Raw genomic sequence first — 60,948 nt, 5'->3', positions numbered from 1 at the left:
TATCAAGTGCATACTTGGAAAAACACAAAGCCCACTGGGACTCGACTTTGGCAAACACTTGTGCTTTTAGGGTCTTCATCTCTGGTCTTTGTCTTAAAAAGGAGAAATGCCTTGCTATACTTATTCTGCTTTCTAACAATCCCTATGTGTATGCCTGGGCTTTCCAGGTGGCGCTAATGGTAAATAACCTACCTGTCACTGTAGGTAGATTTAAGAGACATGGGTTCAATTCCTGGGTTGGGAAGATCCTCTGGAGAAGGACACGGCAACCCACTCTAGTATTCTTGCCTGGAGAGTCCCATTGACAGAAGAGCCTGATGGGCTACAGTTCATAGGGTTGCAAAAATTTGGACATGACTGAAGTGACTTAGCATCTATGCATGCACATGTCTATGTCTAGAAATCTTGCCATGAGTTATGTAGGCTCCAGGGATGAAACCAGATCTTCTTTTGTGTTACCATCACTGGGGTTTTTCTTTCTATCAATAAAATAAGAATTATGTTAATCAAGTGAATGTGTGGACTTTTTAATTTCTATTTTTAAAAATAACATCCTTGTCTTATTATTCCTTATAGGCTTTTCTTGTTGATTATTATAATTTTTTAACATTAAGGTTTTACTGCTGAAGTTGCTACTATTTCTTTGTGGGATTCAGTGACTTCTGGTAGAGACACCTGACTCCTTAGCTCATTTGCTGCAACAGCAAAATTTTACCAGGAGTTTTGAGTTTGTCTTTGTCAGCTGGTCAGTTCCTTAGTTGAATAAATGCCAGATTACGTCAACAACAGTTTCTAAATTAATCATTTTCTCTAACTGATGTTATTGCCTCTTGCTGCCATCTTGCCAAAACCTGTTGAAGAAGAGATGATAGGATTGTGTCAATTGCAGAGAAGGTAGGGGAATTTACACATATCTGCTAACCCTTTCCCTTTCCCTGGCTTTTTACGGATTTTCTTGTTTGGAACATATTTCTTTATAAATTTGCTTACACTTCTCATTGCCCCCACTTTCCTTTCTTTTTCTCTCTTTCTCTTGCTTATTTACATCTACCTTCTTTTTCTCTCCTCTGCACTGAGCTCAGGTGTGATTCTGTCCAGCAAAATCAAAGTGTGAAGAATGGTGTGCACTCTGTAAAGTTCTCAGGGAGTATTTGCAGTTTGTTAATGGAAAAGGATTTCTGACCTGAGGCTGTATGGGGGATAGGGTGGAGACAGGAAAGGGGAAGAGATATTTCTGCTGGGATATTCTTCTGGTAGGGTATTTCTGCTGCTGTTTGCTTATACCAGAGATGGGTAAACTTCTAAAAAAATTTTTTGCGAAGGGCCAGATAGGAATATTTTAGGCTTTAGGGCACATATAGTCTTCGTTGCAACTACTCACCTCTGCTGATATAACAAGAAAACAGCTGTAGACAAAATGTAAGCAAAGGAGCATGACTGTGTCCAATAAAACTTTATGGACACTGAAGTTTGAACTTTATGTGATTTTCATACAATGGTATTCTTTTAATCTTTTCTTTTCTCTTTTTAAAAATTTCTTTTGGCTGTGCCGTGTGCCATGTGGGATCTTGGTTCCCCGCCCAGGGATTGAACCCACACCTCTAGTACTGGAAGTGTGGAGTCTTAACCACTGGATCCCCAGGGAAATCCCCAAATGGTATTCTCTTAAAAAATGTTTTCAGCCATTTAAAAATGTAAAACCCTCTGTTATTTAGTTCCCCAAATCAGAGGGAGGGATAAATTTGTCCTACAGATTCTAATTTGTCAGCCCCTGACTTATGTTAAGATTCCAAGATCCCCCTCTTATCAGTCAACCAAATCAACCAACAACTATTCAATCACCAAATAAGCAAACATCAACCAAACCACGCGGCTGGATTAAAGGAGGTAAGGGAAGATGTCTCGTGATGGAGCAAGCCATCTGAGGAAGTGAGGGCGAGGGTGTTGCAGGCAGAGCTGACCTGATGCCCTGTGTCTGCTAAAGCCAGAGGACAGGGTCAGCCAGGGCCACCGATGTGGTGACATCAGCACTCTCCAGCATCTTCACACTAAAGCAGCTACCATATACACACAGCACTCATAGGGCGCTGACCCCTCTGCTTGAAACTTCTGATGGACTCTTCGCTCCCAGGCAGGAGGTGTGGTTGTCCCTCTGTAAGAGACACAGAGCTGTTGAACACCTTGCCAGAGCCACACAGGCAGTGACAGAGTCAGGATTCGAACCCTGGCCCGGTGGTCCTGCAGCCTCTTTCCTCCCCTGACTCCACGCAGCCTCACCTAGGAGAGATTGCAGAAAATCAAGGCAGTTATTGTCTCCACTACTTCATCCTGCTGGAGTTTGCTCAAAGCAAAATAAGAGACAGCTTCTAAACACTCACCGGTGCTGGCTAGGATCAGCAAACACTCTGAGCTGCTGATTTCCTCCATCTGCCACTTTAGGGGAGGAGGCAAAGAGATGTGACGGGAAAGAACACCTGAGCTGGACTCCTGGCACCACTTTAGCTTCCTGAGCCCCGGTTTGCCTTATCTGAAAGGTGGGGAGTAAGAGAAACTGCGCAGCAGGCTTGTAGGACTTTATGAGACGATGCATGCAACCCATGGGCATAGCACTTGTCAGAGTAGGCACTACGTCAAGGCTGCGACCCGTCAAGCAGTCATTGTTTGCTCGTTCACCCCATAAGCATCTATGACGTGGCTGCTATGTACCATGCATGAGGTAAGCACTGGGATGGACAGATGAGTCAGATAGTTCCTGCCTCCAAGGAGCTGACAGTTGGTAGAACAACAGGCATATGAGCAAATAAGCTTGACCACGTGCCTCAGGAAGATGTGGGGCCCGAGTGAGAGCACAGAGGTAGGAGTATTTCCAAGTGAACAGGTGGAGGGGCACAGAATAGCCTTCAGAGAGGAGCTGGCAGAGTTTACATCCAGGCAACGCAAGCTGGCTAGTCCCATGCAATTCCTATGGCTGATCTCTACCAACAAAAATCTCGTCTCATGGAAACGATCAAAAAACAACCCACTTTTTCCTAAGAGCATTTAAGAAAATCTATGCAAATTTGGAAAGCAAAACAGGAAGTCAAATTAGAGGCAAAGAAAACACTCCTTCCTTCTCAAGTCTCTTGTGCTTGGAAGTTTCCTGCCAGGATGTTGACCAGAGAGAAACAGCCTGACCAAGAGTCATTTGTTCCTTTAAAAGAAGTTTCTTTAAACAGAAGCTGATTTCATTTTTTTTTCCCCCCACATTCTCTGTGGCCTTGGGAAACACCTTCCTCAAAAATAGAAATATCCAAAAGAGATTAGGGAGAAATGAATCCTTCTGGGTCTAAACTTTCCGTATGTGACGTTGGCATACTGCCTTGGAGTCTGCAGAGCTTTTATATAGGCACATCATGGTGGGAAGGGGCCAGGAGTTTGAGTTTGAATTCTGGCTGCACCATTTAATAGTGATCTTGGGGCTGTTGGGGGAATAATAAGCTGATACACATAAGGTGATGACCAGGATACCTGACTCAAGAAATGCTAGCACTTCACTATCATTTTGTCTCCCTTAGGATCCATCTATTACAGCCCGTGAGGCTAAGCACCATCTCTTCCATCTTCCCCATGTAGTTCTGCACTCCCGGTTTCTCTGCCCTCTTCTTGGTCCAACAGATAACATTCCCTCCCTGAACCTTCTCACCGCTATTTCTTTCCTGTGACCAGGTCTCACCTTCCAGCTCCATCCGTCTGACTGCTATTCATCCTTTGCATTTCAGCTCAAACTTCTCGCCCAAGGAATACCCCGCCCCCCACCCCCGACCTCGCAGCCTAGGTTAGGCACCCTGGTGACTGTGCCCCTAAGTCCTGGAGGTTTTCCACTGTGACAATATCACATTTACAGTTACTTATTCGCATCCAATTTCAAAGTAGAGCATAAGCTATAAGAGGCTGCTTACTCCGGGCATCTAGCTTGGTACCTGGAGTGTAATTGTATGCTACAGATACCTGTTGACTGGGTAGGAGGCAGGCAGGTATTATTACCCCTCACAGAGGAAGAAACCAAGAAGCCAGAAAATATAAAAGCAGACTCACAATCACACAGGTAGGTGTCTCAGGAGCCAAGACTTGAATCCTAGCCTTCTGATTTGAAACCCAGCAATGCTTCCAGGAGAGAGCCCCAAAGTCTTGTTCTAGAGTACCTTGACTCTCATTCATGTACTCTACAAATGTGCAGAAATGTCAAAGTCTTGCTACAATGCCACAAAAGTACCGGGGAGCTGGGCTGCTCTTTTGGTGAAAACTCCTCTCTTTTCAGTCCCAAGCAGGGTCCTCTCTCAGCCCTCCCATGCTTATTGATAACGCGAGTCCAGGGATGCCTCTTGCTTCCCTCTTCTTCCTAGGGTTCTGATCACTCTTCACTGAGAGCCCCTGTTTTGACTTAGACTGACCTTAAGAATAGTGTCGAGGGATGAATCCCGCCCCTCAGTTTCACCCTCTGCTGTTTCAGAGACAAGCATACAACGTCATTTTTATTTTTAAAGCCCACCACCCTGGGGGCTCAGGCAGTAAAGAATCTACCTGCGATGTGGGAGGCTGGGTTCGATCCCTGGATCGGAAAGATTCCCTGGAAAAGGGAATGGCTATCCATTCCAGTAGTCTTGCCTGGAGTATTCCATGGACAGAGGGTACATAGTCCATGGAGTCACAAAGAGTCGGACATGACTGAGCCACTAACACTTCCACTGCACAGTGGAAATAGAGTCACAACCATACATATATACACCTACCCAAAGACAGCCGCTGGGGAGGTAAAAAAAAAAAAAACTTCAAGAAATCTCAAAAGTCTCCAGGAGGATTTTCTCTGACTTTCACCCTTTCCTGTCTGTTCTCGTTTGAGGGAACTGTTCTGGATTCCCCCACCCCCACCCACATGCTTAGTGGCTGATGGGGGAAGGCCAGGATCAGGCATGGTGCCGCCGAAGGCTAAGTGCATAGTGGAAGACTTTGTAATGGAACTCAGAATAGGAAAGAAGAGAGACATTTAAAAAGTATAATAAAGTTCCAAATTAGGTTCCCAGGTAGGACATATAGACCTAGTGGGTGCTAACTGCAGAGATTAACCAGAAGATGATACCTTTAGGAGCGCCACCTGTGAAGAGGGGATCACATGTGGAGATGGCCTAGCTAGAGAAATTGTAACACTGATGCCTTGATGGACTTCCTCCTTCCCAGAGAAGAGCTACAGATACTTCCTCCAGATCAAAGATAAGGAGTAAAGCCCAGCAGGGGTGGGGGAAGGGGAAAAGAAATACAACCTTTCATGGATCTTTATTTTCATAGCTTCTACCCCATCCTCTCAACTTAGATTTCCCTGGGACAACTGGTACACCCTATTCCATCACTCTTTTATTCCTGACGGTCAACCTTCTTTTACATATTAGGTTACCGTGCAAGATACCTGAATAATTCTGTCAGGGTGAAACAATAGGAGTCAATCCATTGGTTCAAGTGCCCTAGATCCAAGTTTCATTTTGTTTCAAAGCAACAAGCAAGTACCTTCTCTCTGAAATCTCTCCTGTAGCATATAAGAAAAGTTAAATTAGGCCTATCTGACACAAAATTATTGAAGTAAAGAAAGAGGAGTGAGAGAGCCCCACTCTTTCCCCTGATAGATGTTCATCTGAATGTCTTTTGTCAGCTTGAACAGTAGGGTCACCTGGTGTAGCCCCCACCCCTGAAAAACCTGGCTCTATCCATGTGGACCAATGATTGAGGGAGTGTTAAGTACATAACAAGAAAGGAGGAAGCTAAACACCTTTCCTGTCAAGAGCAGAAACTATGCTTTAATCTTCTTTATATCCCCACAGCCTAGTGTAGGGCTTGGCATGAGACAATGCATCAATAAAGGTCTGCTGAATTGAAGAAAACTTTGGAAATGAGGAGGCCTGGGAGCACTGCGATTCAGTGCAAGTTGAATGACAGCTGGCAATGGCCTTTAGGAACAGAAGACAAGGAAAAACAGATTAGGGGAACGGATTGGAGGTGTGTGTTCACAAAAGGAGAAAGTGAGTTTTGGGAAATTTATGTGAGCAGGAAACCAGGGAATGACCACTTTCAATACCCAAGACCATAAGCAGAGAAGTCTGACCTGAATATGTTGACATGACTCTTCTTCCTGAGCCGCAGAATAGATGAGGTAAAGGACTGTTGGTTTGGCTGGGTAGAAGAATGTAATTAGGAAGTAAATCTGATATAAGCTATAAATTTTCAACTGCAAAAATCTCTATCAGAGTATTTTAAGTCATGAGACTATGTACTTCTGGAGTTGTTCAACCACCAAATATGTTTTAATCAGACGAGACACCGTCAAAGAAGGGTATCAAGAATGATGGAGAAAGCTATGTTGGGAAACAGTGTGGTTTTTGGAAAAGAAAGTCTTTGACAAATTGTGAAGACAATGAAATGAATGAGGAGAGAAAATGAAGATAATTTATAACAGGGTGAGTGAGAGATACTAGAACAGAATTTAAATTTTTTACTGATGATTAGTTTTCATTTTACTGATGATTAGTTTGACTGCAAGTAACAGAAAACCCCCCAAAGAGGGGTTGACACAAAATAGGAGATTATTTTTGTCTCAGGTGACAGTCCAGTTCAGCCATCCAGGGCTAGTGTGAAAGGCTCTTCAAAGTCCTCAAGGCCTCAGGCACTCCTTAGCCACCCACCCTGTCATCCTCAAGAGTGGTCAACCTCCTCATGGTCCAGGATGGGTCCTGGCAGAGGGACTGGAGAAAAGAACATAAAGAGCAGATACTGGGTGTCTTTGTACGGAAAACTTCCAGGTGCTGCCACAGGGTACCTCTGCCCCCATCTCATCCATCAGAACCTAGCCACAGGGCCACATCTAGCCAGGGAAGCTGGGAAACATAGGTGTGTTGTCTAAGTACCCATATCTCCAGCTGAAAAACCAGGGGTTCTGTTCCTGAAGGAGATTTTTAAAAAATTGGATACAGGAGCTTCTCTGGCTTTCTCTGCCATAGTGTCATAAAAATGATCATGTTTCTGAAAAGCATGGCTAAGAGGTTGTAACTACATAATAGAAGAAAATTATTCTCTAGATCTTAATGAAAAGAATGTTCAAAGTGAAGATTCTATCCTAGACTATTATCTCAATGCTGATTAACCTTGAGACATAATAATCCCTTCACTCTTGGGTTTGACTCCAGGGCCAAGGCTATCTAAAGCAATGAGAGCATTGGTTCGTTCAGGTCTTCATGACCCTGGCGTTAACTCTCTCTCGGAGTTGTTTTCAAATGGGAAGCAAATCCATTATCATTATTACATTGTTAAATTCAGTGAACTGTAAACCAACAATGCGAGCCTCATGGAAACTCTGTCCTCACTCAGAAACACAGCTCTGCAGTAATTGCCACCCTGCATTCCTCCGGCTGTGCACTCCAGCAGTCGACCCCCTTGGTTCACTTTGCATTCTAGTCCCTCCCCGAGCACCCCTCCCTTCTGCTTTCCACCCCAGCCACCAACGCCCGAAGACCCTTCCGAGGACTCTGCTGACAACACGGAACTGTGCTTGCGACAAATACATGGTGCTCGAGTGCGCACTACCTGAAAACAACGCCTGAGCTGGCCTCCCGGTCCATGAAAAGCTTCGCCCTGCTGATCCAGCCCGTTTCCTCTGAGATGTGGCTGTCGCACCTCGTACTTGGGGGCGTGTGTGCTCAGTCACGTCTGACTCTTTGCGACCCCATGGACTGTAGCCCACCGGGCCCCTCTGTCCGTGGAATTCTCCAGGCAAGAATACTGGAACAGATTGCCATTTCCTTCTCCAGGGGATCTTCCTGACCCAGGGATCAAACCTGGGGTGGCAGATTCTTTACCACTGCGTCGCCTGGAGAGACCCCCTGGCACTTGGGGAAAAGGTGTCAAAGGTGTTTTGTGCTTTCCTCCCTCGTTCTACGCCCTTTCCTACACCCTTAAGTAATATAATGGGCTCTGTGGTTTAAACAGAATTGGTTTTCCAATGGGAATGTTAAGAATCCCAGAAAGGTAACATTCCTATGTTTAAATGCTTTAAAAGTAGATTTATGATGGTAAACATATATTAACTATAGCCATGAAGAAATGAATCATTGTACCAACCAGAGAAATAATTGGTAAAAAAAACTTCAGAAAAAAAAACTGAAGTTTAAGCAAATCATTCTTTCTTTTTTCTTACTGAGGTAAGAACACTTAATATAAGATCTACCCTCTTGACCAAAGAGCACGAAACAGTATTGCTAACTACAGGCATAGTGTTGTGCTGTATGTGTCTAGAACTTACTCTTTTAAAAAAAATGTTTTTATTTATTTTTGACTGTGCTGGGTCTGCCTTGCTGTGTGGGCTTTTTTCCCCTCTAGTTGCCGCAAGCAGGGGCTGCTCCCTAGTTGCAGTGCGTGGGTTTCTCACTGCAGCAGCCTCACTTGTCGCAAAGCACGGGCTCTAGGGTACTTGGGCCTCAGTAGTTGCTGCCCGTGGGCTCAGTAGTTGTGGCTCAGTGGCTCTAGACCACAGGCTCAGTAGTTGTAGCCCATGCACTTGGTTGCTCTATGGTATGTGGGATCCTCCCCGACCAGGGATTGAACCCATGTGTCCTGCATTGGCAGGTGGATTCTTTATCACGGAGTCAGCAGGGAAGCCCAGGAACTTATTCTCGCATAACTGAGACTTCATATCAGTTGGAAATGCAACTCTCCTTTCCCTTTCCCCCAGTCCCTGGCAACCACTATTCTCTCTGCTTCCATGAATCTGACTACTTCAGACATCTTTCTTTAAAAGAAACAAATTTAAATGTTGTTGGTCTTGCTTTTTATTAAATGACTACTGCTCTCTCGTTTTCCTCTTCTTTACTCCTGTCATTTAAATGTGAGAAATTGTGAGTAAAGGGAACTACTAATATCTACTCTAATATTCAGTTTATTAAAGGTGAAAATTTTATTTTACCTAAGTCTTCAAACTTAACCTGTAAATCTAACTTATATATTCTATTTGTAAATACAGTGATTTATGTAAAAATGTGAACCATTGCTTTTTGTTGTTTTATTAGTGTTCAATTAACTTATATATTTAAAAAAATTGAATTTCTTCAGTTGGTCACCTTTATACATGTAAATAAATTTCCTAAAATTTTTTTCAACTACCTTACAAATTTAATATATTCGATTATCTGAAATATTTCAAATGCCTGACGGGGCAACACTTATGAGACCTAGCAAGTAAAATCTTTCTACATATCAATTAACTCTTACAAATCTAATAAAACTAACTTATAATACTAACACATATATATGGAATTTAGAAAGATGGTAACGATAACCCTATATGCAAAACAGAAAAAGAGACTCAGATGTATAGAACAGACTTGTGGACTCTGGGAGAAGGCGAGGGTGGGATGTTTCAAGAGAACAGCATCGAAACATGTATATTATCTAGGGTGAAACAGATCACCAGCCCAGGTTGGGTGCATGAGACAAGTGCTCGGGCCTGGTGCACTGGGAAGACCCAGAGGGATGGGGTGGAGAGGGAGGTGGGAGGGAGGACCGGGGTGGGGAATACATGTAAATCCATGGCTAATTCATTTCAATGTATGACAAAAACCACTGCAATGATGTAATTAGCCTCCAACTAATAAAAATAAATGGAAAAAATAAAAAAAAATTAAAAAAAAAAACTAACTTATACTGGTTGTAAATTGGATTCTCTTAAACATTCAAACACTATGAACATATTCAATTATTTCAAATGAAAATCACAAATCGATATGAGTTTATCATTTCAAAACAAAATCATAAGGTTAATTTGTTAAATTCTCTTAAACATTTCAGACTCCTTAAATAACACACACAAACTGATGATCATATTGGTTAGAAAACTTACTCCTAAAATTTAACACAAAAGTAATAATACAAGTTTGATTGCCTTCACTTTTTCTACATCTTTTCCATGGAAGTAAAGTCACTTTAACCAGCCAAGGTGAGCAGAAAGGCATTTCAGGCAGGTTGGAGTTATTGAGAACTGCCATGCCATCTCAGTAAAATATACAAGACTCAGTAAAATATATAAGACTAGGATATTTTTTCCAGGATGATTCTAATCAGAGCAGAGGGTTAACACACTGAGGTGCTTGTCATAGTTGGATTGGTTCTGCCTACTGTGTCACCAGATGGGGAGTGTGCCATGTGTCCTAGAGTGTCTTTCAAATTCACCCTTACCCTATTTTTATCACAGCCTCTTTCATTTTTTAACACATGATTTGGGTACATAGAATTCTACAGTCCCCCTTGGGGTGTAGCCTATCTTTTTGCCAAGTGATTAGATTTAATTGAATTTTCCATCCCTGTTCAGGTTATAGAACTCTCTGTATCTTTTACTTCATTACGTTTCACTGTGGCAGGGACCAGCTGGGTCCTCACCTCACCTGCTTTCCCTTTATCCTGGGCACAGAGCCAGACTTGGTTTCACAGCTCTCCTGTAGTTAGGTGTAGCCATGGGGCTGACTTTGGCCCAATGAAATATGAGTAGCTTGCCCCATAAAACCTTCCCAGGCTCCATCATCCAGGATCTTTCTTTTTCTGCAGGGTTGACGCTGAGCAGCAGGGCAGTCTTGGAAGCAATACATTAAAGTGGGCAGAGCTGTGAGGTGCAAGGGGTATGGGCTGAAAGAGAGTTATATGTTATTCAGGAGCATTCATTCTGGACTTGACCTGAATGAAAAATAAACTTCAATCATGATGCTAAAGCAATTATATATATTTGGAACTGTTCATTTAAATGCCCACTAACCTTTGTTCATTATCATTACAGTAAAAAATTCTTAAAGTTGGTGGTAGTGATGAATCAAATTCATGCAATGTTAGTTAACACTGCATGTTCTGAGTCAATGGGAAACATGAAGTGGAGACGCTGGGTACATGACTAGCCAGAGTCATTCTTGCCCTTTGTATCAAAACCTGACCTAATTAACAATTTTTTTTAAAAAATGGGAACTAGTGTTATGAGACTTGTGTACATTTTAGATAACTTTTTTTTAAGCATCCAATAAAACAAAAATCAGCAGCCCATTGACAATTAAACCAACTACAATTCATGAGATAAAAATAAACCTATTGCTCAGCTATAAATATTCTCAGTTCTATGATCAGACAGAAAAAATTCCCCAAGGGCCCTCATAAACAGGAAACTACGTGATACAATGGACAATATCCTTGACAGACAAAACAATATGTCAGCCACTCAGACATTCTTAAACAGACCAGATGCACGTATTCAAGGCATTCGTTTGAAAATGATTAAAAATAGAGATTTTTTCTCCTAAGAAATGCAAATTTCTTTAAAAAATTAAAGGTATAGTACTGTAAAAAAGTTCAATAATAAGGCTCCATTTTTTTTTTTTCACCTCTGGTCACTTCACACTTTGCTTTTAGCATTTGAGGTTGCTAAAGGTTATGGGTTTCTGAAAGTATTGTCTTCATGTGCAAACCAGGCCCATAGTCAGACAGCTCTATGCTTCCAGACCAGTCACAGTTTCTCTTTCTGCTTCTACATCAACTGGTTCTGTCATGTGTGGGTTGCAACTGCCCCAGGAAACATGCTTATCTAAAATGCAGCAATACACATTAGATTTTGAAAATAGAGCTACCCACAAATATACTTCTTTCAAAATGGATTTTGTACATCTCTCTCCACCACATGCAAAAAAATGAAAACTTAAACCTCTCTTTCCATGAGAAGAAACTGTGGGGACAATGAAAACCAACTTTAGTAGTGAAATCCTCAGGAGAGAGAAAAAGAGAGAGAGGATGGATATTCAGGAAGAAATGCTAGAGTAAATATTAGTAAAGAAGAGTAGATAATAAAGTTCTTTCCATAAATTGTTTGTATCAGTGATCAGTGCATTCAAGCAGAAAAAATCTGACTAGAAGTAATTTCAACAAACAGGGCTTACATTTCTCCAAACACCCAAAGGGTAGAAGGAGGCAGTTAATGATGTTGATTCATCAGCTCAGCTCAGTGATAGATGCTAATACCTCTGCAGTTCTCTCAGTCTTTCCTTGTCATCACACGACGATAAGGCTGCTGTAGCTCCAGGCATTACACAACTTTCAAGGAAAGAAGAAAAGGAGAAGTGGGTCACAGTGACAACACTTTCCTCTTTTACCAAGAAAGCAAATGCTTTCTTCATGTAACTGTGTCACATGGCCTTTCCTAGATGCGTGCATGCCTGCTGCTGCTAAGTCGCTTTAGTCGTGTCCGACTCTGTGTGACCCCATGGATGGTAGCCCGCAAGGCTCCTCTGTCCATGGGATTCTCCAGTCAAGAATTCTGGAGTGGGGTGCTATGCCCTCCTCCAGGGGGCCTTTCTGACCAAGGACCGAACCAGCGTCTGTGGCATCTCTTGCGCTGGCAGATCGGTCCTTTACCACTAGAGCGACCCGGGAAGCCGTGTCCTAGCTTCAGAGGCTGAGAAAGTGACCATGTCATGATTGGAGGTGGGCAAGAGGACATGGTGGGTCAACCAAACAACAGGCACCATGAAAGTGGATGGGCTTGTAGTATTCACACCTTCTTGATCCTCTAACAATGAGTTCCTGAAGAAAAAATAATTCTACAGGACATGCCTTTCTCAGTCCTACATGAGTAGGACTTCATGTTTTAGAGAAAAATAATGCTGGACTTTCCCACTGTGTCCTGCCATCAAGCAGTGACTTGCCTCCAGCTCATCTCCTTCCTCCCTATCTCAAATATTCAAATACTCTGAATAAAATCTTACCTAAATTCCCTAAGAAAACACATCAAATTATCCATGAACTTGGCTGAGGAAAGACTTCCTGGTTTCTGAAACATCTCACCTACTCCAAGAAATAACTTTGAAAATCAGCTAGTAAAGGAATTTCTAGAAAGTAATGAATATAAAAAAGAAAATCACAAAATCCAAAAATCTGAGTGATCAATATAACCTGTTAAAAGAAATTTGAATGTTAAAAAATAAAGCCAAATTACCCTTTCATACTATGAAAAATAACAAATCAACTTAGAATGGATTCCATGGTACTCCTGCTTTCCTACTTATAGAACTGTCTTTGGGGGATATTTTATCATACAAGGAAAGCATAACAAATTCCTGCTGAAAAAAATCAAATGGAAGCCCAGCCTCTCCACCTCACCTCACCCCACCTGCAACCCAACCCAAGTTCCGAAACAAGGCAATGAATGAATTATACTTAATAGCTGAAGCTTAAATAAATCTGCTTCCAAGCTATGTATTTGGCAGAGCACTCTGCTAGGTGAACTGTGCCTGAGAAGAATGGACTCAGTAACCCTGGGCTATGTTCAGCTACATTTAGCAGAATGTCTAGCAGAATTTTCCTCTGTGACATCTTATTATATTTCAGCAAGGGAATTAATTACAGGGCAACATTGCACCCCTGTGTTACATTATTGCTAAAGAGTGGACAAGGCAGTCACAATATCCTAGCTGAATTTGAAAGCAAGCTTCCTGTGATGGGGCAAAGAGTATGTATGTACAAAGAGGGAGAAAATTAAGTCCACGTGGCGGGTTGCATGCAATGAAATTGCCTGCTGGAAAAGGACTCCATGTTCCCCAGATCAGATACGCCTAAGTTCTAACTCCAGGAAGAAAATCTTCAGAGGGAAGGACCCTTACTCTTCTTTCAGTCTAGAATCCACTATAGAAAACCAATAAAATAAGAAGGAACGAAGGACTGACACATGAATAAACCTTGAAAACACCACATTTAAGTGACAGAAGCCAGACACAAAAGGTCATGTATCATATGATTCCATTTACATCAGACGTCCAGAGCAGGCAAATCCATAGAGATAGAAAGTAGATTATTGTTTGCCAGGGACTGAAGGAAATGGAGAATGAGGAGTAATTGCTAATAGGTACAGGGTTTCCTTTTGGGGTGATAGAAATGTTCTGGAATTAGAAAATGGTGGTAGCTGTACAACACAGTGAATACACTAAAAACCACAGAAGCATACACTTTAAAATGATGAATTGTATGTATGAATATACATATCTCAATTTTTTTTTCATATCTCAATTTTTAAACATGCTTTTAAAAGGCCCACTTCTGAGAGGATGATAACTGAAAAAATAAACAATGACTGTATTAACACATACACAAGGTAGACTAGTACATATTTTGTGATGTTGAACATTGTGGTAGAAAAAGTAGTGGGCTGAAAATCAGGAATCTAGTAACTCTAGAAGTCATTTAACCTCTCTGGGCCTCAATACTTTGGTGCCCACACACATGCAGACAGCCTTGGCAGGGATTCTATTACTACCTTTGAGGGGCTACTCAAAGTGGGAGGGGCTTGACCCTGTTTTTCCAGAACCTAGTTCCTTGGGGTCAAGTGCTTCTGGGAGCCAGAACCGCCTCCCTTCTCTCACAGCTTCCATCTCCTTTCCTTAAGTCAGTCCAGTTCTGTGCCTCCAACCAGGGAAGCAAATCTCAGGCCAGAGTTCAGGCACAGTAATCCATGTACAAGTTTTTAAACATTTTGATTTAATTAGCAAAGCATGAAAAATTGAGAGGTTTTTATAAACAAACACAAACACTAATTTCTGACTTTTCCCCCCAAATTGAAAGCCCTACAACATTAGGCCATGACATGCCAATGATTGGCTACAGCCTCTGTCTAGACTGGACATGGACTCCCCAGCTCACTAACCTTACCAGTCCCTGTTGCTTCACAACGCCGGGGCTGACCATTCAGTGGCCTACTCGTCACACTTGACCTATTTCTTATCTTGCAGTGAAGAGGGAAGTGAAATATTTCTTTTACTAGTATGTGCATCATTTTAAAAAATTTATTTATTTTTTAATCAAAGGATAATTGCTTTATAGAATTGTGTTGGTTTCTGCCCAATTTTGTGGGGACATCTTTTTTTTAACATCTGGTCTATCTTAGCAATATAAATGACCTGCCTGCTCCTGGAAGCATTTGCATTTGAGGTTCTTGGTCTAGACTGTAGATATTTAAAATCTATCCCTTGGAGCAATGGAAGTCCAAACCTCTAGGATATACTCAAGGGTAGTGACTCTCAGCCAGGGGTGATTTTGCCTGCCACAGTCCCTTTGGCATTGTCTGTAGGCCTTTTTGATGGTCATGACCAGGGGGTTGTGATTGGCATCTAGGGGTAGCCGGGGATGCTGCTAAACATCCTACAATTACAGGAAGCAGCCCAAACAACAAAGCATTGCCTGACCCCAAAGTCAACAGTGGCAACGTTGAAAAACCCCATTCCAGGGAATGGGTAAGGGGTGAGGAAGGAAGGGAAGCAACTGACACGCTCCTCAGTCATAGCTGGGGAATGACATCCTTATTGTTTTCTCAATCTGTTTATCATGCCCAGGCCAGGGACTTCTTTGTAGGACAACTGTCATTTAAGCACACAAATTCTGAGGTTTTAATTCAGGGAAAAAATGATTAGTTGGTAGTAACACTTCAGTCCTGAAAATACCCAGACTGATCCCTTTCTTCATGGAGCCATCAGACTTGACTCCCAGTGACTTCTGATCATTTCAAGAAATAAAATTTGCTTTCAAAAACAGTAGTTTGCAATGATTTGCTATCACTGAGGATTTGCAAAGTAATGTGATGCATATTATAATGAAGTCTTTGACTTTAATGGGATTTTAAGTATGAGCAGCTAATGTGAAATTATAATAATCTGAACTCACTGAGACTGAGTAGATCAAGAAACCATTTGTATTAGAAGACAAAAATTATATAGTTATTTCTAGTTTCTATTTTTTAATCCCTGAGTTTCTTGTTTTCTAAACAAGTATATCAATATAGATGTATTTTGATATACAAATTTTTTCCTTAAAAATGTAAGTTATATGTATTAATTGGCTTTAAAATATTTGTGTTTAATTAAATAAATGATTTATTTAATTAATAAAGGAGAAATGTAAAAGAGTTACTGAAAGAACTATTTCAAGCAATGTAGCATTATAATAAATGCATAATCTCTCAAGATGACCAGCTTGGAAGGGACAATAAGTATTTGTTTTCAATGTGTAAGTTTTAATCTACTTTTCAGTTAATAAGCACTATGAAAATAGATTTAATCACACCTCTAGTCTTCACAGTATTTTGTAGTCCTCACAGCGCTTTCACGTAGATTGCCTGACTTAATTATTTGGCAACCTCTGAGGTAGGCACTATTTTCCTTTGCTAGTAGATGTAAGAATTGGGCTCAGAGAGGCCCAAAGCCAAGCAACTTCAAATGATAGAGCTTGAGGCAGAGCAGGAGTTGGAGGGTGAGGGTGACAGGGGGTGGGGGATGGGGAGTGGCTAATCTTTTTAGTTTATCAACTTAAAAATATGTTTCTAATACTCCCAAACTGATCACTGTAGATATAATCTACAATTCAGATATAGGGAATTGGGAGATTCAATGTAATCCCTATTCATAATCCCAGCTGCCATATTACAGAAACTGATAAGCTGATCCTAAAATCCGTATGGAAATTCAAGGGACACAGAATAGTCAAAACAGGAAAAGAAAAACAAAGTTGGATGATTCATGCCTTCCAACTTCAAAGCTTACTACAAAGCCACAATATTCAAGATAGTGTGGTATTGGCTTAGGATAGACATACAGATCATTGGAGTAGGACTGGGAGTCCAGAAATAAATACTCATATTTATAGTCAATTGAGTTTTAAAAATTGATTGTTGTTTTTAAACTGTGGTAAAATACACACAGCATGAAATTTACCATCCTAATCATTTAACCATTTTTAATGCATGGTTCAGTGGTATTGAGCACATTCACATTGCTATGAAGCCATTACCACCATCCAGCCCCATAACTCTTTCCATCTTTTCTATGCCCATTAAATGATAACTTGACATTTCCCCGTAATTTCAGTTCGTATGTTGTCCATAAGCTTCATCCATGTGGTAGTATATATTGCAGAATTTCCTTCCTTTTTAAGGTTGAATAGTATTCCACTATCTGGAAAAGGGAATGGCTACCCACTTCAGTATTCTTGCCTGGAGCATTCCATGGACAGAGAAGCCTGGTGGGCTACAGTCCATGGGATTGCAAAGAGTCAGACACGACTGAGCGACTAAGCATGCAAGGTACAGTAAAGCTTTAGTCTGTAACTTTAATTAGGTCACAAGCTCATCTCTGGATGTCCCAGTGAGCTATGTTTTTCTCTGGCCATGCCCAGCCCACGTGCCCTGCAGAGACTAAGCCCTTGCAAACCTCTCTCTGATGGTGGTGTCATAGCATCCAGCCTGCTGGTCTTCTAGGTGTTACCCCTCTGGGCTCTTCTCTTACCACTTGCCCTCTTCTCCCACCCCCAGCCCCTGTGTCTTAGCAGAAGAACCCCAGAGAAGTTTCCAAATGACTTTGTCAACACTTGGCCGATAAATGTCAACCAAGATGACAACATCTCTCATCCACTCAAATCACTGTGCTATTTCAACACGGTCACTTGCTGTGCTGTTGTTGTTTTTCTTTCTTCCTGATTAGTGTTCTTCCGTTGCATTTTCTTCCCTCTCCCTCTTGTAGAACCAGGAAGCCAAGCAGGGCAGCCTGTGTGGAAGGCTGACCTCCTGCTTGAGTGTTCCTAGTGAGGAGAGCCCTGTTCCCAAATCCCTGAGTGCTTTGGGGCCCCCAAAGGATAGCCCATCTGAGAATGACTTCCTGGCAACGGAGAAAGCGGAGGCTCCCCAGGTCAGGAAGGCAGGCTGCCCTGGGCCTCATCACTTTGTTGAGAGGCAGCTGTGCATTTGTTGGCCCTTCCTTTCTGGTGCAGAGGGGAAGAAAGCGGCAACTGCTCTCCTCCCTTCCGACGGCATCGAAACCCATGGCTCACGGGGCTTTCTTCCAAGGCCCAGAGTGACTCGGTTCCAGGTGTCAAATGTATTTTCCAATGCGACCTATTAATTTTAAGAAGTTAGACAAACGATGATGGACAGAGAAGTAATTTTCTAATCTATGAAATTGATTACCAAAGTAATAATCTAGACTATAATGTAGGTGTTTATCAAAAAGCTGCTGAAGTGAGCTGGGGTCACCGATGGTGTCCAATACAAGGCTGGAGCAGACACCTGGATCTGATGCTTTCTAGGCAGGCCTCATATCTATGTACACACCTGAGCGATTTTCTGAACCTCAATGTCTTTATCTATAAAATGGAAATAATATTACCTACCTTTTAAGTGTGCTATAGATATTAAATAAAGCCAACTGAGCAAGTAAGCATAGCACAGGAAGATTAAATAAAGTGAAAGTCACTCAGTTGCATCCGACTCTTTGCGGCCCCATGGACCGTAGCCTGCCAGGGTCTTCTGTCCATGGAATTCTCCAGGTTAGAATACTGGAATGGGTAGTTGTTCCCTTCTCCAGGGGAGTTTCCCAACCCAAGGATTGAACCCAGGTCTCCCTCATTGCAGGTGGATTCTTTACCAGCGGATCTACCAGGGAAGTTCACAGTAAGAAGGCGTGCGTGCTCAGCTACTTCAGTCGTGTCCAACTCTGTGCGACCCCATGGACCATAACCTGCCTGGCTCCTCTGTCCATGGGGGTTCTCCAGGCAGGAACACTGGAGTGGATTGCCATGCCCTGCTCTAGGCGATCTTCCCAATCCAAGGACCGAACCTGCATTTCTTATGTCTCCTGCATTGCACCTCACACACACACATATAGATAAAGTGTATATGCATGTGTACATGTGTATATGTGTATATATATATATATGATATATGTGTGATCCTCCATTTTACAGTTGAGGAAACAAAGGCACAAAGAAGCTAAAGAAGCTTGCCCAACGCTGGCAGCCCTAAGTGGCAGTCAGAACTCGAACCTGTGCTGTCTGGCCTGAGACTTGTGCTCTCAACCAGGTACACTAGTGCTTTTCTAACACTTTTTCTAACACTTGCCCACCCCTCCCTCCAATCTTCACAGATGATAGGCACCTGGTCCCATCACCTCATGGGAAATAGATGGGGAGACAGTGGAAACAGTGTCAGACTTTATTTTTTTGGGCTCGAAAATCACTGCAGATGGTGACTGCAGCCATGAAATTAAAAGACGCTTACTCCTTGAAAGGAAAGTTATGACCAACCTAGATAGCATATTAAAAAGCAGAGACATTACTTTGCCAACAAAGGTCCATCTGGTCAAGGCTATGGTTTTTCCAGTGGTCATGTATGGAGGTGAAAGTTGGACTGTGAAGAAAGTTGAATGCTGAAAAATTGATGCTTTTGAACTGTGGTGTTGGAAAAGACTCTTGAGAGTCCCTTGGACTGCAAGGAGATCCAACCAGTCCATCCTAAAGGAGATCAGTCCTGGGTGTTCATTGGAAGGACTGATGCTGAAGCTGAAACTCCAATACTTTGGCCACCTCATGTGAAGAGTTGACTCATTGGAAAAGACCCTGATGCTGGGAGGGATTGTGGGCAGGAGGAGAAGGGGACGACAGAGGATGAGATGGCTGGATGGCATCACCGACTCCATGGGCATGAGTTTGAGTAGACTCTGGGAGTTGGTGATGGACAAGGAGGCCTGGCGTGCTGCTATTCATGGGGTCACAACGAGTAGGACACGACTGAGCGACTGAACTGAACTGAACTGAATCTTCACTTCTGCCCAAGTGACTACAAAATGCAAATTTTTAGGCCCTTTCAGGATACAAAAAGCAGATGCTGACTTAGGGACCATGACTTTTCTCTCACAGTATCTATAAACCCACTAACGTGTCACAGAGTCTCTTGGCCGGAACAGGAGCACCAAGAACAAGTGGTCATTCTGGCCAGTGTGTATCTTGTCACACGGCCAAGGTCAAGAGGATGCATTTTCCTGTTCTGGGGCTTCAGACTGCTCATTTCCTTCCCCTTCCCCTCCTCCATGTCTAGTTTAGGCAGTCATCCTGCAAAAATAAATTTTTTAGTCATAAAAGATATAAAATTGGAGTGTGTGGATGGATGCATTCAGATTCATTCCTGCTAGAAACATCTTTATGGGCAGAGAATACCACTGTTACAGAAAAAAATGGGCTTCCCTTTCACAGCCCCTCAACTCTGCTCACAAAGAGGGATTTCAGAAAAATCTGCTCTGCCGACACGGTGTTCCACATTGTGTGTGTGTTTCTGTGCCTGCTCTTCCATCCTAACTTTTGTTTAAGGAATTTGGCATTCGTGTGTATGATTTATGAATTACTGAAGAAAACTCTGGCACTTCTTCCAGGGTTATTTCATAGCTATTAGAATCAAGTGGCGTTAAGATAGGAAAGGATTTAGGATTTCAAAGACAGCACATCTGAGTATCTCGGGCTGTTTCCAAAATTATGTCCTGTGAAAACTTCCTCCCTCACAAAACGTCATTATAACAAATTATCCTAATAAAGATCTACTCTGGGGAGGGGGCTGAAACAAGGCATGCCGAAATTTTGGCAAGTCTGAATCTTTATCAGGCAACTATAAACTTCTAAAATTTTATTGTAAAAAATAACCCCACAAGCCTATAAAATAATAGCAAACATGCAGTCCTCATAACAACCGGTTAACGTCTAAGCATCTTGAGATGTTGAGTGGAAAAGAGAGTGGATCTAATAGAAAAATCTAATTAATGCCAATTTTGAGTCTAACAAACTTCCTTTGCTAGCTGCTGAAATTGTTCAAACTTATTCGATAAGCCCTTGACTTGAAAACATTTTTTTTTCTTTCTATTTACACTCACATGAAGACATCTTAAAAGGCTGACTCTCACCCCTGCTTCTTAACCAGTCAAGTCTGGGTTTTCTAGGTTGTACTGTGGTGACTATTCTAATTCACTGTTGACTCTTCAAGTTGGATGGTGGCTTTGCTCGTCACCATTACGATGGGACTGGCGGTTCTGAGTGCTTGAATTCATCTTCTCTGAAATGCCTTAATGGGAATTATTGGCGATGACTCCGTTGCTTCAAAACACTTTAAAAGGTATTTCCTTTGCAGGATCCAGCTGAACTCTTAATAAACATGTCTTATTGTTAGTCAATAAATCAGAGCCGAGCGAGAGCAACACAGAGCCCTTTGAAAGTAAAGGTAAAATAAACATAGATCTAAATTTAAAAAAAAAACCTTCTTGTGTGACTGATCTCATGCCCCAAATGAATTGCCATAAGTTATTTTAGGAATGGAGAATAAAATAATACATTTTTTTCCTTTAAATCACACTTGTGATTGTTTTAAAGAACATCTTTCTGGTAAGTGATTAAGTAGACTTCACTTACCAAGGGATTCTCCTGTCAAGTGTAAATTTCAGTGAGACCTCATCATCAGAACATCTGAGTTCACTAACCTATTTCTTCATTTTTAGACTTGGAAATGAAGACAAAACTTTTCTTTTGTATCCTTAGGATTAGAGCTCAAAAACTAGGATCTTGATCCTAACTCTTTTATTTACTTATGTATTTGACTGCATCAGGTCTTTGCTGCGGCCCGTGGGAGCTTCATTGCCTCATACAGATCTTTCCTTGTGGTGTACAGACTCTAGCTGGACTCTTAAGTTGTCATACGTGGGCTTCAGAGCGCTCAGGCTCAGTAGTTGAGGCTCAGGCTTGGTTACTCCATGGCATGTGGAATCTTAGTTTCCTGACCAGGGATCGAACCCACATCTCTTACTTTGGAAGGCAGGTTCTTAACCACTGGATCACCAGAGAAGTCCCTTGATCCTAACTCTTGATTAACATGGTGGGGTGTGGCATCGGGGAGACCAACACAAAGTAGGTTCTGGGTGGTCCAACAGGCATGTCTGGACTAAGCTGTCCTCATTGGGAGACATCACTGGGAGCCAATGAGATTTACTTACATCGCAGAGGAAACTCACTCTCTCTCCTGCTACTTGCAGAAAACAAAATCCTCTGAGCAAGGCCCTGGGAGATCTCATTGCTTATGAATAAAATATACTCTCTTTAGTACATAGAGTCCATGCTGTGTACTTTAGCTGCCTTTTAGAGGGCTTCCCAGTTCTTGGCACTATTCTGGATCATTCAAGCTACTGTGTAAGTCTTGGGAAAATAGTTGCTTGTTGCTAGTGAGACGAACCTTCAATCTCACCTCAGACACCATGAGCTGTGTGAACTGGGACAAGTTTCTTCCCATCAGCAACCTGAGTGTCATTCTCTGTAGGGTCAGGGTGACAATATTGTACCTATAGACCTCACAGGATGGTTGTATGAATTTCAGGAGCCACTGTGAGGGTGTCTCACCCCGTGTCCAGTGTTTAGAAGAAACACAAAATTATCAATTCTGCTCCCTGTATTCCTGAACAGATGAGGTGGTAGTGTGTGTGGAGTCCAGGTGGAAGGAGTCCAGTTAGAAAAAGAGCTAAACTTGTATTATTAACATCCATGCTGGCATTTGCCTTACCACTCAGTGGGGGTATCACCTGCTTTAATAGTTTGCCACAGAGACAAAAGCCAGGCTGGTGTTTAGTGTCCATTCTTGAACCCACAGTAGCCGAGTCATGTTCAAAACTGTAGTATTCCCATGTGCCTCTGCCTCTCTCTCCCACCCAGGCTGAGCGCAGCTGGGGAAGCAGAGTTGTGTCCTCTTCATCCTCAGCTAACCCTGAGGGAGGCTTGGACAGTCATGTTGAGACATCAGAGCCTCCCTCTTCACTTCCAAGTTCTCATCTCTGGGGATGAGATGCCTCCACAAGGAGGAAGCTGGAGGGACAGAGCTGCTTGTGGGGTGGGGGAAGTGCTGGGGGGCAGGGAACCTGGTGGTCATGCCGCAGACTCCCCAGAAGTCCTCACTGTGCTGCTTGCTGGGCTTAAAGTCTTCTGACCTTCTCTCAAGACATTCTCTTATGAAGCCTATGAGGGAGGAAGATGGGGTCAGGTCCCTGAGACTCAGAAAGCTCTAGCAATTTTTTTTTTCATGTCATATGGCAAGTAAATGCAGAAACAGGTTCAAATCCACACTGGCTGGTTCCTGATGTCAGCACTCTTAAGAACTCTAAGACTGGAGGAACCCTGAAGTGCCATGTGAAAAATTCCCCAGGTTTTCCCTCTGCTATACTCTTGGCTGTAGTCTTAGCTTATAATCATCAATGTATTCTGAATGCTGTGTTTTTATTATTTGTTCATGTTTTGCCTCAAAACCATCTTGATACAACCAGAATCTAGGCATATCAGAGTTATTTGGACAGCTTTATACAATTGGTTTCTCCTCTGAATCAGAGGACTAGGCTGGAAGACAAAATCATGCAGCCCTTTCCCCGTGCCCTTGAGATGCTGAGACATTCAAGGTTCTATCTGGACAAATGGAAAAGAAACCACCCAGACCCTGCACTTCAGAGTCATAGGCCTGAGCAACTTTTTGCATCAGCTCACCGGAAGAAGAGAAATAGATCAAAGTGCCCGCTGTTGTCATCCCTTTGATAATAAGTATGTTTTGTAATCAATTAAGCATAAGCATGTATCCAAATAAAATGTTTAAAGATTAAGTTATTGATTTGGGCTCCTGTCATTTTCTGCTGGCTTCATCCTAATTACTGGGAGTGCTGAAATTTTTATCAATGTTTCCTAAGTTGTCTCCACAATTGAAGGAAAGTAGTAGGGTGGTGGGGTTCACTGCTGGTTCAGATGGTAAAGAATCCGCCTGCAATGCAGGAGACCTGGATCTGATCCCTGGGTTGGGAAGATCCCCTGGAGGAGACCATGGCAACCCACTCCAGTATTCTTGCCTGGAGAATCTCCATGGACAGAGGAGTCTGGAGGGCTGCAGTCAATGGGGTCAGAAGGAGTTGGACGCGAATGAGCGACTAAGCACAGTAGGCTGATTGGGCTTCCCAGATGGTACGTGGTAAAGAATCTGCTTGCCAATGCAGGAGATGCAAGAGATTTGGGTTTGATCCCTGGATTGGGAAGATCCCCTGGAGGAAGATCCCAGTATTCTTACCTGGGAAATCCCATGCACAGAGGAGCCTGGCAGGCTGCAGTCCATACAGTTGCAAAGAGTCAGACGTGACTGAGCAAAATATTTTCCTCACATAGTAGGCTGATACAGTTTTTTCCTGAGTACCTGAAAGATGGGCTTCCCCAGTGGCTCAGTAGTAAAGAATCTGCCTTCAAGTCAGGAGCCTCAGGAGATAGGGTTGGGAAGGGTGGGGAAGATCCCTTGGAGGAGGGCATGGAAACCCACTCCAGTATTCTTGCCTGGAGAATCCTATGGACAGAGAAGCATGGCACACTACTGTTCATAAAGTTGCAAAGAGTCGGACATGACTGAAGCAGCTTAGCACACATGCACACACCTGAAAAATAGAGACAAAGAATGCTTTCTAGGAATTCAATAAATAGTCTAGGTTTCAGAGCTTGAGCTCTTTGGAGAGCAAACTCTATATCGGTTATGGCATTATAGCCATAACACACACACACACACACACACACACACACACACACTTTTTTCCCCTACAATAAGAGTAATACCTATTTTTTGTAGACATTTTGGAAAATATGAGGGTGAAGGGAGAAAACATAGATTTTTACCATCTGAGAAAGACAGTTATTGATTGGGGAATTTCCTTCCAGTCTTAGCACATATATTATAACCAAATATGGATCATACGTAGACATTGCCTTGTAGTCAGACTACGCAATATTTAAAGGATGCTGTTCTGGGTGACTAAAACTCATCTTTGGTAGACATAATACAAATGTGGGGTGACACTAGCTGGGGTGCTCCATCCTTGAGAGTTTGGAAAAAGGGAAGGGAAAGCTTAAGTATCCAGTCAAGGACTTTAATTTCAGTCTAAACAAGAGCTTTCTGGGGTGACTTCACAGTTGTGGTGTAACCCAAGATCCCTGAAAGTGATTTCAGGCTATTGCCAGAAAGGACAAGAGCTGACCCAACAAAGCATAGAGAACTCCAGGGGATATATAATGACAAACATTTTAGCTAATACTGATCCATTGGAAAATCAGATTCCTTCCTGCCAGACACTCAGATGAAAGCTATTCAGAGAGCCACAGCTAACCTTTCAGCACAGAGGGCTGTGTTGCAAAAAATTAAATGCTATGTGGCTTGGAACTTGTCTATAAAATGCATGCTGTTGACAATGGTTTCTCCCTATAGTCTACAAGAAATAAATTTGTACAAAGAAGTGTCTGGACTAATTTATTAAGTGCAAGATTAGAAGCCAGAAGCTCAGATCGGCCCTCTGCCACCGACATAGCATACAGTTCTCATGTCATCATTTCTCTTCTCCAGAAAAACTTTCAGGGTTGACAAAGTGATCGAGGTGGCTTGGCTTTGGGAGGGTAAAATTGAGGGGTTCGGTCTCTTACTGCACGAGTTCCTCAAGGCTATTTCCAGATGGTATGTGGCCTTTCAGTATCACAGGATGAAGTTCATGGCTGAATGTTATGGAGGTGGTTTTGGCCAAGGCATAAGTCATGAGACTGTGAAGAAGGCTCAGTTCAGCAGTGCTCAGCTTTTTGGAGACTTTCTCTGAGAAATGTGTTATCTCGGAATGATTTGTATAAACAAAAAGGCCTTCACAGCACCAGCCTTGAAGCAGTTTCCATAAACAAGGGAGAAGGAGCCTCGACAGGCCGCCACCTCCTGTAGACTCTGCCAGTAGAGACCTCAGCATCTTCTCCAATGAGGGCCTGAAGCGATGCCCGCAAAAGAGCAAGGGAACGCATCTGCTCTGAGCCTGCGCTCTAGTCTGTTACAGAGGATGGAAAATGTGCCTGAGGCTTGGAGTTGGGGAAATGTGTTTTTGTTCACTCAGCTCCCATTATAACCACATCTGTTATCAGCAGGGCGGGCTGTGTTAGTATTAATAGTATGACTTTCTCAAGCCTGGAGTTCTTGGCAATGTTTTGGCTGAGAGCGTTAAACAGAGAAGCTGAGAAAAGCCACTTCACTGTGCTGGGGAAATTGCCCCTTGAATTCTTCTCAGAGGCCTGACTCTGGGACTAATTTATATCTTTTCCTTGTAAGAACCGAACCTAAAAGGGACTCGGAGTAAAAAGCTGCTCTGTCTATTGTTCATGGCTTCTCAGATAGGCTACCAAGTTTGATCAGTTCAAAATGTCCCATTTTTTTCTCCTTCTCTCTCCATAGATGAACTTCAGTTTTCTCTGACACCTCCTCAACTAGTATTCTGTGATCATATGGTTTGCAGTAATAGGATCATCCACAGTCAGGTTGAAAATGACTTCTGGGATCCTCCAGAACAGTAGCTCTCAGGCTCTACTCTTTGGAGGAGGGATCACCAGGGGAGGGGAACATGAGAAGGAGCCCAGAACACACCCTGACAAACAACACACATACACACACGCACTTCCACTTGGCGCCATTTTCCAAATAATATTCCATTTGAACAAAAGGTGATGCGGCTAAAGACTGAAATACCCAATAAATGGGCTTCCCCTGTGGCTCAGCTGGTAAAGAAACCACCTGCGATGTAGGAGGCCTGAGTTTGATCCTTGGGTTGGGAAGATTCCCTGGAGAAGGGAAAGGCTACCCACTCCAGTATTCTGGCCTGGAGAATTCCATGGACTGTATAGTCCATGGGGTTGCAAAGAGTCAGACATGATTGAGCGAATTTCACTCTACTCCCCAATAAATTCTACCCTCCAATTTTACTGATTAAGAAATAAATTCCCAGGGAGGTTAATTGACTTACCTAAGGCAATTGGTTTCTTTGTGACAAAGCCAAGATTTGAAACCCAATGTTCTCATTCTTTCTTTCATTCATTTGTTCATTCATTCATTCACAAACGTTTTCTGTTTTAGGTATTGGACTGATTGCTAAGTCCAAAAAGACTTACTGAACAATTTAAATAAGTCACATCTATTTGAAAAAAATTATTTTCTGTGAATTTGAGCATTATGTTACATAATAACTTCTCTTTTAGTGACTAAGTTAAAGTCTTTTCTCATTAAATATCACATTTCTTTTGATTGCCTTGAGGAATTTGTGGTAAAGTCATATTACCATTTAAAATATGTGGAATATATTAACATTTGCAAATTCCATTCATTTAAAAAGCATCTTTGTCATTTACATTAGTGGGGTCATAGTTGGCATATATTTAACTATATAATACACTCTGTACTAAGTTTCCTTCAATGAAAGCAACATTTTCAAAATGAACCATTTTTCATGAATATGCATTATATAGTCATGCTATGCTATGGATAGCCTGGTCAGTACACTAACCACTTTATTTTACAACGATCTATTTATGTGTCTGTTTTTCCTCAGCAGAATATGAGCTGCTTGAGGGCATTACAGCAGTCCAAGGCATTTGTTCTTGCAAACAGATACACAGAAGAGCTATCTGGTAGATCAGGTCTCTCCAGATCATTAGACATTCGGAAAGCCTTTTGCACCTGTAATGTTGTGTGATAGTGAAGTTGCACCTCTGAGATTTAGCCACACTTTGTATTAGCCTACTTAGGCTGCCGTAACAAAGTACCACTGGCTGAGTAGCCTACATAGTAGATATTTTCTCATAGTTGTAAGAAGACTTGGACTTCCCTAGTGATCCAGGGGTTAAGAATCTGCCTGCTAATGCATGGGTTTGATCCATGGTCCAGGAAGGTCCCACGTAGCACAGAGCAACTAAGCTAGTATACCACAACTACCGAGCCCACACTCTGGAGTCCATGAGCAGCAACTACTGAGTTCTCGAGTCCATGCTCTGCAACAGGAGAAACCATCATAATCAGAACTCTTGCCACAACTAGAGAAAGCCCGCATGTATCAACGAAGGCCCAGTGCAGCCAAAAAAATAAGTAAAATTTGTGAGAATTGCATTGAAACATATACATTACCATATGTAAAAATAGCCAGTGGAGTTTGATGTATGATGCAGGAAACCCAAAGCTGGTGCTTTGTGACAACGTTTGGGTGGAGAGGGGGGCGGGAGGGCGGTTCAGGAAGGAGGTGACACGTCTACGCATATGGCCAATTCAGGGGTTCAGGAGCGAGGTGACACGTGTATGCATATGGTTGATTCAGGGGTTCAGGAGGGAGGTGACACATGTATGCATATGGCTGATTCAGGGGTTCAGGAGGGAGATGACACGTGTATGCATATGGCTGATTCAGGGGTTCAGGAGGGAGGTGACACGTGTATGCATATGGCTGATTCAGGGGTTCAGGAGGGAGATGACACGTGTATGCATATGGCTGATTCAGGGGTTCAGGAGGGAGATGACATGTGTATGCATATGGCTGATTCAGGGGTTCAGGAGGGAGGTGACACATGTATGCATATGGCCAATTCAGGGGTTCAGGAGGGAGGTGACACATGTATGCATATGGCCGATTCAGGGGTTCAGGAGGGAGATGACACGTGTATGCATATGGCCGATTCAGGGGTTCAGGAGGGAGATGACACGTGTGTGCATATGGCCGATTCAGGGGTTCAGGAGCGAGGTGACACGTGTATGCATATGGCTGATTCAGGGGTTCAGGAGGGAGGTGACACGTGTACGCATATGGCTGATTCATGTTGCTGTGTGGCAAAAACCATCACAATATTGTGAAGTAACTGTCCTCCAATTAAAATAAATAAATAAATACAAAGTTTTAAAAGTGATCACAAACATTAAAAAAGAAAAAAAGACTAGAATTCTGTGATCAAGGTATCAGAAAACTTGGTTTCTCGGGAGAGCTCCCTTCCTGGCTTTAGACAGTTGCCCTCTTGCTGTGTATGGGTGGAAGGGTTGGGTGTGGATGGGGGGCAGCTCTTCTTAAAAGGACACTAATCCTACGAGATTAGGGCCCCACCCTTATGATCTCATTTAACTTTAATTACTTCCTTAGGGCTCATCTCCAATACAGCCACATGGGGGTCAGGTTTCTACATATGCATTTAGAGAGGATGCAAACATTCAGTCTGTAACTTTCTTAGACAGTCTCACATTTTTCCTCCAATATGGCAAAGTGGGGAGTAATTGGGATGAGGGGCCAGAGAGTGAAGCTGCTCAACCCTAGGAAGAAGTTGATGGCACTGCTGTTTGAAAGTGGGAGACTGCCCCCTGACACTGTCCTAGTCTTGCCTTTACCTTCTCTCTCTCCAGGCCTTTGTAAGCTCTGCAGAACTTGAATACAGCTCAGTGCACACTCTAATTTCAAGTGTGTACAGAGTATGCACTGTTTGCCTTCCCCCTATCCACCTCTCCTTCTTTAGCAGTAGTTCTTGGATCTCCCCCCTGCCCTCCATAGCCCTCCTTTGATCCATGGGTCTGGGTAGATGTGCCACTCCAATTCTGAGGCCAGCAACTGGCCTTGGTCCTGGCCAGTCAGTGTATTTCATTTCCTTGGCCACAAAGATTGAGTTAGTAGTGGACATGTGATCTAGGCTGATCTAATTGGAATGATTCTTAAAAGCTTTTGGAAAAACAACTTTTCTCTTTTTTCCATCTCTGAATCTTAAGAATATGAGTCCGGAAAACCACAGCTATCTTGTCACCATAAAGTCAAAAAACTCTTATCCGAGAATGTAGCCAACCTGGGGGAGGCTAACCTGGATGGTGGAGAAAGAGCAAGTCATGTTTTGGGGGACATCATTTAGGCACACCCCCTGCTCTCAATCAGGCTGTGCTGAAGCTAGCCCAGCCCTCAGATGTCTCAGTTTGCTAAGTCAGTAAGTTCCAGACTGCTATTATTGGTGTTGCATGACTTATAACTGGGAATGCCAGATAAAACATAGGACATCCACTTAAACTTGAAATTAAAATAAACAAAAGGCAATCTCAAGTTTAGGAGCATGTTCCAAATTCTGCATTTTACTTATACTAAAAAATTATTTATTGTTTTTCTGAAATTGACATTTAACTGGACGGCCTGCATTTTTATTTGCTAAATCTGGCAGTCTTACTTGTAACTAAAATGTATTAGTGATGGATGGTGAAACAGTGTTCACAGTCTGTTATTTTGGTAAATGGGTGACAGGAGTCCCTGGCTGGGCCTAGATGTTACAAATAACGTCTGAGGATGCTGCTACCAACACTTTTCCAAAACAGGTGTCACATGTTGGTGTTAACAGGGCTGATGTGGGTGGAGAGGCAAGAAGACAGACGTCTGAGCTGAGCCAAGGATTAGCAACCATCAGGAAAACCCAGAACCAGACACACAGGAATAAAGGTCAAGGGGAAACGCAGTTGAGACATATCAAAAACACATGTGGCTCACTTTGTATTCAACAGTTTAGGCAAGGAATGGGGAGAGGAGGGAAGAAGGAGAAAAATAAGATAACAATTGAAATAATTTGGGGACTTCCCTGGTGTTCCAGTGGTTAAGAATCTACCTGGCAAATGCAGGGGACACGGGTTTGATCCCTGGTCTGGGAAGCTTCCACATGCTGTGGGGCCAACTAAGCCCAGGTGCTACAAGGACTGAGCCCGTGCACCCTAGAGCACGTGCTCCGCAGCTAGAGAAGCCATGACAATGAGAAACCCACCCACTGCAGCTAGAGAAGCCATGACAATGAGAAACCCACCCACTGCAACTACAGAAAGCCTGAGCAGCAACAAAGACTCAGTGCAGCCAAAAATAAAAGAGGAAATAAAATTAATTAAAAAAAAAAGAAACAATGCGGATGCTGAGGGTGGTCCTGCAGACAGTTTCGGGGTGACTGAGTGAGCGAGTCCCTCAGCTGGCCTCTCCCAGTGCCAGCATCTCCCCACTGAGGGTCATTCAAGGGTCGCCGCTCTGACCCGGGCTGATGACCAAGCTGTCTAACAACTGGGACTCCAGACAGGTGTGTACCTGCTGATTGTCAGCTCTGCCCTGTCCCAGCCATTTCCGCTGGAACCGCTGACGTTGGCTCCTCACTTACACGTAAGGCGGCTACACTATAGAAGGGGAGAAATGAGGCAAGGAAGCAGAACCCAGGCACATACAGAAACCAGAGGTTATGAAACACAGAGGCATGAGAGGGCTGGGAAGGTCAGTTATCAACGTGTTTTGTGAGAACTGCTGTGCCCTCCTGGTGTTCCTCTCCCTTCACACCCTGTGTCCCCTCTATGGGAGTTGCTGGGAGCCAGGGGCCCTCTCCTTTCTGACTGTTTTTGTCCTCCAGAGACTCTCCAGCCCAGCCCCTATTCCTGAGTACTTTTGGCTTCTCTTGGAATCAGAAGGGCTCTTCTCCTCTCCTAGGTCTCACCCTTCCACGGCCAAAACTCACCATCAAGTTTGATAAACACCTTCGTGTTGGTTATGGACGACGTCCCAGACCCAAAACCTTCCCAGAGCCTCAGGGTCATGCTGCATGGAAAAAAAAAAAATCAATCTCACTCTTCTAAAATAAACTGAGAAGTTGAAAAAAACAGAATCAAAAAAGAATACAAAACTGTATTATGTATGCCAAAAGTTTAACTCTTGTATAGATCTGTAGTTGCCTGCTCACCATTAAAGGGCAGAGGGGGAAAGCACTGACCCATGGTGAGCACGGCCAGGGCTGTGGAGGCTCCAGGAGCAGAGGGGTCAGACCCCCAAACGCTAGAGGGGCAGTGGGGCGACTCTGCCAAGCTGTTTCCACTCAGGTATTAGGGAGGCACAGACTAAAAAAATCAGGGAACGTGGTTTGAATTTAAAATAATAAGGCAAAAACATTTCAGAGATTTGCTGAATATCAGCAAATATCCTGGGGCCTCCTTAGCCTGCAGGTACCCAAGAGGCCACAGTAACATTGGAATTTGAACATCTCTAGGCTCGAAGAGGCTATGGGGAGGTGAGAGAGTCTCGGCTACCTCCAGCCAGTCTTCCAAGGGATAAGCTGCTTCTGGCACATTAGCGGATATCAACATCAGCTACACTGATATACTGGGCAAGGGGCCGTCCCCAGGAGTTGGTAGGGTTACCCTGGACGCAGATACAGCTTTCTGTCCCTGCAGCAGTGGCCTCCTCCTCCCTTGGCTTTAACAAGCACAATGCCTTATTCTGGGAGCACCTCCTTCACCTGCTGCCTCCAGCCCTTCACACCTGGCTCAGGCAGCCTTTTCTCAAGTATTGTCCCCACTGTATTTTGGGGGCCTATGTGAGGAGGAGGTGTGTGGGGGGGGTGTTGAGGGGATGTACAGAGAGTCCAGGGGAAGATAAAGGCAGTCTTACACATCATTCCCGTCCCTGTCTACTACCACTGCTCCTCCCAATCCCGTTCACCCACATCCCACTTTAGAAATTTTTCAGGGCTAACAAAAGTCACTTTGTTCCAGGTATAAATACCTTCTGAGTTTAAGCCTAGTGACCATTTTTCATACCTTTCTCTCATTTGCGTTCATCACAGCTTAGCTGAGCATCATAGAGGAAGGAGGCAAAAGTCGGCCAAACTAGAGAATGGGGGTGGTGAGGGGGGGGAGGAGGGAAGCGACCGTGAGGAAGAGGAGGGGGCGGGGAAGGAGGAGGAAAGGAGAGTGGGGGGCCAGGGTGCAGCTCCGCAATCACGTGACTTGGACCCACTTCGCCCCGCCTCTTTGCCTTAAAAATCTCTAGCCTGTCTCCATTTAGGATAAATTCTGATAAAATTCCTTCACAGGGCCTCTCTACCTGGGGGCAAACTATTAATTAATACATGAAAATAATGTTCTTCTCGGATTTGAGGTCCCCCCCCCCACCCAGCTCTCCTCATCATCTCTGTTTCAGGCCTCCCCCATCCATTCCCTCACTCTCTTTTCTATCCGAAGCCTCTATTGCCAAGGCAACAGGATCCCTTGTGCAGCCTCCCACCCCCCACGGAGGGCCCCTCCCCGCGACTGCTCTCCTTTCCGTGGTTCCCTTGCTTGGGTGTATCCTGGACAGGGTGGGAGCACCACTCACCCCACCGCGGTCAAGGGAAACTGCTGTCCTCTACCCTGTGCCTTCCCTCCTCTGTGAAAGGTCACAGGGTGCTTCTGTTTCTCTTCTCTAAGCTTCTCCCCCAGAAAAGAATCCATAGGCCAATAATGCACTAATGAGCACGGTAAACTTTCGGTTTATGTCAAAGAGGAGAGGAGGAGAATTCAGGTCCTACCTTTGCAGAATCAGCGACTTGAAATCCACCCTTGGGTATTTCTGTTCTCCCAGGTTTATTTTCAGGGCTTCCTTTCCCTATCCCCAGCCTAGCCCTCCTTCCTCAACCATCCCCCTGCTGCCTTCCAACCGTGCAAGCAGTTCAGTGTCTTAACAACAGTTCATCAACCCTTAGGGCAATGCTCCTGAAGACAGGAGTTCTGCCTGTTATTCTATTTCAGATCCATTGGACAGAAGTGGTTGGTTAAAAGGGTAGAACTGGACCCAGATTGCCCGGGTCAAGTCTCATCTCAGATATTTTGTAAATGTGTGAGTTTAGGCAGTCTATTTGTTTTCTCATCTGTAAAATGAGGATAATAGTATCCACATAAAGCATTATTATGAGGATCAAGTGAGATAATGTTTAAACCTTAAACCTTGGCACATGGTAAGTGCCACACCTGGTAATAGAGTTTTGCTTTAGGGATTTGGTCTTGGGAGGTGGCTTATCAACCACTGTTGTCCCTTTAGGATCTAACCTTTACCCCAAACACAGTCCTTCTAAGGCTGATCAATGCTCTCAACCAGAGGGTTTATGATAAATGAAATATTCTTCATCGAAATATCTTTAAACCAACCCTCATTCGTTCATTCACTGAATCAGTTAATGGCCACCTCGAAGCCCTCACCACACATTAAATCATATAGCTTCATTCCAGTTTCTCCACACGACCTCCCTGTGCCTTTTTAGTCCACCCCCAAACCAGTCTGAGGCAGGGCCCTGGTTCCTGGCTCTCACTATACTCCCTCCTGTCAAAGGATTATGGCATCAGCACATCACGAAAGCACATTTACAATTTTAGAAGACTCTACAGGAACTCAGGGCAACACAGGCCACAATAAATTGTGGAGCTGAGTTTTTCTAAAGATAGCTATCAACCAAAGCCTCAAAACCAGCTATAGTTGTAGGATTTCATCAGGCTTTTGCGTTCCCATGGTAACCAAGGTACATGCAAAGCTTATAAACATATATTAAGAAAGCCTCTGAGTGGAAAACATGTGGCACTCAGAGTGAGAAGAGCCAGGTCTAAGCCTAGCTCTGTGGCTCATCAGCTGGGTGGTCTGGGAAGCTATTTATAACTATCTGAGCCACTGTTTCAGACTCCATCAGTGTTTCTCAAAGTATGTGCCTCAGGTCACCTACAACAAAATCAATGGTTATATATTTTAAAAGTACATATTCTTGGGTCCCTTCCAGAACCACTGAGTCGGTATCTCTGGGGATAGGAACCAAGAACCCCATTGTTAACCAGAACCTTGTGTGGTTCTTAGATATACTGAAATCCCCTCTTAATATGTTATAGTTTCTTGATTATTCAGGCAGGCCAGAATTTGATTGCTTTGTACTCCAAGAATCACTGCAAAATCCCTGAGCAATAGCAGAGTACACGCTTCAGAGTATTCCTTCATTACCATGTATTCACCCTGTACCTCCTACAGGTCAAGCCCTATTCTTGGGATATGCGTGTGAAGTCATGTCTGACTCTTTGTGACTGTATAGGCTGTGGCCTGCCAGGCTCCTCTGTCCATGGGATTCTCTGGGCAAAAATACTGGAGTGGGTTACCACGCCCTTCTCCAGGGGACCTACCTGATCCTAGGATCAAACTCACATCTCTTAAGTCTCCTGCATTGGCAGGTGGGTTCTTCACTACTAGTGCCATATGGGAAACCCATTCTCGGGAGACGTCATTCAAAAGAGAGAAACATGCCTGTCCTTATAGAGCTTACACTGTAGTGTGTGGGAGCAGAGACAATAAAGAAACTATTAGTACATCAAAGCTATGGTTTTTCCAGTAGGCATGTATGGATGTGAGAGTTGGACCATAAAGAAGGCAGAGCTCCAAAGAATTAATACTTTTGAACTGTGGTGTTGGAGAAGACTCTTGAGAGTCCCTTGGACTGCAAGGAGATCCCACCAGTCCATCCTAAAGGAAATCAGTCCTGAATATTCATTGGAAGGACTGATGCTGAAGCTGAAACTCCAATACTTTGGCCACCTGATGCAAAGAACCGACTCATTGTAAAAGACCCTGATGCTGGGAAAGATTGAAGGTGGGAGGAGAAGAGGACAACAGAGGATGAGATGGTTGGATGGCATCACCAACTCAATGGACATGAGTTTGAGTAAACTCCAGGATTTGGTGATGGACAGGGAAGGCTGGCATGCTGCAGTCCATGGGGTCGCAAAGAGTCGGACACAACTGAGCTACTGAACTGAACTGAAATATATACATGTAGCCACAAGGATCAACTTATATATTTATTACAGAGGTCTGACAGGTGGGCCCAACTTCACTCTGAAGGGAATGTAATGGATGCTGTTGGTGCCCCACCCAGATCCCCTTTAGGGCTGGTGCACCCTCTCCTTCTCACCCCCCCCACCCCCCGCTTCCACACCCTGTCCATGACTCAGTGTGTATTGATGGCCCCTTGCCTCAAGGTGGTATAACTTGTGCTCCCTGAGCTCTCTCCAGGGAGGCCACATCCTTGCTAGCTCTTCCGCCCCATCCCTTCCTGCTCCCCTCCTTCCCCTTGTCCAGGGAGCACTCTCTGTAAGTCACGTGCACAAGAATCCCTGTTTCATGCTCTATTCTAGGGAACCCAGCCTAAGGCAGGCCCCCAACTCCAGAGGAGTTCTACAGATAAGGAGGACTGATGGTTATTATGGTTCACTCTCCCCCAGACCTTTATTGTTCCATTTTCATCCTCGATTAATATTCAGCCTTTTGGATGCCTGACGTTGCCCCGCAGAGAGAAGCAGGTCAAGCCCTGGAGACACACGCCCGGTGTCTGCTCTGTTTCTCCCACTCCCTTTCTTCTGCAGCCACAACCATTACCTGAGAGCTGACAGCGTGGCAGGGGACGTGCTGGGCTTTTGGAGGGGGACATAGCACAGCATGGGGTCCTCCGTGTCACATGCTAGGACACTAGTGTCCAGTTACTGTCACATACCTACTGCATGCATGCTAAGTTGCCTCAGTCATGTCCAAATCTTTGCGACCCCATGGACTGTAGCCCACCAGGCTCCTCTGTCCATGGGGATTCTCCAGGCAACAGTACTGGAGTGGGTTGCCATACCCTCCTCCAGGGGATCTTCCCAACCCAGGGATCGAACCCACATCTCCTGCGTTACAGGCAGATTCTTTACCATGAACCATGGGGGAAGCCCCACAAAGCTAATCCATATTTGAAAATAATCAAACATACTGTATGGTCAGCTGGCTTAAAGATAAAGTTCATATACCTTTCTCGTCAGCAATGTTTTTTTTTTAAAAAACAAATGCAACTCTGGTACACTTCTGCTCAAATGAATCAACATTGCCATCCGGATGGCCTCTTTGAGGCAAACAGAATAGGGAGGGCAGGGCAGGGCTGGTAGGGACCGAGGCCAGCAGCCTGTTCTGTGTAAGGAGAGAAGAACGTGTGTGCTCCTCTGGTTTTCATTACAAGAAGGAAAGCCCCGCTTCTGCTTCATAGATGCTAGTTTTCACATTCACCACATCAGAGGTGGATTTTTAAAAGGATGTGGATGGGTGCTGAGGCAGACATTCCTCACAGCTTGACAGCACAGACATTCCTGAAATAGTTGCAAGATTAAAGAAGTACTTGAGAGGTTTTCCTTTAAAGTAAATTTTGTAATATAATTCTTTGCTCCTGGCCCTTGGTGGGGGGGCTACATGAGGAAAATGACAGGGGAAGGGGGCCCATCCATGGAAGTTTGCCAGCAGCCTCCTCCGTGGTTCAGGTCTACCTGCCCACTAAATCTCAGATGGCTGAGAATGAGGCCTGTGCCTGGAAAGAGGGTGGCTGGTGGTGAGGGTCTTGAACTGGCAGGACCCTCCTCACCTGGGTGCATCTGGGGCCTTTATGAAAGTTTTAGGAACGTGGTTTCCAACAGGCAAAAGAGTTTTGCATGAATAAAGGACTTGGGTCATTCGCTCTGGTATTTCGCCTTGCTGGAGAGGAGAGGAACCGGGTAAAACTTAGAAGGAGAGTGACAGTGACTCACTGCTGAAAGTCAGGCTTCAGCGAATTTCCCGCGGGCAGGAAGGGCTGCCTTGTTACTCACAGGCCACTTTCTCTTTGCCAACCCGCAAAGGAAAGTGTCTGAGCATCACAGCTCAGCTCTCTCGCATCCTCTCCCACCTCTCGCCCCTCACAACAAAGAGCTCATGATGTCCCCCCAGCCAGGGTGTGTAGGAGCATATCAGCAAGGGGCTTGTGGAAATACAGAAGAGTCAGTAGCTCTTTGTTGTTCTTCAGTCACTAGGTTGTGTCTGACCCTTTGCGACCCTACGAACTCTAGCACCGAGGCTCCCCAGTAGCTCTGGGTGGGACCCAACTGTCTACCTTTCTGATAAGCTCATGGGCGATTCGTACACTACACTAACGTGGTCTTGAATCACGCTGGACCAGCCAGAACCTAACTGGTTCAGAAGCAACCACACCGAGGGGATGGAAGTGGCCTCCTGTGGCCCCTATGTTGATAAAGGTGGTTTCTTTTTCTGAGGACAGCAAATCTCCAGTCTCATCCCTGGCAACGATCCCAGTGACCGAGTGCTGCCATCAACGTCTTTGGTTGTTCCTCTTTGTCTGTCGCACCGTCAGGCTGTCGCCGAGGCTGGTTCCGGCCAGCATTCCTTCCTGCCTTCTGCAACCGGGCACCGGAGCAGGCCCCCTGGAAGAGAACATACATGAGACACAAAAGCGGAAAATGAAATCTCGCCTTCACCAGGCGATTTTCTGCTCCATCACTCCGCCTCCAGCTGCTTTATGAGCAGCGGCTCAGCAAGGCAGCTCTTTCCTGGCGGCAACAAGGCGTGCACAGGGAGCTGGGGCCCCGGCCTCCTCCGCCATGGAGTGTGCTTTGCATTCAACAGCCACTCCAGATGAAAGGGCCGATTGCTTCTAAATGCATAAATTGTTATTTCTTTATGGTTCTCATAATAGGGGCTGCCCTAAAAGTGGTGTGAAGGGCTCCTAGTTTGCAGTTTGTCCTGTTTCCCGAGCTTTGCTCATTTTTCACAGCTCTTGAACTCTTCCTCTCAATCCCAGCCTGCCTGAGTGGGCGGGAGAGCGGAGGAGATGTGGGTGGAGTGTGCCAATTAGCGCAGGCTAAGAGCAGCTTTGGCAAGAAGCCAGGAGAAGGGGGGCCCCCCTCAGGTGGAGATGATGACTCAGGGATCACAAGAGAACCTGCGTAAGGGGCCGTTTGGGTAGCAACCAATACCTGGTTTGAGTCACTGATGAATGTTTACCGGTATTAGGAGGAAGGTTGGAGCCCCGATGATTGCTAAATAAAGACAGGTTGACAAAGACGTGAACGTGTCAAGTCAGAATAAGGCAAGCCTGTCAGCTTTGTCGCCAGGATTTTGTGTTCTTTGATTAATGCCACAGAGCAGGGAGCTGGGTGCACGTGGCTGTTTGGAAGCCTCCTAACATCAATCAAAGAGTGCTCTCCTGGGCGGAGAGGAGGTTGACATGCTGCAAGGGGTGGGGGGTGACATTCTCTCCTTCTTGGAGGCCCCCTCACTCGGCAAGGGGTCCTTGAGACTGTTCACTCCAGAACTGATGTCTACCAGGCAGGGCCGGCTGACAGGTCCTTCAAGAAACTGGATAAACACTGCTTTCCTAACAGACCCTCAGAATCTCCTGGGGGCATTCTCAAGGGTGTAGGTATATGGGTATCTAGCCTGGGGTTCATTGGGGAGTGGGGAGGCCCTTATAGATAGGGGAGTTAGTATGTTTCAAGAGCTTAGATCAGCATCCAGCCTTATATGAATAATTGCTATTATTAGTAATAAGCAACCATCATTGGAAGGACTTATGCTGAAGCTGAAACTCCAGTATTTTGGTCATCTGGTGCAAACAGCTGACTCATTGGAAAAGTTCTTGATGCTGGGAAAGATCGAGGGCAGAAGGAGAAGAGGGCTTCAGAGGATGAGATGACTGGAAAGCATCACCGATGCAATGGACTTGAACTTGGGCAAGCTTCAGGAGATGGTGAGGGACAGGGACGCCTAGCATGCTGCAGTCCATGGGGTCACAAAGAGTTGGACATGACTGGGTGACTGAAAACAACAATGAACCATCAGAAATAGCCATCTTCCCTGTGTGCGTACGTGCATGTGTATTTAGTCGTGACTGGCTGTTGTGAACCCATGAACTAAATAGCCTGCCAGGTTTTTCTGTTCATAGGATTTTCCAGGCGATAACACTGGAATGGGTTGCCATTTCCTACTCCAGGGACCATCTTCCCTGAGTTTCTTTAAATCAGTCTCCATCAGTCTCTCATGACCATTGTAACATGTTACAATGAGTTCTTCACTGATTAGAGTAAATATTTTCTACTGATTTTTGTGCTTTAAAAAATAATTAGACTAGAATGGATTTGAAGTTGCTCTCTGAACAGTAGAGAATGTTAGTTGTGGTTAACTCTCTGGGAGTTACACATACCCATAGCCATCAGCTTTGGCCAACTATGCTGTTGTGGTGTAGTGTGGTTACCGGCACTGCATGGGTTTAACTCCCGGCACCTCTGGTTCCTAGCTGTGTGACCTTGGGTAACTAACTTTACCTTCTTTACCTTAGTTTCCTCATCTGTGGAATGGAGGATACTAAGAGTATCTAGCTTAGAAGGTTGTGATGAGACTTAAACACGTTCATGTGTGTAGAGCACTTAGCACAGTGCCTACCATATAATTAGTGCTACTGTGTTGTCACTTTTTTGGACGTGTTGGCTATCATTTGTCTCATGTCTATATTAGACATTGGTCTATTGGTCATTCCATTGCTCCTCTGTCCTTCACCATCTCCTGGAGTTTGCTCAAATTCATGCCCATTGAGTTGGTGATGGTATCTAACCATCTCATTCTCTGCTGCCCCCTTCTCCTTTTGCCTTCAGTCTTTCTCAGTGTCAGGGTCTTTTCTAGTGAGTCAGCTCTTAGAATCAGATGGCCAAAGTATTGGAGCTTGAGCTTCAGCATCAGTTCTTCCATAAAATGAAGTAAATAGGATCATCAATAAAGTTGAACTTGGGTCAAGTCCAGCCATTAATTCTAACTTCTGTTGTTGTTGTTCAGTCACTAAGTCATGTCCAAATCTGTGACCTCATGGACTGTGTAGCCTGCCAGCTTCCACTGTCCATGGGATTTCCCAGGCAAGAATACTGGACTGGGTTGCCATTTCCTTCTCCAGGGGATCTTCCTGACCCAGGAATCAAACCCGCATCTCCTGCATTGGCAGGTGGATTCTTTACCACTGAGCCACTGGGAAGCCCCAATTCTAACTGCTAGGCTATAGAGAATAAAGTGAGGAGACAGACATGTTAAACAGCATCATGAAAAAGATATCAATAAAAGCTAGGATGTAAAACATACCAGAGAAGCTGATTTGGTTTCTTCAATGTTAGTCACTTGTAAAGAAATACACAGGAATGACTTCTAAATTAAGAGAGATTTGGAGAACACTTAAGAGATGTAACCACCACACTCAGTGAATGGACTGTTTGGATCCTTCTTTGAGCAAACAACTATAAAAAATAATTTCAGGAGTTGAAAAAAGTTAAATATGGCCTGGTATTTGGTGCTATTGAGGAATTAATGTTAATTTTAGTAAAGTCAATGATGGTATTACTACTGAGGCTGATGATTAACACATGATTGTGTTGTGTGAGTGTGTTTTCTACTTTTGACTATGCTTAGAAATGTTCATAATAAGGATTTGGAGAAAGGCTCTAAAATAAACATTAGTAAAACAAATTAAATAGAATTGCAACATCTAATATTCTCCCTCTGTAACAGGCTGAACTGTGTCCCCTACAAATTCATATGCTGAAGTCCTAAGTCTCAGTGCCTTGGAGTGTGACTGTATTTGTAGGCAGAGCCTTTAAAGAGATAATTAAGGTAAAATGAGATTATATGACACTTCTCAGGTGGTGCTAGTGGTCAAGAAGCTGCCTGCCAATTCAGGAGATGCAAGATACTCAGGTTCGATACCTGGGTTAGGAAGATTCCCTGGAGAAGGGCATGACAACCACCTCCAGTATTTTGGCTTGGAGAATTCCCATGGACAAAGGAGCCTGGCAGACTACCGTCCATATGGTCATGCAGAGTTGGACACTATTGAAGCAACTTAGCGCACATGAACACACGAGGTTATTGGGGTGGGAACCTACTCCAGTATAACTAATGTCCTTATCAGAAATGGAGGAATTGAGCTGCAGGAGTTGCTTGTATATTTTTGAGATTAATCCTTTGTCTGTTGCTTCATTTACTATTATTTTGGACTCTGTGGGAGAAGACGAGGGTGGGATGTTTCAAGAGAACAGCATCGAAACATGTATATTATCTAGGGTGAAACAGACCACCAGCCCAGGTTGGATGCATGAGACAAGTGCTCGGGCCTGGTGCACTGGGAAGACCCAGAGGAATCGGGTGGAGAGGGAGGTGGGAGGGGGGATCGGGATGGGGAATACATGTAAATCCATGGCTGATTCATGTCAATGTATGACAAAAACCACTACAATATTGTAAAGCAATTAGCCTCCAACTAATAAAAATAAATGAAAAAAAAAAAAAATGGAGGGACTTCCCTGGTGGTGTAGTGGTTAGACTTTCCCTTTGAATGCAGGGGGTGCAGATTCAATTCCTGGTTGGGGAGCTAGGATCCTACAGGCCTCATGGCCAAGAAAACCAAAAAACATAAAATAGAAGCAATGCTATAACAAATTCAATAAACATTTTAGAAATGGTCCACTTAAAAACAATCTTTAAAAAAAGAGGTGGAGGTTGGGACACAGGCACTCAGAGGGGAGACCACACAAAGTCACATGGGGAAGAGGGACATCTACAAGCCAAGGAGAGAAGCCTCAGAGGAAATTAATGTGCCAACACCTTAATCTTGGAGGTCTGGTTTCCAGACTGTGAGTAAAAAAATTTTTCTTTTATAAGCCACCCAGTAGGACCCAGCAGACTAATAATACCCTCTTTCCTGCTTAGTCTTCTTTACTGGCACTTACCACTACCTAATGCATTATATTTTTGTTCCCCTATTGCCAATCTTCCCACACTCAAATGTACATAAGGGCAGTAAATTCTGTCTGTATTGTTAATTGCTGAATCCCCAGCACCTATACCAGGGCCTGGCCCACTGAGCAAAGATGTTGCTTAATAAGTGTATGTGAAATGTTGAGTTGATGAATGAATAACTTAAGAGTTACTTAATGATAAACTGTTAGGTTGATAATATTTTCCCAGGGTATGAATTGTCATCTAGTTCATTCTACCTCTGTGTATCTACTGTATTCTACAGTTGGTCCCAAATTTTTGAACTTGGACTTGAGTCTAAGCACCTTGGGAGTCTGGCTTGCAGAGGCCTCTCTATATTCTAATTCTCTTCTAGCCTACAGTCAGCCCAAGACCCTTTGTGGGCTGAACACAGAACATTTGGGTGAGGCTCCAGGCTATTCTAGTGTCTCCCTACAGGGGTCTGAAGAAGCAAAGTACAAGTGAAGCTTTGGAGAGGGGAAAATGTGGCTAAGAGGAAACAAGAAGTGCAAAATAGGAGTCTATCCATAGGAAACACTCGTCATGTTTCCTGACTGCATGCACAGCACTTACTGAAAACTCATCCAGTGTTTGGAGAAGGTCCTGCCTCATGAGCCCTGACTCCTAGAGTAATCCATTTCCCCAGACTCCCTTGCAGCGAAAGCACAGGCATGTGACCTGATCTTCACCAGTCAGACCCCAAACTGGCCTGAAACTTCTCTTTGAAAGTAGACAATGTAGGAATGCCAGTGCCACCCAGAACTGATTTTCTGGTAAAGGTGGTAAAGGGGATTTTTGGCAGTGGCAGTGGCTGAAAGGTCAAGTTTTTGATGCACAAGTGCTCCTGGTGCTGAAGGCAGTGGCAGTCGTAGTAAAGTTTCCAGCCTAAGTAAGAGCATTGTAAACCGGAGCACCAGGGCCTGGTGGCCATGCAGACAGCACAGTTCTGCAGCATGGCTGTGACTGATTCCTCTCAGAAACATCTTTAGTCCTTCTGAGAATTCTGTGAGCTGCCCAATACCCTTTGTGTTACTCCTTTTCTACCCCATCAAAGAAATTTAGGTAAAAGGAATACAGGTTCGTGAACCACAAAACACATGTTGAAGACATATCCTTGGAAAGAGAATGAAGAAAGGATTTTTTTTGGTGGTAAAATACATGTAACCCTTTTCAAGTGTACAATTAGTAGCATGCAGTACGTTCACTATGCTGTATAACCACCAGCACTATCCATTTCCAGAACCTTAAGAATGAAATGTTTTAGCATGGGTTCAAGTCTTTGAAGATTCTAGATTTCTAGGTCACTTTTAACTCAAGATAATAAGCAATCATGCAAACTAGTACAGCCGCTATGGAAAACTGTGGAGATTTCTTAAAAAACTGGAAATAGAACTGCCATATGACCCAGCAATCCCACTTCTGGGCATACACACTGAGGAAACCAGATCTGAAAGAGACACGTGCTCCCCAATGTTCATCGCAGCACTGTTTATAATAGCCAGGACATGGAAGCAACCTAGATGCCCATCAGCAGATAAATGGATGAGGAAGCTGTGGTACATATACACCATGGAATATTACTCAGCCATTAAAAAGAATTCATTTGAATCAGTTCTAATGAGATGGATGAAATTGGAGCCCATTATACAGAGTGAGGTGAGCCAGAAAGATAAAGACCATTACAGTATACTAACACATATATATGGAATTTAGAAAGATGGTAATGATAACCCTATATGCAAAACAGAAAAAGAGACACAGATGTATAGAACAGACTTTTGGACTCTGTGGGAGAAGACGAGGGTGGGATGTTTCGAGAGAACAGCATCGAAACATGTATATTATCAAGTGTGAAACAGATCACCAGCCCAGGTTGGATGCATGAGACAAGTGCTCGGACCTGGTGCACTGGGAAGAGCCAAAGGGATCGGGTCGAGAGGGAGGTGGGAGGGGGGACCGGGATGGGGAATACATGTAAATCCATGGCTAATTCATGTCAATGTATGACAAAATCCACTACAATATTGTAAAGTAATTAGCCTCCAACTAGTAAAAATAAATGAAAAAAAAAAAAAAAGCAATCACCATCCAATTCATACAATGTAAGCTTCACAACAATGTTGTTTATGGCTATGTTGCTGGTATCTAGTAGGTGCCTGAAAAATATGTGTTTGATATGGAAAGATCAAATGGATAGTCTTTAGTCCAGTACTTGTGCAGTCTGAATGGGATATCGATGGGTATATACACACAGTGTTTCCCTTTAGTGGGAAGAGGTACTATAACTGAATGGATGAAGTAGCAATTCCCAGCCCAGGCACTCCTGTCCCCTGGGTGCTGGGGGCTAGAAAAACTGAAGCAGATTTTTCTTTGACCTCAGACAAAGCTAAACAAGTTCTCCTAAAGGCTCCCATGGCTGGAATTAGAACACGTGAGTGAGGGCATATCAGTTAGTTTCTGCTCTTTACATATTCAGACAGGGTTTCAGTGATATAACAAGAATTTCTAATATTCCTTGGAGGAAATTTAGTATAAAACACTGTTTGGTGGTAAAAGAGTTGGGGGGACATTCAGTCGTTCATTCAGCTGTACTTACTGGGCGTCTGTTTTGTGACAAGTTCTTTTCTGGGTACCGAAATCTCGGCCACAACAAAACAGACAGGTGCCTTATATCTAGAGCTCACATGCTAATGGGGAGAGACAGAAATTAAGCAGATGTCGGATATGTCTGGTGGGGAAAGTGCTAGAAAGAAAACCAAGGCTGGATAAGGGTAAAGAGGGTGACTAGAGGCATATGGTATTTGTGATATAGTCATCCTGGAGGGTCCCTGAGAAGGTGATATCTGAGTGGGGACCTGGGGAAAGTGAGAGAGGGTGTCACATAGCCAGCTAGAGTGTTCCAGATAAAGCGCACAGGAGGTGCAGAGCCCTGGGGTGGGAATGCTGTGGGCAGATCCTGGGAACCACGGGGAGGTCACTGTGGCTAGAGTGGAGTGAGAGGAGAGTTGTACGTAAGAAGGTCCAAGAGGCATCAAAGAAGATATTTTTCTCTGGAATGTTCAGAGTGAATACTGTAAGACATGGTAGACATACTTCTTGGGTCTCAAAGATGTTTTCTTCAAAGTGTTTCTCATCATGTAGGGCAAGGGGGACAAAAGGACCACCCCTCTTTCCTCACAGGCTTTTTGATTGCTTTTTCTCTTGAGGGCTCGCTATCTGGGTGAATTGCCATTTTTTACTTTCTGGCTTTTCTGCAATGAGATAGGGACCATTTTAGGGCCTTCTGCAAGCCCCAGGCAGAGTCTGTCCCCGGTGCCCAGCATGGGGCCAACTGTGTTGTCAGCGAGTGGGATGCAAGACTCAGCAATAGGGTGAAGATGTTCGTGTGAGCAGTAAAGGAAAGATCGAGTGTTGAGGACAAGGGAGGAGAGAGAGCTCCAGAGCCAAAAGCTTGTAAATTGTGATGTGCTGAAGACAGGAGAAAAATATCCTCTCCCTCTGCCCGGAAACATTTGCTTGGGCTTCTTTTTTTTTTTTTAATTAATTAATTAATTAATTTTTGGCTGCGCTAAGCCTTCACTACTGCATGCAAGCTTTCTCTAGTTGCAGCGAGCAAGAGCTACTGCTCATTGTGGGGCCCGGGCCTCTCATTGTGGTGGCTTCTCTTGTTGCGGGGCATGGGCTCTAGGGCATGTGGGCTTCAGCAGTTGTGGTCCATGGCTTAGTTGCCCCAAGGCACGTGGGGTCTTCCTGGACCAGGGATCGAGCCCACATCCCCTGCATTTGCAGGCCAGAGCTTAAGCACTGAGGCATCATGGAAGACATCAAAAAGACTATTTCTGCTCATACTTTCCCATTAATTTTCCTGATCTTAAGAGAAAAGATGATTGCTGGAGCTGAGCAGCGAGTCTAACAAACAGCAGGTGTCTGTGTTCCTCCTCAGGAAACTCGTGACTGGGGAATGTGCCGCATTTGAAATTGGCATGGTGGGGCCTGCCAGGGCCATGCGTACCCCCTGATTAAATACAGGATGGATTATGCTGTTTTCCTTCAGCCTGTTCTTTGCTGGCACAAACTATTCTTTGACATGAAGTTGAAACTATTATGTTCTGTCTGATACATAATCTCAGTATCCCCACATTTCCGGATCTTCGTGAGCTCCCTTTTTTTTATACCCACATTTAATAGCCAGAATCTTTGTTCCACAGGAAACCGGTGCCCTCTGGGTATTTCTGAAGGAGGTTGCATGCCCTGGTGCTGTGTGTCACTTACCCCCCCCACCTCCTGCCCCATGGCGCCTTTTGCTTTTCTGTCAGCGGCTGTCCCCTCACTCTTTTCCATGCTGCTACTCTCTGCTCTGCTTCAACCTGAGAGTGGGCACAGCCCCCTCTTTTATTCCCTAACTCACCTCTAAAACTGAGCTGGTGTATGTGGAGGCAGGGATGAGAGTCTAAACACTGAACAGCTCCCCTGGCCCAGGAAATAGCCAGTCAGTCCTGAGGGAGCCCAGCTGTGTCGAGCGGAGTCCGTTAGTGTCTGGAGGTGAAAGAGTCCCGGGGCTGGGAGCCAGAATGCTCAGGGCGATGGTGGTGGGAACTGGGGGAGAAGGCTCAGGAGAAGGTATTTACCAATATTATAAATGTTTAACACCCAGAATGGCTATATAGTATGTACTCATTTCATAGTCTTGTGCGACAGATTTGCTGAAGGACTGATGATATTGCTGGGGCGACTTGAACTTAGATCTCAAGCATGACTGTAATCTTATCTGTCGTGCCCCATTGGAAGGACCCCCTCGCTGGCAGTTTCTTGCCTCAGGTACCAGCTGGCTGCCCTGATTCTGGGGTCTTTTCCCTCAGAGCTGAGTTCCTTCTCAATCTACTTTCATGCTTAAGTCTAGAATTCCCCCTGTTCCCTGCATTCAGCTCAGCTCAAACATTTGTCAGGGAAAACTGGAAATCTCTTCACAAAAATGACCAAAAACAGTCTCCAGAGAAATCATAACCATGATTTTGTCTCAGGGATGAAGAGTATCCTCAACCCATTTTCGCTTCCCCTTTGTCAAAGTGCCACTGCTTTCCTTAACCCTCCCTAGGAGGGGTTCTGCCCCCACACCCGAGAGCAAGGGGTACAACTTACAGCATCTTTCATCTTTTCATTTTGGGTTTTCTACCTTAGACGTGAAAAGCACTTAGCCAGTGCCTTAGCAGATGGCAGAGGCTGAATAAGAGACATTTTTGTTCATCGTTTCATCATCACAGCTCTTAGGAGTTTGTCAATAACTTTGTTGAAGAAATGGATTCATTCCTTCGTTCATCTGTTCAGCAGATATGTATTGAGGGCCAACCATGTGCTAGACACTGTCTTGTTTGAGGAAACAAAAGAAAACAAACAAAAAAGACAAAAATCCCTTCTCTTATGGAGTTTACATTTTAATGGGGGAGACAATAATCACAAAATAGACAATTAAAATACAGAGTGTGTTAAATAATAATAATGTTAAAGAGGCTAAAAAGCAGGAAGGATGAATTGGGGGCACCAAGGGGATTTTAGATAATGATTTTGACTTTAGAGATTTCGTTTGATTTTAGATAGAGAACTAGGAAGGTGACATTTGAGTAGAGAGCTCTGGCTGCTATCTGGCGGTGGGCTGGGGAAGAGAAAACCCATTACCACATGGCTAGCAAAAGCTGTGACGTGGAGAAACTCATATGTAATAAAGACGGAATTGAAATCCTTTACAGAAAAGTGCTCCAGGTGATCCTTGGTTTTCTCATCATTGAATAAAGATGAGTTTTTTTGTTTTGTTTTGTTTTTTAAAGAAGGAGCTACATTTCCTCACTTTTAGGGCTTTGGGCAGTCATCACACTTTGCCTTCCATCTCCCTAAATTGTAGAAGGGTAAACATCTCCAGCACAGTAGAGGCAGACTATTAAACTTGTGTTTTGTTTGTATCAGGAAAAGACAAGTGTGACATTGCTTCTCTTGATGCCTTGCATTTTCCCCAGAAATCAACCATAAATGGTAACATTGGGGCTGCTTTTATGTCTCTGAACCAGATATAACTTGTTTCAAATAATTTCACATTAAAATAACCCAATAATGAATTTTGCTATCACATTTCCAGAATGTATGCGCATTGGGCAGGTTCATTGACCCCAGACTCTAACTGTTGCCTGTAGCAGCGAGTGTTTAGGTTTAGGCTGATATAGGAGCCTGTAAGAAGTGATCGATTTTTAGAGGATTTCATTGTTGAAAAATAGTTCTGTCCCCTTGCAGCCCATGTTCCCATCATATAGTATGCCCTTTGAGTTTGGAGGTGGCATTCTTACTGATAACAAAATAATTCAATGCCTATTTGGTGATCTGTAGCTATGGTCAGTCAGATTTGGATAAGGTGCTGTGTAAAACTCAGATTTGGATAAAGCTCTTTGTTTCGTATATTCTATCTTGCATATTCTGAGGACAGGGTGTCATCTTTGGAAGCGGTAGCCAGCCCATACTCAATAGGCATGCATTTGGCCTGGCCAGTTAGGCCTGGCTTGGCCTGGCCTGCCTCCCTCATTTTCAGCCATGCCCTTCAATAGTTTGATCAAATTACCTGCCAGAGGAAAGTATTGTCTGAATGGTTAATCCTGGAAAAAAATTCCTGATAAAACCCACAGTTAGAAGAACTGAGTTCTAATTCCAGCTTTCTCATTCATTTCTCCTAGCCACAGTTTTCCCATTCATAAAATGGGATGAACAATACCAATCTGAGGGCTATGGTGTCAACTGAATGAAATAATGTCTTATATATTTATAATAATAAAATATCTCACACAATGCCCAGCTTGGAAGTAAATCAGACACCGTCATTTGAGTTATTTTGAAGAGTCAGTGAGCTCACAGTTGCGGAAGCATTTTGTTCCTTGTAAAGAATCGTTGCCCCCATCACCGACATTGCCACCACTGTCACCAAGGGGCTCTGTTTTCTATACGAAATTATAAACCCCTCTTCACCCCGTTCCAGATAGCCAAAGGGCATTTAACGTATCTTTTTGCTATAGTCTGCTGGAGAGAAGGACATGAGACTAAAATTAGAAGTCTTGCATTTTAGTCACAGCTTTCCACTAGATCTTTATGCACCCTTAGAGAAGTCACAAACTCTGAGCGTTTCTTGATCATCTGTAAAATGGGAATGTTGAATTCCTAAAAATTTCCATAGTGCTCAAAATTTTTACAACCCTGTGTAAAGTGCAGGCAAGAATGGAACTGTCCGCTTAGGTTTCTGTGAAATGGGAGGTGAGGGTGGTTTCGTCAGTCCTGGCTTCTGCCTGTCATTAGCCTTACCCTGTAGGTGAGTCAGCCAGAGCATCTTTCTGAAATGGAGACAGGATTGTCACTCATCTGCTTAAAAACTAGTGTGGGGGTTGGGAGAAGAGAGATAAACTAGGGGTTTTGGATTAACATATCCACACTACTACATATAAGATAGGTAAACAATAAAGACCTATTGTATAGCACAGGGAACTATTAATATACTCAATATTCTATAATAACCTATAATGGAAAAGAATATATTCCAAATAATATATATATGTGTGTGTATTTATAACTGAATTAGTTTGCTGTATACTTGAAACTAACATAACTTTGTAAATTAACTATACCTCAACTTTTAAAAAGCATATATATACAAGAAAAAAAATCTGTCATTGACCTCCCTTGCCTAGATTTAGTGAAATCTGAATCCCATGGCATGGTATGCTAAGGGCAGCTTGTAACCATGAAACCCTGGAAACAATGTACGTGTCCCCTAATGAGAAACAAAGTGTAATATCTCAATAGTCAGAACATTATTATCAAGTTAAAATAACATTACTGAGACGAAGTAATAACAGGAAAAGTGATTATAATGAAATTTAAAAATGCAAGGCAAAAGCATTTTGCATACAGTGTGTTTATAACTATGCTAAATAAGACAAAATATCTTACTTATTTAAAAAGATAATTTTAACAAACTTGAAATTATGAATAATAGTAGATTTCAGAAATTTTTCCTCCTTTGTAGTGCTACTATATTTTCCATTTTTTCTCTTTAATGAGAGCATATTCTTTTTGGAAAATTATTTTCATTGCTTTTTTCCTTCTTCCAAAAGTAAATTGTGTTCATTTAGGAAGATTTAGAAAATCCAGCCTTGATTTTTTTAAAAAAGTGCCTGTACTCCCCACCTGTCAGAAATAACCACTGGTAAATCCTTTTATATATGTTATGTATACATATATACACACACAAATAAGATGCATACACAAATATATACATATATATGTTGTCTATTCACTAAGTCGTGTCCAATTCTTTTGTGACTCCATGGATTATAGGCCCCAGGCTCCTCTGCCCATGGGGTTTCCCAGGCAAGAATACCGGAGTGGGTAGCTATTTCCTTCTCCAGGGGATCTTCCCAACCCAGGGATCGAATCCAGGTCTCCTATGTTGCAGGCAGATTCTTTACCACTGAGCCACCACGGAAGCCCACATACGTATAAATACAAGAATAGGATTTAATGGTGGCTATATAAAATATGGAGAAGGCACTGGCACCCCACTCCAGTACTCTTGCCTGGAAAATCCCATAGACGGAGGAGCCTGGTGGGCTGCAGTCCATGGGGTCGCTAAGAGTTGGACACGACTGAGTGACTTCACTTTCCCTTTTCACGTTCATGCATTGGAGAAGGAAATGGCAACCCACTCCAGTGTTCTTGCCTGGAGAATCCCAGGGATGGGGGAGCCTGGTGGGCTGCGGTCTATGGGGTCGCACAGAGTCGGCCACGACTGAAGCGACTTAGCAGCAGCATATACAAATATATATATATAAAACTTTTTTTAATTATGAAAATTCTGGTACCCAGAGTAGCAAAAAAAAGGTGAACAGTACCCTTCATATTGTAGATTCTCTTAATGAGACTCAGTCCTACCTGGTACCACACATCTCACTTAAGTGTTACTGGCTTCTCTACCCTGGGATGGCAGCCCCATTTTCTGCCTTCAGGGTTCACACCGCAGAAAGTACTTCCAGGTGCCAGGTGAAGAAAATCACTTTCTATGTGAGTTCGATAGCTTTCTTAATCTCATTTCACTCTTAATGCTCAGAATCTAACTATAGAACTCTCAACATAACAACAGAGGCATTACTCAAGGATATTTGATCATCTTTAACACAGAGATCCTGACTATCCTTAGGAGCCCCATTTTTTAGGGTTTCCAACAAGGCGGCACCCCGCTGTTCCTGTGGCTGGAGGAAATGAAAGGTGAGCGTAGGATGAGGCTGTCTTCTGTGGGCACAGCCTCTCTGTCCTCAGCTGGGTACTGGAGACGTGAATCAAGAGTGGTGAACACATTCATTCTTGCCCACAAGACAGTCTCACCAAAATTGCAACCTGGGAGGGAGACTTTTATAGAAACTCAACCCACTCACCAAGCCCGATCCTACCGGGAACCAAGCTATGGGACTTGCCCAACAAAACTGTGAAACAAGTTTATTCATTCAACAACCGCTTGAGTGGTGACTGCACAGACGCCAGGTTCTGGCGTGCTCAGATCACCAAGACAGCAAGAGCCCTTCTGGTGGGGAAATGCCCCCTCCTTGCAGAAAAAGGGCAAACCTGGGAGGAGCGAGTCCTGTCTCAGGGAATCAGAAGAATTTTCCAGACAAAGGCCACAACACTTGGAAAGGGAACGGGGAAGAGCTTGCTGTGTTCAAGGAACTGCAGATGGACCGATGCAGCTTCAGAGAGGTGAATCGAAGGCGGCAAAGAATGAGGTGGAGTTCGCAGGGGATTGAAGGCCACTTTGGGAAGAGCGGATTTCATTTTCAGGCAGTGGAGAGGAGGAATTTAAATAGAGTAGAGATGTGAGGACCGACTGTGGCGATTCTGGTTTCTCCTTCGCTCCTCTCCAAGGTGCCTATTTTCCTGTCTCCAACTTACCCCCTACCCGTATTCTCAGCTCCGCTCCCCAGAGCCCTTGATTTCTAACATAAATCTCAATCACAAGAGGCCAAAAGTCATCCCCAGGAATTTGCACTGTAATGGTAGTTAAAGCCTTCAGACAAGAACTGATTATCTGACTACAGAATTGTAGGCATTGGCCAGGAGGTAGGAGAGAACTGGTGGAACATTCTTGAATTTTGGACTATTCTTCCATCTCTGGTCACACACACCTCACAAAGGGTCAGACTTGCCTCCAAGGAAGCCAGCTAAGTTCTTGGTACCCACTTTTCCTCACAGGGGGAACACAGCTCCCCCTTTCCTCACAGGGGGAACACGGCTCCCCCTTTCCTCACAGGGGGAACATGGCTCCCACTTTTCTCACGGGGGGAACACAGCTCCCACTTTCCTCACGGGGGGGAACACAGCTCCCCCTTTCCTCATGAGGGGGACACAGCTCCCTCTTTCCTCACGAGGGGGATACAGCTCCCTCTTTCCTCACGAGGGGGATACAGCTCCCACTTTCCTCACAGGGGGAACATGGCTCCCACTTTTCTCACGGGGGGAACACAGCTCCCACTTTCCTCATGAGGGGGACACAGCTCCTTCTTTCCTCACGAGGGGGATACAGCTCCCTCTTTCCTCACGGGGGAAACACAGCTCCCACTTTCCTCACAGGGGGAACACAGCTCCCACTTTCCTCATGGGAGGAATACAGCTCCCACTTTCCTCACGGAGAGAACACAGCTCCCACTTTTCCTCACAGGGGAACACAGCTCCCACTTTCCTCCTGAAAGGAAACACAGCTCCATCTCCCAGATTTGAATTGTAGGGTCTTAACAACAGGAGGGATCTTGGAGTCCTCCTGGGCCACGACCCTATCACCCAGGCTCTTCTGGAAGGCGGGCTCAAAATATTCCCTTCATTTTTATCAGATTTGATTAGCTGGCATCTTATAATGTTTTCCGTCTCTTGATCATTTTCTGAGAGGGAGTTAATGAATGGAAAGAGTCAGCAGGGTCCAGGTAATGCACAAATCAAACACCGCGTCTTAGTGTTGTCAGAAGTGGTCTGTGTTCCATTTTCGTGAGAAATAAACCTAAACCTTGAATGACTAAGCTGAAAGTCATGGCATTATCTCCCTCCTAGTCTTACCATGCAGGGTTTTTTCCCTACTGTATCTTCAAGTCTCCTCCAAATCTTTGAAATCTTATCATGCAGCTTTTGTAATACAACTTCTGAATTATGGAAACTGTAATGTAATAAAACTTCTCTGCTGCCTGCCGTGTCAGATATTATCTAGTAGATCTCAGATACCCCAGGTGTATCACTCTTTCTCTCCCACACACACAACCCCCTCATACCGCTTTCAAAACATCAGCCTCCATTTGACACCGTGGGACTCCTCGAGTCACCTGTGTCAACCGTTCAGCTCTGGCTGACCCATTTCCTGCCCCAGCCAGCTTGGGGCTAGAACGGCGATGTTCCATTTACTCTGTAAAAAGTTAAATGTCACCCTCTGATGTTTACTGGCTTTGAAGTTTCCTAGCCGTGGTACGTGGGGAAACTTTTCTGTCTCCATCAGACTCCTCCTCACCCCCTGTTCTGTGTGCAAACAAGTTCCTTGTTGTGATTGCTCATTTCTGCCCTCACATCCCTTCAGTTGTGGGGTTTCTTATTGTCTTACTAACAAAAATAGCAACAATATTTACCCGGGACTTAACTATGAGTCAGACACTCTTATAAGCACATTTGGATACATGTACTCACTTCATACCCACAACAAGTCTTCAAGGCAATTGCCATTATGGGCCCTATTTTACAAATAAGGCACCGAGGGGTTAAGAAACCTGCTCAAGGGGGCCCACCTACTGAGGGGCAGAATCTGTGCCCTTAGCCAGAGGGATTTGGCCCCTCCGTCTCTCATTTTCTTCTCCTCCAACTATCTCCTATGTAGCTATGTTCACCCAGTGCCATGTTTACCCTGTCCCAAGCACCGTGCCAGGCACTCGGGATTTAGGGGTGACACTTTGAAACCCTTGCCTACAGTTTGATGGAGGAGACAGGCCAGCACACCATAAGCCACAGTGTGCTGGGTGGGGGCGGGGAGGCCGTGACCATCGCTGTAGGACTTTGAAGGGCGTGTTGGAGCCTGTGACACTTTATCTGCGATGTGGCATGGGCGTCTGTGGTAGTGCTATAACCCACGAGCTCTTCTTCCACCATCAGATATGGTCTCATGTGCTTCTTTCTCTTTCTGCAGTTTTTGAAACTTCAAAATTCTCTTTGCCTTTTGCTCCAGGAGAGCAGTTTTTGAACTTAACTGTTGCATTAAGATCATCCATGGTGGCATCGACTGGTTGGTTTTCCTCTTGGTTACAGGCTTGACACGTTTTTCAGTCCCCCTCATAGCCAGAGGTGGTGTCTGCTGGAGCTTGGCTGAAGGGATGGGGTGGGAGGGAAGCAGTGCCAGGTCTTCCAAGCCTGGCCCATAAGACCACCCTCAAAAACCTCCTCCCTTCCACTCCAATCCCAGGATCCACTGGAAGCCTCAGGGAGGTTCCAACGGACACCCGGGCCTGAGGACCACTGACTGTTAACGCTTGTTTTCATTGCCGCCGCATTACCTTGGCTATAGCAAGACCACTTGGCTTGGGGTTTGTGGCGGGGCTGACAAACGCAGACTTTTGTTTTCGTCCTTTAACTGTTCTTTTAGAAAACCCTTGTCCAGCCAGTGATTGCTATTGGATTTACCTGTGAGCAGATGAGAGTGGTGGGTGTCTGAGGGTCTTAACATGCACTGGAGCAATCTGATTAAAAAAATCGTATTTTAAGATCTGAGTCATATCATGCTATATAAGGGCAGAGACACTGACAGGGACCCTGTCCACAATAAAAATAATATAAATATAATACAAATAATCATGAAATATATATTATTTTGATAGAATCCAATAAACATAAACACACACATGTATGGGCACAATAATATTTGAGCACTGGTATCTGCCAAGCACTCTGTTAAGTGCTCTACATGTAATATCTCATTTAATCCTGACAATAGTGCTCAGAGGCAGGCATTACAATTATTATCCTGTTATAGAGGTGAAACCAAGGCAGAGAAGAGAAATTATTTGTTTAGGGTCACCTGATGAAGAGGGCTTCCTAGGTGGCTCAGTGGTAAAGAATCTGCCTGCTAATGCAGGCCTTGCACGGGAGACTCAGGTTTGATCCCTAGGTTGGGAAGATCCCCTGGAGGAGCACATGGCAACCCACTCCAGTATTCTTTCCTGGAGAATCCCATGGATATATTTTCGATTCAGTTCAGTTCAGTTACTCAGTTGTGTCTGCAACCCCATGGATTGCAGCACGCCAGGCTTCCCTGTCTATCACCAGCTCCTAGAACTTGCTCAAACTCATGTCCATTGAGTGAGTGATGCCATCCAACCATCTCATCCTCTGTCATCCCCTTCTCCTCCTGCCTTCAATCTTTCCCAGTGTCAGGGTCTTTTCCAATGAGTCAGTTCTTCACATCAGGTGGCCAAAGTATTGGAGTTTCAGCTTCAGCATCAATCATTCCAATGAATATTCAGGACTGATTTCCTTTAGGATTGACTGGTTTGATTTCCTTGCAGTCCAAGGGACTCTAAAGAGTCTTATCTAACACCACAGTTCAAAAGCATCAATTCTTCGGCACTCAGCTTTCTTTATAGTCCAACTCTCACATCCATTCATGACTACTGGAAAAACCATAGCTTTGACTAGATGGACCTTTGTCAGCAAAGTAATGTCTCTGCTTTTTAATATGCTGTCTAGGTTGGTCATAGTTTATAACTTAGGTCATAGCCTAGGTTGGACTTAGGCTATAGTCCAGGGCGATCGCAAAGAGGTGGACACGACTGAGCGACTGAGCATGCACACATGATAAAGAAGATGAGCCAGAAGTGAAAAGCCATCTGACACCCAGGCCCACAGCACAGTGTATGTTAACACTCAACATATGGGACCTTCACACAGCTGCTGCCTGACTCCCAGGTGCCCACCTCAGTACCACCCTATCCTACCCCATCTCAGGGACCCCCTTCAGTCCAGACTGAGCCATATTTCCCTTACCCACTGCTCAGCACACTTTCTGTAATTAAAATTTAGTTGATGTGAACAAAGCCACTGGACTAGATGACTTCCCCTAGTTCTTCCCATACAGTCTGAGATTCCCCGGCACCACGGCAACCAGATTTTTACATGAAACTGGATCCTTGGAGGTAAGGACATGCAGGAACTAAGTGAAGTGGCTGTGAGGAAAGGGAACCCTCTTACACTGTTGGTGGGAATGCAAACTGGTACAGCCACTATGGAGAACAGTGTGGAGATTCCTTAAAAAGCTGGAAATAGAACTGCCATATGACCCAGCAATCTCACTCCTGGGCATACACACCGAGGAAACCAGATCTGAAAGAGACACGTTGACACCAATGTTCATCGCAGCACTGTTTATAATAGCCAGGACATGGAAGCAACCCAGATGCCCATCAGCAGACGAATGGATAAGGAAGCTGTGGTACATATTCACCATGGAATATTACTCAGCCATTAAAAAGAATACATTTGAATCAGTTCTAATGAGATGGATGAAACTGGAGCCCATTATACAGAGGGAAGTAAGCCAGAAAGAAAAACACCAATACAGTATACTAATGCATATATATGGAATTTACAAAGATGGTAACAATAACCCTCTATGCAAGACAGAAAAAGAGACACAGATGTATAGAACAGACTTTTGGACTCTATAGGAGAAGGCAAGGGTGGGATGATCTGAGAGAACAGCATCGAAACATGTATATTACCAAGTATGAAACAGATCACCAGTCCAGGTTGGATGCACGAGACAAGTGCTTGGGGCTGGTGCACTGGGATGACCCAGAGGGATGGGATAGGGAGGGAGGTGAGAGGGAAGTTCAGGATGGGAAACACATGTAAATCCATGGCTGATTCATGTCAATGTATGGCAAAAACCACTACAATATTGTAAAGTAATTAGTCTCCAACTAATAAAAATAATTGGGGGGAAAAAAAAGATTTGCTGCGCTGATAAGTGGTTCCCTCAAGGGGATACACTGAACTTCTCACCAGCCTCACTCACCCTCATTTGATGCTATGTTAGCCATTAAGTGCTCTCAAGAGCCCACAGAAGTGTTCAAGGCCCTTTTAAAAACTTGTAGGGAACGCCAAAAGGAGAAAAGAAAACTACAAAATTGAAATTAATGGAGGTTTGATTAAATGCCTGCAAAAATATCACACTAAGCTTCATGAATAGTTAAATTTGGAATTCATAAAAAATTCAAGATGCTTAAAAACAAGGCCTGCTTTTCTTACTCTGAGAGGTTTCTAGTTTGCATAATGATGGTTGAAGAATCACAGCCAGTCATAATTTGGATGTATTCCTTGTAGGCGAAAGCATTGCAAAAGCAGAATTACAAAAGTCATATCATATTTTTTACAGCCAAAATATTAAATAATTTGTTCAAATTGGCCAGCTATGGAACACGTGAGATGTGGATGTTTTCTTCTATGTTCGACATGGTGTTGGATGGAATCTCCGAAAGGAAGAGTCCCTAAGATCTGGAAATCGCACACCTCTCCAGACCTTGAGAGAGTTTAGTGTAGGCAAGAAGCAGATCCTGGTTTCTAGGGGTAAAGGGTAGACCTGGGGGGGATCCCCCCTCAGCCTGGAGTGGGGAGGCCCGAGAGGGGAAATTGAGTTCTCGAAGGAAACACAGCACTTATCCAGTCTATCTTGGGAAAGAGGCCTGTTTGAATGCGTCCAATAGATTCCAGCTGCCCCTACGGGAAACAAGCCAAGAAAAGCCTGCACCCCATTTTTCCCTTCTCTGTAGGAAAGAGATTGAGAGGCTTTTCTTTTTCAAAGCAGAGGGAGTGAGAGGGCCTATGAAATGCTGGTGCTATTCTTCCCCTTTCAGGACCAGGGCCCGTGCCCGCCTTATCATTCAGCGCTGACCCAAGAGCTCCTTTTGAATGGCAGTATCGCAAATTGACATCTGTTTTCTTATCAAAGTCCTGGACGGGAGGCAGAATCCAGCAACTGTCCCCCCCACATCAGGTCTGGAACAGGGGGAACTCTGCAGTTCTGTGATAAAATAAGAGCTGGAGGCTAATGACAGAGTGGCCTGTCTCCTTTGTCTGGGTTGCCAGCAACTCGAGATAACTCAGCAGAAGTGCAAGGAGCTCCTGGGTTCTGGGGTGCAAGTCCTTGATATAAGAAAGTCTTAAGACCTTGGTTTTCTCACTTGAAAATGAAGATGATAATTCCTGCCACTTTTTCCCATCAGAGAAGGTCTGGGCTAGATTGTGGTGGTGGTTGCTGTTTAGCTGCTCAGTCATGTCCAACTCTTTGCAACCCCATGGACTGAAGCCCTCCATGGGATTTCCCAGGCAAGAATAATGGAGTGGGTGGTCATTTCCTTCTCCAGGGGATGTTCCAGATCCAGGGGTCGAACCTGCTTCTTTTGCATTGAAGGCAGATTCTTTACCACTGAGCCACCAGGGAAGCCCCAGAATGTGGTGACATATGAAATTGCCTTAAGAGGTTTGCTACCCAAAATGTGACCTCAGGCAGGCAGCCTCAGGCTCACCCGAAAACTTGTTGTGAATGTTTCAGACCACAAGAGGTTAATCTCCAGAATTTACAAACAGCTCATGCAGTTCAATATAAGAAAAAGTAAACAACCCAATCAAGAAATGAGCAGATGACCCAAATAGACATTTCTCTAAAGAAGACATATAGATGGCCAAGAGGCATATGAAAAGATGCTCGTCATTGCTCATTATTGTAGGTAAAAATGAGCCTGGTGGCTCAGTAGGCAGAGAGTCTGCCTGCAATGCAGAAGACCTGGGTTCGATCTCTAGTGGGGAAGATCCCCTGGAAATCAAAACTATGAGATATCACCTCACACCAGTTAGAAGGGCCATTATCAAAAGGTCTACGAACAAAGGAAAGAAAGAAAAAAAAAAAGGTCTACAAACAATAGATGCTGAAGAGGGTGTGGAGAAAAGGGAACCCTCCTACACTGTTGGCAGGAATGTAAATTGGTGCAGCCACTATGGAGAACAGTATGGAGGTTCCTTTAAAAACTAAAAATAGAGCTACCATATGATCCAGCAGTCTTACTCCTGGGCATATATCAAGGAAAAAACATGGTTTGAGAGAATACATGTACCCCAATGTTCACTGCAATGCTGTTTATAATAGCCAAGACATGGAAGCAATCTAAATGTCCATCAACAGATGAATGGATAAAGATGTGGAATATTACTCAGCCATTAAAAAGAATGAAATAATGTCATTTTTAGCAACATGAATGGACCTGGAGATTATCATAGTAAGTGAAGTAAGTCAGACAGAGAAGGACAAATGTCATATCCTATCACTTATTGTGGAATTAAAACAAAAGTGAAGCAAACAAACTTATCTACAAAACAGAAACAGACTCATAGATTTAGAGAACAAATTTATAGTTACCAGGGGGAAAGAGTGGGGGGAATGGACAGATTGGGAATTTGGGACTGACATGCACACACTGCTATATTTAAAATAGATGACCAACAAGGACCTTCTGTATAACACAGGGAAGTCTGCTCAATACTCTGCAATAACCTAAATGGGAAAAGGGTTTGAGAAAAAAATAGATAGAGGTACATGTATAACTGAATCACTTTGCTGTACATCTGAAACTAACACAGTATTGTTAATCAACTCTAATAAAATAAAAATTAAAAATAAAGGAATGCAGACTCTCAGGCTCCACAGCAGATCTGTCAAAGCCGAATCTTCATTTTAACGAGATCCCAGGTAACTTGCATGAAAATTAAAGTTTGAGAAGCCCTGATTCTGGGGAGGAAAAAAAAAAGACAAAACTCTGCTAGTCTTATAAGTTATCACTTACTGGTGATAATCAGCTCAAAGTCTTCTCTGTTAGCTTCATGATATCAGGACCCAAGTGACTTGTTCCCCACTGTACTCCACTTTTTGGCTCATTCTGTGGCATAGAATAGGCATTCAATATTTTTGTTTAATTAATTAATAAGCCTTATATCCTGTGTGACCGACCACGCAGAGGGGAGGAGGAATAGTTAGGTTAGTAAACTGACTTCCCAATGAGCCGTGTGATCTACCCAGTAGGGTAGCCTGCATTGACCTCTGGTACAAAGCCCAGCACAGGCTTCCCTGGTGGCTCAGTGGTAAAGAATCCTCCTGCCAATGCAGGAGATGTGGGTTCAGTCGCTGGGGCGGGAAGATTCCCTGGAGAAAGAAACGGCAGCCCACTCCAATATTCTTGACTGGGAAATCCCATGGACAGAGGAGTCTGACAGACCCTAGTCCATGGGGTGGCAAAAAGAGTCAGATAAGACTTGGCAACTAAACAGCAGCCACAACAGTGCCCTAGCAGAGTGCTGCAGTGGTTCTCAAGCCTTACGGCTCCCCAGGACCACCTGGACAACTTGTTAAAACAGACGGTGGACCCCACGCTCATAGTCTCTCATTCACTAGGTCTGGGATGGGATGAGAATTTGTATTTCTAACAAATTTCTGGTGATGCTGAAGACCTCGCTCCCCTCCCTTTTCCCCACTGCCCCGCTTCTAATTGCCATGCTGTCTTCTCACTCTCCTCTCTCCAGACCCTGGCTTATCTGGGTTCTCGTCTGGGAGAGGAAAACAGACTGCAAGCTTCATGCATCCAAGGATCTTCCTGCTTTGCCATGTAATGACTAGGTGTATCAGTGAGAAGGAGGATGGAGATAGAAATATACAAAAAATCAC

The 60,948-nt window shown here is 44.1% G+C and overlaps 1 long non-coding RNA gene across 1 annotated transcript; it reads right to left on the bottom strand.

The window, feature by feature from the left end:
• Positions 1-715: 715 nt before the first annotated feature.
• Positions 716-33,135, bottom strand: LOC110141210 (uncharacterized). Its single transcript, XR_002315001.2, has 4 exons — positions 33,055-33,135; positions 31,231-31,310; positions 1,962-2,152; positions 716-851 (listed from the first exon to the last, which is right to left on the bottom strand). It is a non-coding gene; the product is annotated as an uncharacterized lncRNA (long non-coding RNA).
• Between the last annotated feature and the right edge of the window lie 27,813 nt (positions 33,136-60,948).

The sequence above is a fragment of the Odocoileus virginianus genome, chromosome 15 (genome assembly GCF_023699985.2).
Source record: "Odocoileus virginianus isolate 20LAN1187 ecotype Illinois chromosome 15, Ovbor_1.2, whole genome shotgun sequence".
Lineage (NCBI taxonomy): Eukaryota > Metazoa > Chordata > Mammalia > Artiodactyla > Cervidae > Odocoileus > Odocoileus virginianus.
This window is presented reverse-complemented; position numbering and strand designations above follow the sequence as displayed.